Source organism: Liolophura sinensis, chromosome 8 (assembly GCF_032854445.1).
Source record: "Liolophura sinensis isolate JHLJ2023 chromosome 8, CUHK_Ljap_v2, whole genome shotgun sequence".
Classification (NCBI taxonomy): Eukaryota; Metazoa; Mollusca; class Polyplacophora; order Chitonida; family Chitonidae; genus Liolophura; species Liolophura sinensis.
In genome coordinates, this window is record NC_088302.1 from 22163477 (window position 1) to 22235565 (window position 72089).

Sequence of the window (72089 nt, forward strand, 5' to 3'; positions counted from 1 at the left end):
CTGTATAAGGTATTATCATTTCTGTAGTCTTTATATTTATATAGGGATATATCAGGCTCAACTGAGCCTTATTCCCGCCGACAATTTATACTTTCTATGACTATGTTTACTGCATGTGTTGGTGAATAAATATTGAATTGAAAAAATTGGTGAATAAATATTGAATAGAAAAAATTGAATCGATTCGCCCTCTGTCAATGCACGACAGTTTGCCAATTATACCGTGATGACATGGGACGCTTACGAGTGTGCGGAACGGCGGGTATTGCCGGTATCGCCGCACAGTCGTACACAATCGTAACCAAAGGTGTTGTCCGTAAGAACCCCGGTGACACTTTTTAACATATATTCAAAATGGCCGACACAAGGGGAAAATCACAAAAGAAAATCAGTAATTTATTGCAGTCCTTGGATATTTTTTTGCTTCATGTTCGCGAGTTTTCAATACGCACAAAGACAGAATTGCGGAGATATTGTCCTAATACTCATTGTCTTCAAAAATCTGACCATTAACAGAGAAGTTGTCTGCGGAGATGATAGTGAAACATTTACATATTTTTGTGCCTGTGTTTATTTAATCCAGTCCATGATTTATGATCACTGACTTTCTACAGTTTCTAAACGCATAGTGAAAGGTTAGAATAGTTTCCATGACAACAGGAAAGAGTGTCAGGTGACCGTCGCTTTACCGTCAGCTAATTAATTACCGTATGCGTTGTTGGTCGGGCATTTTTTGGACTCAAGCCGAGAGTGCCACAGTTTGGAAAGAGTGTTATTATTATTGCTTTCTTATATCTGATTAAAAGCCCCGAAAAAGATTTTTATGAAATGGTATAGTGGTTTGTACGAGCGTATAAACAAATAAATAAATAAGTATTACTTGTTTGTCATGTAATAACACTGCTTTCCATTTCCACTAGTGCACAACAAACTCTTCGGAAAAATATGTGAACTGTTGACATCGTCACACTGATCTGATCAGCCACAGGCCTGGCTATAACTCCTGATTGCTGGTACAGCAAATAGCTGTCAGGATCTGTTTTGTTGGATCAAATATCTTCTTTTTTTTTGTTTTGTTTTGTTTTACCATTCTCATAAACACCTGATATATTGATTTGTGCCAAGACACGCGAAATCTGCGCCTCTAGTAACACCCTTGTTATGCGAAATGCCTTGGGAAATCATCACATGAATATTCTGGAATGACACTTTCTAAGTAGTCATTAATCTTAATGCGATTTGACACATTTCTGGTGCTGTGAAAACAGAGAAATAAATCTGTCTCACTTTCTGAATCTCTGCTGAACAATGGCGATAATTCTGCATCATTATTAAAAAAACATTCCTCAAATATAAGAAGACCCAACTTTGGCAATTTTGCCATCTTTCTGCTTGTGATGCGAAAAATGGCCAGGAAGTCGACATTACAATTTATTCATTATTGCTATGTTTATTGTGAACATATGAACATGTTTATATTTGTTTATTTTTTTAAATTTGTTTATTTTGTTGTGCTATTCTGTTCTAAATTGAAATATTACATTCAAGGGAAGTAATTTTAGTGTGTGGTCTATTTTGGCGTGTTCCCTCCCATATTCAGCGATATCGTGGATTTGGGTCAAAACAGGGAAATATTGTGCCATATTATTATGAAATGTGTCTATGTATAGGATAGAGACTTTTCATGATGACCTCTATCTGTTTTAGACGACTGATTGGCTATTTCATGCAAAGCCACACCCTCTCTTCCTGTCACTGGTCTGTCAGTGTGTCAACCCAACAGCCGTTGTTATGTCACATGGTCGATGACCTGTCAATCAATGTCTGCTCACTCGGCCTACGGTTTCTTTGGCTCCGCCCCTGCTGTCTTCATATGAAGAGTTTTCTTCATCAATAAGTACTTTGGAATTAAAGCCTGTGATTGGCTGAAAACACCATCGATAGCCAATCTGTCGTCTAAATAGATTAAGGATTGTCCGTGTCATTCGACATTCGTGTAAATAGGGGGTCACAATAGGGCCTCTGTGGTTTTGTTATTTCCAAGAATAGGTAAAGAGTGTATATCCAGGTGGGCCCTATTGTATATAACTGTCCTACATGTGGAAGGGTGTAGTAAGTTTTTAGTTATTTCCTAGGCCTATTAAAGAAAATTCAAAATTAAATGTATTAGCTAAGCCAGTTGTCTCCTTAAAGTTTTGATTGGACAGATAGTCACTATTTTGGGAGTTAGAAAAAGAAGATAAATGAGTTTAGAGAATATGATTGTGGAGTGATGAACAACAAGAAAAACATGAATATACTTTATGTAAAAGTAAGTGTGTAGTTAATCTGAGCTTGATCTCTACAGTTATACAAAAGGAGGAGAGGTTTCCAGGGGAAATTTTAGGCAGACACATGCATATGTCAATATATTGACCATTTATGTATTTAGCAATTTAACTTGCATGCGTCAACAACTTTCATTTTTATTTTAATTTACCTGTAGAGTGTTATTTGAATTTCATGCAATACAATTGAATGCAAAATGTCAAAATTTCTGCACTTGAGGTCAGTCTGCGGCTTCCGGGATTACATCACACAACTCACAGTTGTAGCTTTAGAGAGTTACAAGTTCCATAGTGATATAACTCATGCATCTGTCGACTGGTTGAAGGGATTTGTTTTCAAGTGTACCAAATTCAGGCTCTCGCAGGTAAATAAGTTTGGTTGTCATCTGGGTATCTTTCAGCATATTCTGTCGCTTGTAAAGGCGCACATGGCGTCTTTGGGTTATGGGTGGTTCCAGAAGGCACCTCGTTTTAGTTTGCGAGTGGCCTTTAAGTTATAAGTTTGGGAGAAAACCCCTATCCAAAATGAAAAATGAGTAGACTGCATCTGTAGAATAGTGCATTTTACAAGTAATACACGGTTCATTTCACTTTAGATTCACATTCTGTAACCATATATTTGGGTTACACTTTGTCAACTGACGTCTTTTTCGGTGCATTGGCCTCCTGTAAAAGTTGGAAAGTCGAGGGTACCAAAGTGAGGCTCAACCAACTTCGTGGAAACTTTCCGCCGGATTTGCGTAGGCTAGACACTACCCTCAACAAGATGGACACGGACCCCCATTACAACTTCCGGGAGGGGCGATTGTAGTTCTGTGAATTTTAGGGTATAAAGTATTTTTTTGCTCCCAAGCGTCCATTTTTGGTGCACAGGTGCATGCTTGGTATTAAAATGCTGGAAACTGTCTAAACTTTGAGGAGGTATGAGCTTTATTGATGAAAGTTTGAAATTCTGGGTGAGAGGACACAAGGTGTGAGGTAGTGATGAGGCTGCGAGTGACGTCCCCTTGGCGTTGCTAGGCACGCCTCCCAGCTGCCGGCATGGAAAGGTCCAGATTTTGACGGTCAACCTATGTCAAGATTTTTATGGCTTGTTTCTCCCAGGCTGGGCCAGGTATGCACCAAAGCTTATTGGCCACGGAATGTTTGGGACTGAGCTACAGCGCTAAACGTTATCATTGTCGCTTATGAAAAATTAATGGGGGTCCGAGGCCAGATAACCTTTGGCATTTTACGTAGATATTTTCGGAAACGCACAAAAGGGTTAGAAAAAAGTTTTGCTTTTACAACATGCGAGAACCTCTATGTCGTATGTAGACATACTAAAAACAGCCTTTTTTAAGTATGTACGGTAAATGATCTTAAGTGATTTTATCGAAACGAACAGACGAAAGGTCACTGTGTTATCAGGCAATACCGGGGATAGCAAAAGAGGTCGAACCGTCAATGTAGTCTAATTTCTGTCATGCATATATTTCTTCAAAATGACTCTCCCACTCTCCATGGCCCTTTTTCGATAACTTTTAACAAGACGATGTGCAGGGAATTATTTTTTCCTGGAATTTGCAGTGTATATGGAATTTTAGCCACCTGAGCCACCTCACAAGGAGGTGAGAAATTTTATTTCTGAGAAAATTAACTTCACGCTGGTAGGGCTAAGCTTTTAAAACATATATATCGTGCCTGTCTGGTTGCATTGTGACAGGCAGTGTTAAATACTGATAAATATACACCAATAAAGACGGTCCGATGAACACTCGCGTGCATACAGAGCACTTCAAAAATTTATTATTACTTAAAACTATATGCGTATTTCCATGATCGCTTTAAATACTAAAGAGTATACTTCTTTTACGCTATTCACCGTTAGTCCCGCACTGTATCCACTAAAATAAGATATATTTCGCCAACATGGTGAAATGAAAAGGAAACTTCAGAAAATTCGACATCGGCCTCAACTCTGGTTGCAAACATAACTATAAAATGACTTGCAAAACACGAGGACTGCAGAAGTGAACGAAACTGATGTAGAAATGGGAAGAAAAAAACTGTTAGAAGTTTGTCTACAGAGATAGGATATTAAGGTACAAACTTTTTGATATGTTGAAACTTGTGCTTACTTGGCAGATCAACAAAACATTGTCATTCTGATTTACCGTCTGGACAGTTCAGTTTTGGCTAACTTTACTATCGTGGGTCTTCTTGATTTATTGTCCTTAACGAATTAAACCCTTTGTAAATATAATGTATACTAATTACACTATGGCTGTAATTACACTATGGCATCAGGTCGGAACAGGCAGAAGCGACTTTGAGTCTCCTGGACACGGTCTGCCGACTGACCCGGTGACCTAAGGCATTGATTGACGATGACGTCACTGTCAGGAAGAGGTTCCTCAGGTGTAAGGTGAGCAGGTACCCGTCTTCTCTAGGTGTAGTTACCCTAGGCCTGCCTATTCTTGGCCTGTCCGATGTTTGCCTTGTCTGCCTGTAACGTTGCATTAAGCTTGACATAGTTACACAAGAACAGCAAAAGGTCCTTGCAATGTGGTCATGGTTGGCTCCCATGGGTACCATACCCAGGGCCCTCTCGCGTTGTTCTGGAGTCAATCGAAGCATTACTTTGGTTGTTTTTAGTCTGTGTGCAAGTCCAACACACTGTGTGTAACGTTTAAATACACTTATTACATGTGCACTTGCGGCCATCCATGGGTCACGTCATTTTTCAACTTTCTTCGTTGTCTCAAAACAAATTCGTGTTGGCGTATATGACGCTTGTCGTACATGGGAATATGCTTCGTACAATGTTTTCCTACAACAATTTGGTATTAATTTGCTGAAAAGGCTGTTTAAATTTATCTCACGGAGTCGTAAAGTTTCTTTTAACCGTCAGTTTATAAAGAAAGTCCGCTGTATTCAAAATATCATTCAGAATGACAAAAGAACACGTGGCAGGTTATTTTATACAGTACACCAGTGTAAGAGAATGACAGTCACACTAAAAGGTGTGAGAGTGGCGTTTTGTAAAAGAGAGTTTTAAATTCAACTGTAATACAATTTTGTATTAAATATACATGAAGTGGGCCTCTGTAGACCTTGAGCTATATATTACGAATTAAGGCGACGATTGGTCAAGTAGCCCTGCGTCCCGTGATGTTCATTATCTCATAAACCTAAGCAAACTTTTCACATCCACAGGAAATAATCCATGGCGGAAAACATCATGAAAAAAAAAATAAATAAACGAAAAATAAAGACAAAAATAAGAGGGTGGACCAACACGAACATAAATTTGTTTCACTTCTGTGATCTACAATGGTCAGGGCGTTCGCTTTGAAGTCGGTACACCTGGGATCAAACCTACGTCGGGTCAACCAAAGACATTAAAAATGGTACCTAGGCCTTCCTTGCTTGATCTTTAGCTCTGCGAGACTAGAGCATGGAATCAGGACTGGTTGGCTGGTGTAATTATAATGTGACTGTTTGAGGTGTCATGTCTGGTGTCTGACATACCAGCGGCGGCAGCACTCTGGCGGCATGGACTCTCCTTGCAACAAGAAGACACAGTATATGTATACACACACCTTGTCGTCATCATATCTGAACAAGTACGACGTAAAAACCCCTTGCATACTTACATAATTTTATAAGTAATTTCATTTTTGACAGACTCCATCTACATGTTCTTTTAGTTCGTTATATCGCAACTCCTGTGTAGTTCACCAGTTGGTTACTGTGTCTGGGATTAACATCTTCCTACAAGCAAGGTTGATACGTGCTACAGGCTTCGTAGTCACAGGCTTTCTTTACGGAGTTACAGCCAATCATTGACCGCCCCTTATAAGTGTGTATTTCGTTCCGATCCATCCCTTGACACAACATTATTCAACAGCAGTATGCAGTGCTATGCACAGTGATGTGATTTTATCGAAACGAACAGACGAAAGGTCACTGTGTTATCAGGCAATACCGGGGATAGCAAAAGAGGTCGAACCGTCAATGTAGTCTAATTTCTGTCATGCATATATTTCTTCAAAATGACTCTCCCACTCTCCATGGCCCTTTTTCGATAACTTTTAACAAGACGATGTGCAGGGAATTATTTTTTCCTGGAATTTGCAGTGTATATGGAATTTTAGCCACCTGAGCCACCTCACAAGGAGGTGAGAAATTTTATTTCTGAGAAAATTAACTTCACACTGGTAGGGCTAAGCTTTTAAAACATATATATCGTGCCTGTCTGGTTGCATTGTGACAGGCAGTGTTAAATACTGATAAATATACACCAATAAAGACGGTCCGATGAACACTCGCGTGCATACAGAGCACTTCAAAAATTTATTATTACTTAAAACTATATGCGTATTTCCATGATCGCTTTAAATACTAAAGAGTATACTTCTTTTACGCTATTCACCGTTAGTCCCGCACTGTATCCACTAAAATAAGATATATTTCGCCAACATGGTGAAATGAAAAGGAAACTTCAGAAATTCGACATCGGCCTCAACTCTGGTTGCAAACATAACTATAAAATGACTTGCAAAACACGAGGACTGCAGAAGTGAACGAAACTGATGTAGAAATGGGAAGAAAAAACTGTTAGAAGTTTGTCTACAGAGATAGGATATTAAGGTACAAACTTTTTGATATGTTGAAACTTGTGCTTACTTGGCAGATCAACAAAACATTGTCATTCTGATTTACCGTCTGGACAGTTCAGTTTTGGCTAACTTTACTATCGTGGGTCTTCTTGATTTATTGTCCTTAACGAATTAAACCCTTTGTAAATATAATGTATACTAATTACACTATATCTGATTTCGGTAGGCTCGGATTTCTAAATACTCAATCGTGAATTGTACCCCTCTGAGTAGCTTCAATGTTACACTTTAATTGTTTGACTCTGTTGAAGACTTTTGTCCAGAAGACCAAGTTTACAGTTGCTCTGTTTACTCTGTTATACTGCTCTGTTTATTCTGTTAACAAAAGAGTTATATGATAATATATAGAGGGTTAGTTAGTAATAACTATTTGTACAAATTTCTTGGAAGCCATGGAACAGCAGGCAGTTTGAACTGTATATTATTGCGAGGTGGTACCGCTTCGTTGGCCTGATGGTTAGAGCGTCCGCCTCGAAGTTGGGAGACCCCTGGATGAAACCTGGGTCGGGTCATAACAAAGACTTTAAAAACGGTACTTCCTGCTGCCTAGTTTGACGCTCAGCAGTGAGAGGTTAGAGCAAGGAAACATGACTGGTTGGCCCGGTGTCAATATAATGGGACAGGGTGGGGTGTTATGTCTGATGTCTTCGGCATGATACTTTAGCTGGGGCAGCATATTTTGTTGGCATGGACTTGCCCTTTCACAAGATTACAATGTATATACACACGCCAAATGACTCCTAGTCGTAAAAATGGACAAGTGCGACGTTAAACCCGAAGCATACATACATACAACCAGTGGAACCAAAGACCTATCCTAGAAATAAAGCTTTTTAAGGTGGATATTTAGGACCATATTTTCCAAAGGTCTATAATTAGCGCTTAAAAAGCCATTAAAACACATTAGAATGATCAAGAGATGGTTCTTCACAAATGATTTTACGCATGATAACTATTTTTAAATTGTTCCTGAGGAAAACTAGACATATTCTTATAGTATACCTTCCGGTTTATATCTCGGGTCGGTGATTTTTGTCTTTGGGAGCAACCCTTTTAAATATAGTGAAGAAAAAAGGGTTTAAGTTAAGTAAATAAGTATGTTACTGTAAATCAAACAGCACGAAAGCTAATATTGAACATATTAACGCTGCAATTGCTTGCTAGAAGTGACATCAGCGTTTTTCAGAAATAGAAATTTAAGCCAATTCATTTAACTTACACTGAAAGGGTAACTGGTCAATTATATACTCTTTAACTCTCTAATTACGAGTCCATTATTTCCCAAAACGAACTGTGTAGCTTAGTAGACATGCGTGCTGTATTGTAGTATGGCTGATTCAGCCATCGTCATATTTTGTCATTACTGCTTTGTAATGAAGCCGAAGCTCAAAATCATTCGTACAAACTGCCTGGAAGCCATGAAGCTACAGGAAGTTCGAATTGTAGATTATTACAAGTTGACCATGTATGTCTGATATCTATACGCCGTGGGTTTAACGTCGTACTTAACAATTGTTCTCTCATATGGCTATAAGTCACTAGGTGTATGTACATATATACAGTGTCTTCCTGTGGCAGGGCTAGTCAGACTATGCTAACACAGGGCCAACCGTGCGATTGTTGAAACAGATCATGTGAAGAGACATTATCTTTCTGTGTGTTACCCTCAAGAGAACTATGGGCTCGCCAGGTGAAATTACCGACATGACGTATTACGTCTTACGATAGTCAACGACATGTACCAGGAAGATGGTTGCACGAGTTTCGCAGACCAAATGATGGGTGTCTAGTGGTTAGAGTCCTAGTGCAGCTCAATCTCCCGGGATCCTCTTATTAGTGCGATCGCTGTGAGTTCGTCATAATGGGTAATCTCCGTTTGCACGTGGGTTGGTCTGCCATCAACCTGCAGACAGTCGTGTTTTCCCACCAGTATCCTCCCACCTTAACGCTGGCAGAGGTCGTATAAATGAAATATTCATGAACACGGCATAAAACACGAGTCAAAAAATAAATTTATATTGATGGATGATCTGTCGGTACATTCAAGAAACTGTGTGTAAATAATGTAAAAAATAATGTGCGATGTGACTAAAAGACAACAGCTTCATATAATTTCTTCACATTTTTTCTTACCAAGCTATTCCACAAAAGGAGTTATTTTCTAAGGTGCCGTTTTTAGGCCATATTTTTCGAAGGCTTTTCACATTTTTTTGACTGCCTAAGCAACCATTAAAACGTATTAAAATGATGCAAATGTGGTTCTTCACATATGATTTTACAAAATAATTATTTTCAAAATGTTCCGTTGGAGTGAGTGAGTGTTCGGGGTTTAATTTAATTTAATCGGGATAACAATTTTTTAGTCATATGGAGACGAAGGAGTCTTTAGAGTGCATGTAATGTGCCTCCCAGTTGCAGGACGGATTTTCACCGCTCTTTTATCTAGTGCTGCTGCACTAAGACGACTTACCGAAGGTAACTAAGCCGTCCCAAACGAGCCATTATTCTGGATGGGTTAACCAATGGTTGCACTCCCTCTTATCCTGAACTCTTTTAAGGCCTTAGGTGTGACCCGACCCAGGATTGAGTGTGGATGTACCGCTCCCCGAAGCAGAAGCTCTACGAACTGAGCCATCGGTCTGTTCCGTTGGAAAACTTGGGCAAATTCTTTTGTCAACTTATCCATGTGGTCCAAAAAGGTGCTTTTTATGGCGTATATACATAGAAAGATATAAAAAATACTTTTGGGTACAAGTTTTCACGGTGTTTATTTTAAGTCTGGATGTTGCGTGAGACCTGGCACTGGTCATTGACGACACTATAAAATATTTCGCAAAATCTTGTTCTCGCCAGTGAAACACCATTGGCTGTTAGAAAACATCTGGCACTGATCCAGTTTTATATCTGCTGTTTTATATTATTTATTACATGTTCCTTTGGGAATTGGTGGTATAAATTGTTTCAGAAATATGTCTTACTGTCATGGACTTGGAACGCTCCTTCTTGCTCTTAGAGTGGAATAGGGCATGTCCTACTTGACGTTTAGAACCTGTACACATGTACATAGAGATACTATTGGTTGTTATTTGGAATCCGCTATTGGTGTACAGAAAAACCATCGATTGTTACGTGTGATCTCGTTCCGCTCTATAAATACACAATTAGATTTATCTCAGATGCGGTATTTGTCTGTAGAGACACCATTGGGTGTTAATAAAATTGGGTATTACATGACATCTGGCCTGAAAGAGATAGACATCACTGGTTTTTACGGAGTTTCTGATCTGACGGAGGAAGACACCACTGGTTGTTAGGTGATATCTGGTCAAAACGATCAAGAGACCATTGGTGGTTGTGTGATATCTGGTCTAGTCGAGAAAGGCACCATTGGGCCTTACTTGATATCTGGTCTAGACGAGAAAAACACCACTGGGTGTTATGTGGTATCTGGTCTAGACGAGAAAGACAACATTGGTTGATACGTGATATCAATAATATTGGTTGGTGCGTGATATCTTGTTTGAACGAGAAAGACATCATTGGTTATTACGTGATACCTGGCCTGAAGGAGAAAGAGACCATTGGTTGTTAAGTGATATCTGTTCAAGACGAGAAAGACATCATTTGTTGTTATGTTATATCGGGACTAGACAAAAAAGACACCTAGGCGAGAAAAAACACCACTGGGTTTTATGTGATACCTGATGTAGAGGAGAAAGACACCAGTGGTTATTACGTGATGTCTGGTGCTCATCCAGATAGACTTGATTAGGTGTTGGGCCCAGTTTCAAAAAGATGTCGTACATGTACGATAATCACACGCATAGGACAATAGTACGGTAATAGTAACGTGTAAAATATAGTAAGACAAACAAACGATAGAAAAAATGTCGTACACCGCATTGTGAAACTGCTGGCTGGTCTAAAGAGAAAGACTCGTGCCATTAGTTGTTATGCGGCATCTTAACAGCCATGCGGGGCCTCCGTGGCTGAGTTGGTTAGCGCGCTAGCGCAGTGTAATGACCCAGGAGGCTCTCACCAACGCGGTGGCTGTGTGTTCAAGTCCAGCTCATGCTGGCTTCCACTCCGGCCGTACGTGGGAAGGTCTTCCAGCAACCTGCGGATTGTCGTGGGTTTCCCCCGGGCTGTGCCTGGTTTCCACCCACCATAATGCTGGCCGCCGTCGTATGAGTAAAATATTCTTGAGTTTGGCGTAAAACACCAATCAGATAAATAAATAAATAAATACTTAACAGCCATGCGGTACCAGCACTGGGGCAAGACCGTTTTTCACAAAGCAAAAAAAAAAACAAAAAAAAAAACAAACAAACAAACAAACAACAAACACACAAAGCTGGAAAATAGAAATAGAAAGACTGCAGCACAGAGTAAACCACAGTAAGGAGGACAGTATGGTAGTTGACAAATGGTCACACATAAGCGGCGAAATACGGCTTCTTGTTAGTTTACCTCAGTAAGAGTGTCATTAAAGCTGTTAATGTAAGTGTTTAGGTAAAATATGCAATGATGTTTATTACAATGAATAAGATATATATAATATATCACTAGTGTAAAATCATCCTGGTACTAAAAATGCTGTATTGTCATCACATTTAAAATACAAATACATTAAAGCAATGCAAAGGGACAAGGTGAATCCAAGCGGGATTCCCGGTTTATGCAGGAAGTTTTTATGAATAAAACAAGAGCAACAACGACAATGTGATAGTTGGCAAATGGTCAGACGTAACCGGTGAAATACGACCTTTTGTAAATTTACCTCAGTTAGGTTTTCATTGTTTGAAACTCTCCTGAAAAGAATCATCGTGCCGAAGAAGAAATTAGATATCAAAGTTTGTATAACGTCCTTATCGCATTTGTGAAGGCGAAACATCCACAACTATTGTCACTCAAGCCATAAACTTCAGAAGCCGTCAATAAAGGCTGACTGAAGCCCTCTATAAAATGACCTAGCTAGTCTAACCATTGCACAAGGGCGGATGTCTGAGCCGATGAAAGAACCAACATGCGTCTCTCGGTGAAGCAATGCTTTATCTTGATGTTAATTCCCACCTGTGTTGCGAGTAAGTACAATGAATTTCAAGCTAATAATAAGATTTCAGTTCGCTTACACACTTAAAATGCAAATGTTAAATTGTCAACCGGTATTAAAATTTTAAAACTTGCTAAATCCTGTAAAGTGCGAGTACCGAGACATTTAAATACTATGCCGGGCAAAGATTGTTTGCAAATTGTAATATAATCATAGACTACAAAAATTTTAACATAACTAGTACCGGACTCAACATCCAACAGTCATAAAAGTCAAAAATCTTGAGCGTGACATAAAAAAAGACCAATGATATAGATAAATGTGAATTAAATACGAACTGCATCTGTCACGTTAATGTGTCTTTCAATCACGTGGATATTCGAGGTGTGGGTTCAACCACGGACTTGGACAGGAGATTTGTACATTCATCCGTTCTTACTGCAGACATGAGGAGTCTTTGTGACAACCGTGTAGACGAATGTGCAGTGTAAAGTTCGTTCAAGACCACTTTTCTTCCTCTAATATGACATCATTATGCATAGTTCTGTACTTCATATGTGAGACAGCCAGCTTTCTCCACCCATAAAACTGACCCTCATCGTAAAAGTGAAAAAACCTTGAATGTGGCATTAAGCAACAGCTAAATAAATAAATAAACAATAATCGCCTTAATTCTAATAACTCGGTTCAATATCTCTTCAGTTTCCACTGAGAAAAACCTTATTTGGAGTTTGGAGCCTGTCTCTCCAAACGATCATGATTTGGCCTTAGTTTCTGGAGATCCGGCTGCTATCTCTGGAGCCAGTGCTCAAGTTGAAAGAATAGACCTGGAAGGAGAAAACGCTATCTACTCTGTGTGCTCGAACTACCACGCTGGAGTAGTTTACGTTGCTGATTTTAAAGATAGAAGATATCACCAGTGGGATATCGGTAATAATTCATACAGAACAATTCACATTGGGGTGGGCGATTCCCTGCAGATGACGGTCGATTGGTCTAATGAAAACCTGTACTGGGTAGACGGATTCTTCGGTTGGATTGCCATGAAGTCATTGGACAGGAGTGATCAGTTTGACTACAAAGTTCTAGTGGAGAGAGACGTTGATTTTCCCTTGGCTATAGCGGTCGATCCAAAAAGAGGGTAAGTTCTCATGAGTTATAACTATTACGTTGGGTTTTTTTTGAAATTCTTCCATTATGTACGTGTGTCCTACCATCCCTACTTCTTTCTTTTTTCCTGGAATAAAATTGTTTTTGGCACCGAAGATTTTTTTTTACAATATATAGGGTATTAAGAAAGGCCATATTGAGTCTTGATTTTTGCAAATTAATTAAAATATGGCACTTACAGTTTTGGCTGATGTTAAAAAAGAAACAAAAAACGAGCTCAGCTGCGAAGTCATGGGCATAGCCTTCGTGACCATCTGATGGCCTGGTATTATTTTTTTTATACAGTTTTGTGCAAAGAGTGAACGCACTGCACAAGATGATAAACACCTCGGCTGTTAAAAATACTGATGAGGTTGCCTGAAATCATTAACAGATCCCGAAATTACTAATCAAACCCTATAATTTTCATTAAAATAAATCAGTCTAGGAAATGACTTCCAAAATGAGATGATGTTAGGCAAAAGAAACATATAATTCTTCTAGACTGAAACGGATCATAGTTTATTTGCATGCAGGAACCAGATCAAATACGTCTTATTATCCCAAACCAGAGTTTTGAACATTTCTTATTATGCATTTTTAACAGGAGTAAAAAGCTGCTGTTACAAAGATTAAATCTAACATACTTGAAATACAAAGCATCCAGCATCTGTTATGCAGACATGGAATAAAATATGTAACATCTTACATTCTACATGTTGCACTCCATTTCATTAAGTGCGTTGGTGAAATGCAAGACCTTGGAAGGAACACCATACCCTTTCTTGGCACACTTGCTGCCTTTACATGGATCAAGACTCATCATACACCTGAGAAGAGAGAGAAAAATGAAAGCTTATAACATGATACTTCAGGTGAAAATAAATGTGGAAATCTAGAAGATCTTCTAAATTTTGATAGGGTGGTCCTAATGGCACAATGCATACTGATAGTGCTACTTCACCAAGGCACCATGCCATAAATTACGTCAGTAGACATGATCTGGTCACATTGTCTGGACTGCACACCAACCAGTGCATTATATATCATTATTCCACTAATCGAAAAAGCATCAAGTACCAAATTTTGGTATGTCTAGTGTGATCATGTACTCACTACAGGATCACATGAAGCACTCGGCCATGACAGCAATAACACAGAAACTGGGTACAAGTTACAGTAATCTACCAATGAAACTTCACTGCTCATTGATTTGTGCTCTAGTATATATGATATTGTAGCTATACAAGTGGGAAACCAGTGATTGTATAGGAAACTACTGAACTTTAGGATAAGGAAGTGACAGGAAAAGTGGGAAACCAGTGATCCCTGGGGAAACTGCTGAACTTTAGGATAAGGAAGTGACAGGAAAAGTGGGAAACCAGTGATCCCTGGGGAAACTACTGAACTTTAGGATAAGGGAATGACATAAAAACTTTCTCACATGTGTCCTCAACTTCCAAGGGAGGCAGCCAAATTAATTATTGGCAAGTGGGAAAATAACGTAAACGGCCATTTAAGCACAGTCAACAATGTCACACTAAGAGAATAACAGCAGTGATAATAGATATATTTATGTGAAGCATGCCTCTTCTTCACATGTTCTTTTATACGCCTTTTCATTTGTAATTATTCGGTTTAGAGATCCTAAAGGAAATCACAGGCAGTTGACAAGTAATGTCTTTCCTCTGAATAAATTCCATGGTTCCCACTAAACTCTCAGCATAGGACAAGCTCAGCACATAATATGCTGCAAACACCTTGCTTATGGCATTCATCAGGTTTTCGATGTTTTGGGTGACAATAGTCTTCTCGACCACAAGCCAGAGCTTGGCTGTTGGATCCGGAGCAACACCTGGTAAAAAGAAAAAACAAAAGACAAATATAATTCAAAGATATGTGAAAATTTGTGTCAGTTTACATAACGTACATTTTAGACTTTCTGATCAGATCAATAATACATTGTTAGTACAGTTATTTCCATATTTAATAACATTGAGTCTAATTAATGAATACATTTTTATACTCTTCATTACGAAAATATAAGGCTACAACACATTGCTGAAAGTCAACCACGTCCTACAGAAAGACTCAACTACAATCAAAGAAATCTCTTCAGTTCTCCATCCACAAAAATGCAACCTATTAAGCAAATGCACATCAATGACAGCAGTATGGCGTTTCAAGATTTTGGTCTGTCGTTCAACTTCATTGGGGTATTCCTTCAAACAAAAGGAAGCAAAGTATTGATAAAAAGGCAGCACATCTTCTTGTGTGAATACTATAAAAATAGTATGGGCATCTAAATGTACATGTAGCTGTCTTAATTTAAAACTGTCCTATACATGGCAAAGGTGGGCCTCCGTGGCCGAGTGGGGGTAGCACACCAGCAAGGCGCATCCTCAGAAGCCTCCCACCAATGCAGATGCTGTGAGTTCAAGTCCAGATCATTCTAGATTCCTCTTCGGCCGTGCGTGAGAAAGTTTGCCACCATCCTGCAGATGGTTGTGTGTTTCCCTCTGTCCGGTTTCCTCAGGCGCTCACCATAATGATGACCGCCATCGTTTTTAAATGAAGAATTCTTGAGTATAATTTAAAACACCAATTCACATTGAAAACACCTATCAAATGAAAAAATATACACGGGAAAGTGGTATTCAAGTACCTCAAGTACATATAAGTTTCATTGCTCCTAGATTTTGTTTTGTTTTTACTGTGAATTATCAACCCTTCACAGAATATCACCATAAATATCAAAGGTTAAAAGAACTTGAATCGCCTACGTGTATACACTGTATTGAAGCTTTTATATGAAATGATCTTGTAAGTTCAGAAAATAAAAAACATAACGATTGAATGACAACTGGAAAAGCTTTAATGGCTCTGTTTTTCATCCACTAAATGTGTACATCTTTACCTCATACTCTGAGAAGGTCAGGAAGTTTATCAAAGCAAAGTGTCACCAGTTTGACGAGTAGTGCATCTGTCAATGAAGTTTCCTGTACAGCTGTGATCTTTTGTAGATTTCCCTCTCTCCTTTAGTTACTTATTTCCTTTTTCCCTGATGAAGTTCAGAAGCCGATCACGTTTTTCTGACAGACTAATTTTTTCAATTGTCCTTCAAGGACTGTGAGGCGTTTAAAGTGTATCATCATACACTGGTATTCAAACAGAAGTGGCCGCTCTTCCTTTATGGATCAGATTCTGGGTATATGTTTTTTTTCTTGTTTATAACGGAACGGAACGTCTGTCTTCAACTCTCACAACCACTGTCAAATGACCTATTCAGATCTCTCCCATACGCATTTACCATGCGGTCGGCCATTTGCTGAACGAGACTTAACACACTACTCCCTAAGACCTCCTGCCCAACAATATCACAAAATGACTTCGGATACTTCGCGCACTAAGTCCTAGTTTTTTTCCTTGGCAGTCTGGTGTGTGACTTGATTTCAGCACAAAGGATACGAATCATTTCTAGTCTTAGGTGAGATTTAGGCCTTTCACCTTTTTCGCAAACCTCAATTAGATTGTGTGGAAATTTGCTGTATGGAATGCGGAATGAAGCAGTCCAGTTTGTGATGGGGAAAGCATGTAGACACTGGTTTCAGACGAACTAGTGGGAGGACTGGCATCACCTGGACTGGCAAGTTTCGCAAAACTGAAATGTGAAAAGATTAAAATTCGAAAGTATTATCATTTATGTGCAATATTCATTCAACAACTCAATCATGAACAAACGTAAATCTGTTCTAGGAAAACCTCTATATGCTGCCCAGCATGTCCTACGTGATACAAAACCCCTCAAATACCAAATACAACAATTTAACGCATAACATGCTACTGACTTACCGGTATTATTAATCATAAGGGTTTAAGATAGTATTGGTAAATATGATTTAATCATAATTCTCATGCACCTGAACATACACGTACCTGCATTAACAATTTGGTTGAAATCACTAGAGCTAGTGTTTGGAAGACACATCTTAATAACATCATTCACCAATGACAGGTAATATAATACCAGGAAAAAGTAAATTTCATTGAAGGGGCATAAGTCTATAAATTATTGTCTGACCAGTCTTGTTTTTGGAAAAGCTGCTGTGGCCACTCGCATAAAGCGATCATCGCCTAACTTGATTATAACTACCATTGCGGGACATGTTAAAAACATATTTTGCCGTGCTAATTACAATCAACTTAACTTACTGTCGCTCTGTGCAAGTGACCCCAGGGGCGCGTAAAGAGCACTTAACTTCCATGGCAACCAGTACTGTATAAGTATTACGTCGCCATGGTAGTTACGTGAATGTCGCGGTCTTTGTGAAACGGGACTCTGGCTGCCACAGATTCTGCGACAAAGATGTATTGATGGACTGAACAGAAACACATACACGTAATGAAGACAATACCAGAGTTGGCAAAAGGGCCACTATAGCGACTACTTTCAACAATTGAAAATCCCAAATCTACATCTCCTAGAACTACATATTTCAAGAATGATGATTTAACATCACAGATTCTACGTAAATCAAAGTATGAGAAATATGACTAGAAGTGAAAGTGGTATTTACCCTTATGGAAATTCACTCTGATATCATGTGAAGAAAGTGTCTGTGTATTTTCATGATGTTAACATGGTAACATTTCTTCATATGTCGTCACAATGTGGTAATTTAAATGAGAGGCTAATATCAAAACAGGTTACGACAGTCTTTTGAGTATCGGTGACCGTAGAATTAAAAATATCGATTTGGATGCAAAGCATGAACTAACGTGCACCATGAGAGCTGCTGACATTGGCTGGAATTAAATCTAACCTGATCTTCCACTTTCACAATTGCCTGAAGACGGTGTATGAATCAGACGCTGGTGCTGGCAGGCTCGTAAAACCCATTTCACACTGAGATCATCCATTTCACAAACTTCAAAGAAATTCATGTCTGATACATACTTTCCAGTGTACTGTTTCACAGTGAAATGATCAGCCTTAGCTGACGTCACAAGAACAAGGTATATCTTTCCAAGGACCAGAATGTAATCTATCTTCTGAAGAACTAGAACTGTATCTTTTTGATATTTCCTACCACGTCAACAGTGCAAGTGTCATCTCCTGAAATGAGGGGATTACACTTAACCTCAGGTTTCACATGGTCATAGTATAAGTCATTATAAAGAGGAACTGTATCACTGAACTCCACTTCTCGCCCAGAAAGATTCCCAGCACTGTAGTAAGCTTGAAGAAGTTGATGCTTCTGAGACAGCGTTTTTGTAATGTTACAAAAGTTCTGACTGTGTCTAGCGCACTTCTTAAACTGGCTATGTTTGGACTCAAATCTCACAGTTCAAACATGCACTTAAAGGTCCAAAATGTAGGATTAGCTCAAGGTAATGGCAAAGGTAGTGGTCTTTTGGTTTCAGCTTGTTATCCGGAAACTGTGATAATCGAACCTCTATGTACTGCTCGGTGTATACTCTCAGAATAGCAACTTGTTGTCTAAATATCCTAGAGGCCAAAACCAGCTGTACAATTTTCTACAGCAGTATAACGTTTTGCCAGACAGCATCAGAAGTGTCCTCTACCCAGTCATAGATCACCAGGGGAGTAGATCGTGGCAAGCACCACGTCTGTTGAGCTTGGCCACTTATTTTATCTTCAAATCTTCAAAAACCTTGTTCAAATCGTTGACATTTGGTTTTGTCCACTTTTTTGTGGAAATGAAGTATGCAAAATATAATGCAAGATCATACTGAAGAACCCCTTTAAATAGATCATGTGTTAAGCGAGGAGGTAAACCTGGACTACATACATGAAAATATTTCTGCCGGTTAAATAAAGAGTCAAATTTCACACCTTCAAAACTGTTAAGTTGTCTTTGAACTTTGATCACTGCTTCTTTGTAAGTTCTTATGTCACGCTTCCTACCTAGCAAAGTTAGAGTTACAAATCTTCCGGTTCTATTGTGGTTGCTAAGCAATATCTACATTTGAAATGTGCACTGCTAAAGTTCTCCACAAAACCGCCAATACAATGACCTCTATGGTTATCGCCTGAAATGAACACCACTGTTCCCCGTATTTTATTGGTTAAACCGAGTGCAGATATATCTTATCAAGTTTCCAGTGTCTCTAGATCATTTATGACAGTCCCAAAAACTTTCCTCTGGCCAAAGTAAACCAAGTATGATACAAACCTCTGCTGAAAAAGCTCAGAAATTATAGATATTAGCCCAAATGTGAAACGTATTTTACTGTCGCCAGCCGCAATGCAAAACTTTGTACAAATAAACTATCATAAGTTGTGTGTAGCTATCAATATATTTTTATTATTTGGACCTCTTATATCTAGAAGTATGTAAAATGCCAGGTGGATGGTGTATGGTGTCAAAACTTTTTGTGCAGCTGCGCCCCATATCCAGGTCGCCAGATGACTAAAATGGGAACTGAAATTTAATCGATAGATAGATCGATAGATCGAGCTTAGAGTGAATATGTCATACAGTAACCTCGTTCTGTCAACATCTTCCTGTTGTCAAAGCTGCTAGGATCTCCAGTAACTTTTCTTATGAAAATCTTTTGCTGTTTGTTTGAGAAAGAGAGACAGGAAATAATGACGTACTATATCCCAGCCAAGAACATGAGATAACAGAGAGGGAAAAACGAAACGCACAAATCAGAGAAAGAGTGAACAAACACCGTGAGAAGAAAAGAGGGCAATTAAGGGAAGTTGGTGGACAGGATAATATGGGGCTATCATCACCTGTAGTCTAGTGGCTACGAGAGCGGTCCGGTTCCCTCTAAATCAGCAGATCCTTAATTAATTGTGGTAAAAATGAACTTTCCCAGTAAAAGGCGGGCTGCGACACGAAAGCGAATCTGCAGTCTGCGAACTTTATTCCCTTAGTCCCTCGACATGCCAGCTCTCTTAATATCAGCATTTGGTTGACTCCCTGGTGACACGGATCACAGAGAATTGAAAGTCCGTAACAAGTATGAGGAGCTGCGTAAGAAATACAAAACTCTTCAGAGGCGGAATCAAATGCAGAAAACAACCATACCACACATGTCACCAGGGAGTCAACCAAATGATGATATTAAGAGAGCTGGCTTGTCGAGGGACAAAGGGAATACAGTTCGCAACACGAAAAGTCTTACCAGTCCGGGGTACCTTCAACTGTTACTGGTCTCGATGATGATATGTTGTCCTTTAAAGACACCAGCTGTTACTGTGAGACATGTCTCAAAACCGAGTTGTGTACAGGTTGGTTAACACAATCCTTAAAATCAAAGCCATTGGCCTCAGAACACAACACAGAAGGAATCCAAGGTGAACTACTTGAATCAGAAGAGACCAATAACACAACAGTTGAAACCAGTTCCGATGCTGAGTTGTTGAAAAGGAACTGACAAGGGAGCAGAAATTTCGTTTATGGAAAGAAAAAAACAGCTCTTTCAGTGGCCAAAGCGTGAGGATGTGTTGTGGGTTCCTTTTAATGAGGTTATTTTGAAGATGAATGCGCCAGTACCAACTGGAAAGTCGAAGCGAACGGTTTAAATTTAATGATAAAGAAATGAAATCAGTAGTAGCCTTATTTTCGGTAAGCATCTAGTTATTTGTCCTTATGTTGTCCTTAGTAACTAATCGCTTAAGATGTTTGTGTAAACATGTGTCTAATAAGACGTTTTCGGTTTAATCAATATTTTTGTTTCGACGCGGACTTTTAAAATATACGTTGATGTGCACTTTACCATAACTGTAAGAATTGGTGAGGAATTGAACGTGAATTTTGAGATTGCAATTAGTTTGTTGTGATTCTTCCAGACGCATAAGCTGAAAAGAAATAACATTTAGTTTGTTTCATGATGTCTTGTGTTTAGTTCATTTGACAGTAATGTAAATTACATTTGTTCAGTTTATTTGAGTATAAACCACTTGGCAGCATGAAGATCAACTGCAATGTATAAGAGTTATTTTGTTTTCGTCTGACTTAGAACGTGGCCAAGAAAATGTATCTCTGGATAATGTCTGCCGTGTTTCTGCATAACCAAAACGAAAGATAGCAGAATTTAGAAAGGCAAAGTAACCAAGTTATCTAAAAATTTAATGGTTTCTTATTTCACAATTTGCAGTCTTTGCTGTAGTCTATGTATGTTACATGTCCTGCGGATATATCACTCTCTGAAGGGGAAACAGACAGTTAAAATTGCAACAGTTTTAAATCAACAAATACATAAAACTGAAAACCATTCCCTATATCACATACATTACAAACAGAACTAGGACGTTTTATTTCCTTAATTTCGACTCTGATTTTGAAAAATCTTGGTAGAAATTATAGCCTATAATTATTCCAAAAACAATTTCAGTATCATTGTTGATTGAAAACCACCAAACTTTCAGCTGTCTGGCTGAATCACGGTCTCGCCCAATTCATCCCCTTCAGAGTCACTCCTTTACTGAGAATGAGTGAATGCCAAACATGCCAAACTCTGATACTCCTTTAACATGTAATGTGGTTAAACATAGCAGTTCATGTCAAGCTCTAATTGATACTAACTTATTTCACCAATTTTATTTAAAGCTGATCAGACATCAGCGCATTAAGCCCATTGAAATTTCTCATTGAACGACCCAAGGTTCAGCGGTATTGGGTTACGCAACAAACACTTCTAAGGCGGTATGAAACCCTTAACCCTTAAGGCCGTCGACATCTATAGTTGTGCGTGCTGCTTATCATCAAGTCTAGGTTTTTAACAGAGTGTATTTCCACAAAGCAAGAAAACTTTTGCACGTGATCACTGTTGACACCATTGTATGAAACTACAACCATACGATTGGCTTATAGGAGCCAAGGGGGGTTTCCCTACTGTTTCCAGGATTCACTAAAATGCAGCTTGTGTTCAGAGACTATACAAAGCCCGAGAAATAGGAGGCCTTTGTAAGATTTATTTGTCGCTAAATGGATCTGTCAGCTTCTTAAAAAATTATGTATATAAACAGTTATCTCGGGATTTTTAGATTTAATGATACTTAGGTTTTTCCTAAAAAAAATTCCACGTAGTTTGTAGAGTGTTTTGTAATTAGGCCGGTTAAGAAAGAAAAGCTTTTAGGTTAGCCATACGAGCATTGCAATACAAAAACCAGTTTTCGTATGTTGTTGCGTATTTTTTCTGCGAAAAACTCTTCATAAATATCTCTAGAAAGACACTTAGATGTATGGATGACGCCATTGCCTATATAATGTCAGGTAGTCCCTCTGTCAAGCGTATCGATTGCATTAAGCACAAATGGCCGTCTTCTTTTCGGAATAGCCCTATATACCACCAAATGACCAAGATGTAATAAATTGAATGCAATGAGCAAAACAAATTTTAAGACTTCGCTATGGGGAACTCTGTCATAATTCGAACCCAAGCTGTGTAGTCGATCACCCATTCTTGCCTTTGTGACGAGGATTTTGTGGGCACACTGCTAGCGTAGTATTTACGATAGCCTATTAGTAAAGACTGCGAACAGGACCATTTGGGCGCCATTGTTGGTCTCGTTTTTTCTAGTCCCAAATTGATTAACTTCATTTTCCCGATCTTTACACATGCCGTTTACCTATATTACATAATGACCTGGTGATATTGGGCAATCAATTGTGAAGCCTGACAGCTAAAACCAACACCTTGACATATTTTGATAAACACAAGAAAGTTATTGATATGTCTAGCAATTACTGTCCAATCAAAGACATACAGTGTAAAGAGAGTAACTTCTGTATGGATAGTAAAAATAACAGACGGAAAGTTTATTTGCCATGTCTCCCTCACCGGGGCATATAACATTTCTTCTTGACCTAAGGGAGGTGGGGCTCCGTAAATGGTGACGGGCTTGCCTCGGGCTCTTCCCTTCTTGCTCACACCATAATGCTGGCCGCTATCATATAAATGAAATATAAACACCAATCAAATAGAAAATAAATAAATCTTCACTTGAGACATTTTTACTAATCAATTCTGTTCAGTCCATATGGATCTTACTCACTGATAAAAATAGCAACTGTGTTTTCTGTTGCAGATTTAATATTTTTCAGCTTTTTAGTAGGCAGTTTTCACTTTTTTTCTTTATTTACTGGCTTCTGTCTGTATACGTATTGGGATAATTTGTAACTAGTACAGGCGTGTGTATTGTGATCGTTAATCATTTCATTGAACTGTGACCTTTTATACTTACGGGGATGTGCATACATTGTAACCCTTTGCTTATTGGTATGAGCACATATTGTGGTCTTTTACTTATGGGTATGGGCATACATTGTGACCTTTTACTTATGGGTATGTTCATACATTGTGACCTTTTACTTATGGGTATGTACATACACTGTGCCAATTCCCTCATGTGTACATTGTGACCTTTTACTTATGGGTATGTTCATACATTGTGACTTTTTACTTATTTGTATATGCATACATTGTGACAGTTTGCTTATGGGTATGTCCACACATTGTGACGTTTTACTTATGGGTATGTGCATCCATTGAGACCTTTTACTCATGGGTATGTACATACATTGTCACCTTTTTCTTAGTTTACGTACATACATTGTGACCGTTTACTTTTGGGTATGTTCATACATTGTGACCTTTTACTTATGGGTATGTGCACACATTGTGACCTTTTTCTTATGGGTATGCGCACACATTGAGACTTTTTTTCATGGGTATGTACATACCGTGAGACCTTTTACTTATGGGTATGTTCACACATTGTGACCTTTTACATATGGGTATGTCCACACATTGTGACCTTTTTCTTATGGGTATGTGCATATATTGAGACCTTTTACTTATGGGTATGTGCATACATTATAACCTTTTACCTTTTATACATACATTGTGACCTTGTATTTATAGATATTCAGTGTGACCTTTCACATGTGTGTAAGCACATACATTGTGATCTTTTACTAATGGGCATTGTGACTTTTCACCTTTAAAAAGACATGATATTCAACCCAAAATTATTCTAGTCTTTACCGACTCAGCTAAGAGGATTTTTCCGTGCAAATACAAAACGTTAAGCTCTTTTACTGTTTGAACATGTTAAACCTTTCTCAGCTCAACTTTCATCACATTATTTTGCAGGTATTTATTTTGGACGGAGGTTGGTGGCACTTCACTGATAAAGCGTGCCAGTCTGGGAGGAGCATCTCCGCAGGTCTTAGTGCTGGACGGTCTGTACCAACCCCGAGCCTTGACCATTGATATTGCCACGGGAAGGATCTACTGGGTGGATAGGGTGAAGGAAACTGTGGAATATTGCAACAGTGATGGCCAAGACCGCAATGTTCTTCGGAAAATGAACTCAGTGAAATTCTTTGGCATCGCGCATTACAAGGTAGGATGTGATCAACAGTTTTATTGATAACATTATTATTTTCGCACTGAATTGATCAATTAAAAGACCTTGAAGGTTGGAGTCTCAAACTTGCATCTAGATCTCGCTGACTACAGCTTAACGTTCGTAGATTTATCACCTGTGCTTATTATGCATTCCTTGAATTGTTGATTAGTAGACTGTTTGTTTTGTTTTAGGTATGTAAATTTTAAAATTATGTTCATATTCCCGCACTCGGTAATAATTACTTGATAACTGTTGTCTGACAGTTTTCCTAGTAGCGTCTTACACAGCCTGTTTGGAACGCTTTTGGAGTACGGTACATATAGCTTTCGTATTAATCGTATGATTTCTTTATTTCTGAACAGAATTTCCTGTTTGTGACTGACCAGACACATGACGAAGTGTTGATGTTACATTCAACTTCCGGTGCCATTGTTGAGAGGATCGACAGTGATGACGGAAGTCCGAGAAGTATAGCAGTGTACGCCAAGGAAAACCAACCTGCTCTAAAAAGTTAGTGGTAAATGTTCTTCCTTATAGCAACACTGTAATGGCAGATTAGGCCACAGCGAAAGGTACATCATTTTTGATTTAATTGGTACTTTTTTGGTTGGTATAATATATTGGTCCGAAAGAGACCTGGCTTTTCTAATAGTTGAAGCAATACGATTATATCCTAAAAAAATGCTTGATCGTCCTATTGCTTTATAGCCACATCGCATCGGTCCAATCCAAAGAGCCTCATTGTCCTATTGCGCCATGGGTCCATTGCATCTCACCTAGCCAAATCGCCCCTCTAAATAATCTCTGAATTCTTTGCCCGATATAGCGCCAGCCAGCTACAACAGCCAGATGGGAGTACTGTTAAAAGCCACTCAAGCAGACAAAGAGTCTACCATACAAGCCGACTTGTATATGTATAATAAAACATGTATCACCAACACATTGAATGTGCATCGAATGTATGAGTTCGATAAATATTTTAAAACTTTCAAATGTTTCATTATATGTAACCAGTTTGAGATAATATTTCCTTTCTTAACAAGCTGTTTTACATTATGGTAATTAAAAGTGGTTATATATTTCTCAGAAATTATAGTAAAAATACTAATCCTCTTGATACGTCTCGGCACTTGAAGATACAGAAGGCGGCTTAGTTTTTTTAAAGAAAATCAGTCGAGATGTTAGTTTCATAGTCTTTATATGGGTTTAATGCCTCTATTCTGTTTCCTATGAAGAAACTTCAAAAGGACAATAGCTTATGTGTGAAGAAATATGCCCCTTGCACCCGTGAATATATCTTTAAATGAATGTCAAATTGTTGGCTCAGACCATACTCCATTGCCTCTATCTAGAGCTGTCTACGAAAGGTTTTACTTATAAATAATCATAATAGGATAAAACATTTTTATATACATACATGTAGGTGTTTAATGTGAATATGAACTTTTTGCGCCACAAATTTTCATATGGCCTTTACAAAAACAGTACAGCTTCTAAACAAACACATCAAAACAATAGAAAGATAACACTGAGATTATTGGCATTTTCTTTGTCCCGGTGAGACAGTCAGTTTTGTTGTCTTCTTGAGATATTTTGCATGCGTGTATGTATGCGTGTATCTACGGTTTTTTCTACGTCGTTCTTAACAATTTTCGGTGATATGATGAGGAGGGGTCAATAATTGTGTGCAGATATACTGTGTCATGTTATGATAATGAACATCATTAACATATACGCAAAGGGTGTTTTTAAAGACATACAAAATCCGTTTCGTTTCACACGGAATATGGGTGCTTCAGTTGATTCAGGGGAAGAGATCCATGCACATTTTAAAAATCCAACCCAGTAAACAGAGAGATTGCCAAACAACAACAATATAGACAAATGCATTCTGTCATAAAGCTGCTAATTGCAGATTAAAACGTTCCAATTCTGAATTTATTGTCCCAAGTGTACGCCTGGTAAACTGTCTGTCTTAACATGTTATGAATTTTGAATTAAGTGATTTAAGACTACTTCTAACCCCATACCTTTTGTCATTATTCTTACACCCTTCCAGAAGCTGTGTTGCATAAAACTCTTTGGGCTGATTATTGGTTTTTATTGTTGGAGTTTGTAAATGGGACTGTTACATAAAAATGGTCGAGAACAAGACATACTGATATGTATCATGTATCCACGACATTTCGTACCCACTAGCTGTAAATCTCTACAAACTATTCTACCATGTTTACCCAAAATGTGGTCAATAAATTAAATTCTCCTGATAGTTCTATTTATTGCTAAGATCTATTTACTTCAGGGAAATAAGAATGAACTACTGACATCAGTCCTTTGCCTCGCCGATTTGTCTACGTTTCTTGATCGCTCTTTTGCAACTTGTCGTTCGTGAAGATTAACCCAGGCATCAAGCAACTTTCCCAGCCACATTTTCCCCACCAACGTCTTTCCCACAGTCAATGCTTTTTAGAACGTCATAGGCCCAATTTGTTATTGAAATAGTGTTTTCATTTTGCTCAGATCTTTGCAGAGAGTTAGACTGTGAACACTTCTGTGTAAAAGATAACCCCACCTCCGCTAAGTGTCTGTGCCAAGATGGATTTACCTTGTCTGCAGATGGTCGATCTTGTGCAGGTGAGTGGTCTGAAGTGAGTTAAGTTGAGCAATGGGCTGAAAGAGAGGCTAAAAAATGTGTAATAATTATTTAACACACGAGAGGGAAACTAACAGGATATGTAATAGGTTATCCATATCTGACAGAGCGACTGACAGGACATGTAATATAAAAATAGGAATATGAAAAACAGGGTAATGACAGAATGTGAAATAGGTAATACAGGCCAGACAGAGTAGCTGTAGTATGAAAACAAGGCTGCTGTAGTGATGATAAAATAGAATGCACCACAGAATTTTTAATAGGAACTTGCAAACCAGGGGTAAGAGGATAAATTGCAGAATGCGTTATAGGTACTTGCAAACAGAGCTGAGAGGATGCATGACAGAATGTGTAATAGATAAACCTGGAGTGAGAAGGTGAGTGGGAGAATGTGTAATAGGTATTCAAGGGTTGAGAGGATGCATGGCGGAACGTGTAATAGGTAAACCAGGGCTGATAGGATGCATGACAGAACGTGTAATAGATAAACCAGGAGTGAGAAGGTGAGTGGGAGAATGTGTAATAGGTAAACCAGGGTTGAGAGGCTACATGACAGAAAGTGTAATAGGTAAACCAGGGCTGAGAAGATGCATGACAGAATGTGTAATAGGTAAACCAGGGGTGAGACAATGCATGGCAGAATGTGTAATGGGTTAACCAGGGTCAAAAAGATCCATGGTAGAATGTATAATAGGTAAATCAGGGCTGAGAAGACACATAACAGAATGTGTGATAGGTAAACCAGGGCTGAAGGGGTGAGTGGCAGAATGTGTAATAGATAAACCAGGGTTAAGAGGATACATAACAGAATTGTGTAATAGGTAAACCATGAGAGGGTGAGTGGCAGAATGTGTAATAGGTACTCCAGGGTTAAGAGGATGAGTGGGAAAATGTGTAATACCTCAACCTGGGCTGAGAGGATGAGTAGCAGAATGTGTAATAGGTAAACCATGAGAGGGTGAGTGGCAGAATGTGTAATAGGTACTCCAGGGTTAAGAGGATGAGTGGGAAAATGTGTAATACCTCAACCTGGGCTGAGAGGATGAGTAGCAGAATGTGTAATAGGTAAACCAAGGCTGTATGGCAGAGTGTGTAATAGATAAACCAGGGACGAAATGGTGTGTGGAAGAATGTGTAAGAAGTATTTCAGGGTTGATAGGATGAGTAGGAAAATCTGTAATAGGAAAACCAGAGTTGACAGGGCGCATGACAAGGCCTGTAAATGGTAAACCAGAGCTAAGAGGATGTGTGGGAGAATGTGCAATAGGTAAACAAGGGTTGAGAGGATGAGTGGGAGAATGTGTAATAGATAAACCTGAGTTGAGAGGATACATGACAGCATGTATTAAAGCTAAACCTGGGTTGAGAGGATAGATGGGACAGAGGGAGTGAGGGAGCGAAAGCGTGTTTTGGTATGGGTGGGTGACTGAGGGAGAGTTAGTTAGTGAATAATGGCTAGGAGCCTGCATGACTAAATGGTGAGTGACCAGCGGTTAAAAAAAGGGGCGGGTGAGATATGGTTTTTTATGAGCGAATCAGAGATACATGTGCGCCTCCTAATTTTGATTCAAAATACCTGTTGCTTTGCTATCATCTGAAATGTACGGTACAGTGAACGGATATGATTTTACAATGGTGTCGTTCCAGGCTCCACTGTGTATTCCCCACGGCTAATCACCTTCGCGAACAAAACGCACGTGTGTCTAGCGAACATGACCGCAACACTTGTGGACGTCACGATTAGGCCTATATGTCCGGTTTTTAATGGTTCAGACATTACTGCTGTCTCGGCAGACTCTAAACACCGGAGGATTTTCTATGCAGACAAGGCCACACAGCAAATCTCCAGCGTAGACCTCAACAGTGGAGAATCCAAAGTGATAGTCACTTCAGCTGGAACCGTTGAAGGTAAATTTTACCTCGAATGCACGCGTTCTTCTTTAATGGTCCTTCCTTTCCTTCATCAAGCTTACTTATGTTTTTATTATTTACGCTGAAAAAAAAATAATGTGTTAATTTGAACAGCAAGTCATTTGCCTTAGTGATGGTGGATTGTGCTAAATTATTATATCAAAATTCGGTGTCACATTCAACTTAATATCCTGTTGATCTAATACAATCTTTGCATTGAATTAATACAATTTGTGTGCTGTAGTAACCAAAATCATATGCTGCAGTAACAGAATACATTCTTGCATCACACAGACATCAGATTTTCTCTTAACATTAACAGATTTTGTTTAGATAAATATTTTTTTCGCCGCCCCAGGTCTGAGTTATGATTGGCTCACTGACATAATCTACTGGACGGACTCTGGTGCGAATCAAATCAAGTCTTACGCAGTTGGTGCTGGTGGTCCGGTAACGGTGGTTCTCTCATTACATAATACATTGGGACCTCTTACCCTTGACCCATTCACAAGGTCAGTCGTTCTTTTCTATATAACGGACTTCATCTTTGTGGATTTTTTCCTTTCGAGATACTGGTGTTTAACAGTTAAATTTTATCCAATATATACATATTGCATTGTCTTTTCTGCAATTTTTTGGATCTTTTGTTTTCTAAATGCCAGAACCTTGCACTGACAACTTTTGTCAGACAAGGTATGTGACCTCGGTGAAAATCATTATTCCGTGCTCCCAAAATATTGGGAAGGGGTGATTGCTCATGGAAACTTTAGACGACATTTCTGTCACAGCTGAGGATGTCATGTCTCCAAGACAGTCTCAAATGATTCAGACTTTCGCCATCATATGGTTGAAAAATTAAGCCGTAAAGTTGTATTTTGTGTGCTCCACAGACAAATCTTCTGGATCAGCCAGCCAACCGGAGGTATCAAAAGTGCCTCCTATAAAGACTCAGACTCGGTGAAAACTCTGGTGTCCTCCGGTATCAACCCTGCAGGTATTCATTGTGATCCAGTCAAACAAAAGTAAGTTCTTGAGTGCCTGTGACCAGTGTAACAACATGGTTGGGGTGCTTTCTGTAGTTTATCTGTGATAGGCTACTATCCCATGTCAGTTTAAAAGTTGCTTTCAGTTCAAGGTGATGGTCGTACGTGGGAAGGTCTGACAACAACCTGAGTACCTGAGTATATATAACATCAGTCAAATAGTAAATCAAAGTAAGCCGGATGAGGACATCTCGGACACGTAGACATGGATGGATAGATAGTACATAGATATGGGAGGATATAGAAAGATACAGGAAAAAACATCACACGAAGTATTCGTCATATTACTGGAAAATTGTTAAATACGCGGTAAAACCCTAAGCATGCATTCATTTATTATATGAAGAGGAAAATCAGTGCTGAGAAGGGGCTGCCATTATATCACACGTAGTTCAGTAACCTCTGTACTAAATTTCCTCGGCAGTGAAATATTAACCACAAACCTCACGTGAAAAATGCACGCATGTATGTACTCACAGAGATGTATCATAGCTGTAGATAAGTGGCCGTCCTGATGTATTAGGTTGTCTTATTGGTTTGTTATTTATTTATTTATTTCATTATTGTTTTACGCCGTACTCAAGAATATTTCACTTATACGACGGTCGGCATTATGGTGGGATAAAATTGGCTGTTCTTTTTTATAGGTTTGCCAGCGGTTGTTGTTCTGATTTGGTGCGGGTTACGCGTCTTTCTCACTTGGTGTATTGTGGCACTTTATTTTCATATACATTGCTTGATGCATCATTGATGTGATTTTGAATGAATAGACAGTCGATGTGTCTGGCATTTTTTATACAATTATATGAAACCAGATTCTTCATGCACTGGGTTGGAAAAAACGCTTTTAGCTGAACCAGTGATAACACACACATGTCATTTTCTGTCCTCCAGATTACTACTATTGCTTTATAACACGTAGGCCTACATCACGTGGTAGCAGGCTTAGAATTTTGCCGTCCACGTCACCTCGTCCCGCGGGGCACGACACGGGGGGACGAGAACGGTCACCGTTCCCACAAGGGATATGTCTGGCTGGCTCGCTGGGCGAGTTGCTATATATACCTCCATGATCAGAAGATACGCAGCATGTGACATCTGACATCTTCAAGAATAACCCTTGATGGCTGAGATGAGATCAGAAACAACATCTGTAGTGAATGAATGACAAAGGAATCTTAAAACTAATTCTCGTAAAATATTTCGTAAAAATACGACAGTATTTTGTTTGCCACCTACAAATTCGATCTTCCGAATCGCGGGTGTATCGTTTTTATATGTGGCTATTATTAACTTGCCCAGTCAATATTCAAAATGATTCAGTTCCGTGTAAAAGTTATGCACTTCCAAGTAATGTATTTATGGACCTGATATACAATGGCATATGCCCGACGACATCGAAACTGTTAAAGTTTAACGTCGTTTTTAACGGGACTAAAAATTTGTGTTGATGTCCTTTTTATTGAAAGGTTATTCTGGACTGACAGAAATAAAGTGAACAGTGTGTATACAAACGGGACTGGTGCCAAAACAGTCATTACAACAGATCTCAACCACAACAGAGGCCTGGTGGTGCACAAGGTAATAAACGTCATCACATGACATTTCCCGCCTGTTACAGGCTGTATAAAGGCTCGTTATTACGTGCCTCTCTCGTTTACCACCAGGATATGACAGTATATGACAACAGTGACGCTTTCTTAAAAAAAAGTAATAAACGGTTTACCGCTTGGAGCGACTTATTTTCTATGGGAAATATTTTTCCCTTATATATTAGTAGTCTTGTTACATTTTTCTCGAAGGTTATATGTTAATTTGTGTGTAGTAGCAGAACTGGTTAGATTATCAGAGGGCTTTTAAATTCAGTACCGACAGGGGTCTTGGGCTGATATCATCTAAACGTAGGCGTATTCCAGTATATGTTATATACAAGACTGGCAAAATATTACAGAGCGTTATGTGTCTTGAATTGTTTTGCTGCAGGAGCTGGTGTTTTGGACATCGTATGGACCGTCTGCGTACATCGACGCAGGGAACCTTTATCACAAAGTTCGTACAACACGCTCAACTTTTGCCTCTCAACCACTGGTGGACCTGGACATTTTAGACAATTATGTCCGACAACAAACGAGAGGTACGCAAGTGTGGGGCGCAACTTTATTACATCACTTATCTTAATTATTATTGATTCTCATTGGTAAATACACGGTCACCTAATATTTCGAAAAACATGATCTTTAACGATACCCGGTTAAACCAGAGAAACCTCACACTCACAAGTAATATTCGATGCCCATATAAAAGCACTACAGTCGCCTTGTCGGGTCTCTCATGCCCGGAATGCATGCATGTTTGTTTATAAAATAAAAGGTAGCTTCTTTAACTATTGTTGTATTCGGAAGTAACAATCGTCAGTAAGAGGTTAGACTTTCATATCTTTCTAAATACAATTTTATTTTCACTGTAATGAATGGCACATGACGTGAGATAGGATATCAGAAATTGTCTACTCAAGAAGTGATGTTTAGCGAATGCGAGACATACACATCATTGAGGTGACCTATTTTGCATGTACAGCTCAATAGTATTTCATTTTAACCATCTTTCTGTGTGCCTTACGAGACAGTATCAGGGTAGTTGCTTATTTTAATGTCTTAACTTTAGAATCCGGAATCGGAATCTCAAGCTATGAAAGAGTGTGTTCATGTTTGGTTCCCATATGTCTGGTGTCGTCATAATAAAACTCAATCCGGATGCGGCTCAGCACATTTTTTGTAGATTAATTTTTATTAGGTCTCGTCTAATAATAAGTAATAAGTATGCCGTCGTCATTTTTCTGTGTTTCCATGTGGTTTTAGTCATGCTCCGTCTTTTCTCCACGCAGGCGTGTGTTTTGAAAATGGCGGATGCGATCACTACTGTGTACCAACAGGGGGGGCCACCAGGGAGTGTAGGTGTGAGCTGGGTTTTAAGCTACAGACGGATGGACAGACGTGCAGCACAGGTATAAATACTGTAACGGACAAAACCTACTGATTTCAATTAAAGGGTTAATTGGGGCGATAGGCATTTTCTGTTTGATATATTGTTTAGGCTGAAACATCTTTGTAATGTTGATCGATTTTATCGAAGTGTTAATTTTCTTTTACAGTCAAATTACATTTACTCATTTTTGACTAAATTAACAGGAACGATGTGCATATTCTGTTTGAACTATTGCAATTCATTGTTTAATATAAGTCATCTTTGTAACGCCGATTGACTGTGTGTTTAAAATCCACCGCACTGATTGGTTTGAAGTCAGCTTACCCTGAACTGACACACATATATATTTCATGTTTCATGACTGTAACCATGTAGGCGAATCAGGAAATAAAACGGATCCAGATGGTGGGGTAATGGGCATTGATTTGGCCATAAAAATGTTGTTGTTTTTTTTTGTGTTTCTTTCAGAATTTCTGTCAGTAGACCACTTTCTCGTGGCAGACTTGATTGCTGGGCGTTTTTATCAAGTTGACATAAACACTGGGAATGTGAGCGGGACTTTTAAGCCTGGAGGAGGCAGTGAAACTGTGTCCGTGAATCCCGACCACAGTATGGTTTACTGGTCGGACTTCGTACAAAGAGAAATTCGCTCCAGTGATCTAACCGGAAGCAACATGAAAACAGTTTTCACCCTAGGTGTGTGTAGAGCTCACCTTCTTCTTTAGTGTTGATTTCTGCCATGTTTAGTCTGACAGCAAAGTATTGACAGAATGCTTTGAATCCGTGACCTGGTTAAAAAATTAGGAAGTTTTGATCGTTCAGTATGTGACAGTTTGGTTATCCACAGACATGTGCGACATGACAGTTCGAGTGGCAAAATACATATAAATAACAGTAACATATAAATAACACTCGGTGTCATAATATGCCACACGTTTTTTTTTTAAAAGTGACCAGTAAGTCAAGCCATTTATTTAAGTTCTTTTGTTTTTCTTTGAAACCCCTCCTGCTGTAAAATAATGAATTTATTGACATTCATAATTAAGATATGTGCGTAAAATTATATACGTATTAAATAATTTGAAATTGTCTGCATTTGCCGTGTTTATCTATCCAATTAGATATATCCAAGACTTGATCTGACACAATGTATAGCTTGGACAGGGTGATGTGATGGTACTTAGTGTATTTGTCATTATGTTCATGATTGTGTCCCTTGAAGGAGATAAAGTGGCTAGCCGATTGGCGGTGGACGATGCGACTGGGAACATTTACTTCTCTGCCAACCCTCCTGGCACGGTGTATGGTTTAAGTTATATTGCTGTCGTTACTCCTGACGGCAAGTCGAAGAAGACTTTAGTTAATAATCTTAGTAGGGCTCGGGCGGTGGCACTCTACAGCTCCAAGGGGTAGGTATTTATTATGATTTCAGTGGATTACTTTTTTTCCTAACTCTGTTTAAGCCATGGTGCTGGGGGCGTGGGAAGGGGGCGTGTAAGTTGCTGCTATATATGCATTTGAATGAACAGAATAAAGCCCTGACTGTGGCAAATTAACAAGAGGCCATATTTCACCGGTTACCAAAGTGTCGTCGCTCCTCTTATGTTACTCTCTATGCTGTACGTCTTTAATTATATTGTCAGTGGCAAAACGAAGTAAGAAAAGCATTCAGCTATATGTCACGTATTTGCAACGATACTCCTTGTGTGAAATATTTGGAAATGATTATGGGAGTTCTAGCTGTTCTGACTGAAATACCGCTATACATTGATTCGTGAGGTCTCCCCAGTCCAAGAAAACTCCCAATTATTCGCATAGGCGTTAAACTCAAGCTGGGTTGGATTCGTTGGTACTCCCTGCTCTATTCTAATGTTATATCTTCAATTGTCATATATAACATCTATGCCTGCCTCTGCCTGTTTGTAAACATTGTTCAACATTGCTCGTCGAAACAGTTAAGTCGGTACCAAATCGTAAGGTGCTTATAAACACACCATTCACTGCGTGCTGTTAACCTGCAGTGCTTGTGGACCTTCTCTTTCCTTTAGGAACAGAGCTATAAAGAAACAATGACCTATCAAAGATTTGTTTATTTATTTATTTATTTGATTTGTATTTTACGCCTTACTCAAGACTATTTCACTTACACGACGGCAGTCGGCATTATGATAGTAGGAAACCTGGCATCTGTTATAGAAAACAACAATACAGCAAACCGCTTCTTTTGCAGCTTGTTTTGAGTAGGTAATGTTCTTTACTGTGTTGAGTGAAAGGGGGATATAAAATGACTGTCACCATCGTAAGTATAAGCATTCATGATAGAGAAATGCAGCCTTTAATTCGCATTAAACAACTACAACTTAAAAGGTAGGTTGACCGTTGGTTTTAATATTATACCTAATATTCACAGGTTAATGTTCTGGACGGATATTGGCTTTGGTGCGCACGTGGGACGTGCTAATATGGATGGGCGTAAGCGAAAAAGAATAATTACAACTGAGATTAAATCCCCAAATGGAATTGCCATCGACTTCGAAGGTACGGTCATTTGTTGGTTGTAGTTTGATTTGACTGTGGACTCCATTTCTCTTCTGAGCTCGACATCTTCATCTGTTCTTTTGTTAATACCTAATTTGGGGGCCTCCGTGGCTCAGTCAGTTAGCGCACTAGCGCAGTGTAATGACCCAGGAGCCTCTCACCAATGCGGTCCATGTGAGCACAAGTCCAGCTCATGCTGCTTACTCTCCGGTCGTAAGTGGGAAGGTCTCCCAGCAACTTGCGAATGGTCGTGGGTTTCCCGCGGGCTGTGCCCGGTTTCCTCCCACCATAATGCTGGCGGCCGTCGTATAAGTGAAATATTCTTGAGTATGGCGTAAAACACCAATCAAATAAATAAACAAAAAAATACCTAATTTACATGGTTCAACAAGCGTATGTGTTTTTTGATTGTAAAACACCAGCATTTTATCCATTTAGTACGGGGAAAATTCTAACACACTTAATTCATCATAGTCAATTTCACGATCAGTTGACCGAAGCTTAATGTGGCCACTGAATGTCGGCACTTTTTAACTGAGACAAATTTAATTGGGACATGGCCATCATATTATCCTAACAGTGTTGTTAACGACCCTCCACTCCAATCAAAGAAGCAAGAGAACTGTGTTGTACCTGTGTTTTTGTCCACTCGAAATGTCCTTAGTCAGGTTTGACCACCCCACATCTTGTCAGAAAATTATGATTGGTTGATTGGATGATTGTTGTTTGGCACAATATTAAAGAATTTTTCACTTATGCAGTGGTGGTCAGTAAAAAGTGTGGAAAAAACCGTAGTACCGGGGGTAAACCACTGACCCTTGGCACGTTACTGACGAACCTGCAACAATACTGATAGAAGAGAAGTGGTCTTCAACGAAAATAGACTGTCTGTTGGAAAAAGTCCAGTTGAACGTCCTTGACAAGTACTTTAGCCTCTAGACTAAGGTTCGTTCCCCACAAAAAATATGTCTATTAATCTTGAGTTTTACATCAATCAGTGCTTTCCTTAACTCTTGTGCTTTACTGGATGTGTTTTACACAGAGGACCTGCTGTTTTGGTCTGACGGTGTTCGAGACGTCATAGAGAGGTGCAGTCTCGTTGGAGCTGACAGACAAGTACTTGTGAGGGATCCTGATGCTTTCATCATGGCGCTCGTCATCGACGGAGACAAGCTGTATTACACCGCATGGAACAGAGGGTGAGGCCACCTCCGTGTTGGATTTCAGCTCCACCAGATTCGGAAACAATTCTCAAGCACCAGGCGAAGTGAGGTGGTTTACTTCACTCACAGGCCTGACTGCTGTCGTATAGTATTTTAGAGCACAGCGTATATAAATTCCAATGAAACAAACGTATAATTAAACGTTTTACTTCCAGACTGGCTTACACGAGAATTAGAAAAATCTATAGATCTATCCAGCTCATAGACGAATCTCTTGTAGATCGAAGATAGAATACATTACCGCACACTCTTGTAACAAATTGTGAATGGATTCTGTTTTGCTTTTCTTCACGCACACTGTTTTGATTCTTCAACTTGTACACAAAAGACTTGTACCTTTGTAATTCTTTTTATATTAGAGGCATTACTGTCGTAAACAAGGCGGACGGATCCAACAAACATTTTTTAATGGAGTCACCAGTATTTGTCGAACTCGACGACTTCCTTATCGTGCGACCTAACAAAGGTAGGTTCAGTAACACTGCTGTTTCAATTATTCACTATTCCACGATCGTTTTTGAACATCTTTATAACTTGGTTAAACTTTTAGTAGTAGAGTGGTTGAAAACGCGTTGCTTTTCATCGCTAGCCCATGATTAATGAGCTCCTTGTGGTACTTCAATCGTCAAGGTAGGTTCAAGGTCAAGAATGTTTCACGGCTGTCAGCATTTTTGTAGGGGAAAACCCACGACCATCTGCAGGTTGCTGGAAAACCTCCCCACACACAACTGGAGATAAAGCTAACATGTGCTGGACTTGAACTTACAGCGACCGCATTGGTAAGGCCTAAAGCAACCAAGAATTCCAACAAATTTGGATTTGTAACTGTTTTTTCTTCACTTAAAGTGATAAATCAATGTACTAACAATAATGGGAGGTGTGTTGGTCTCTGTCTTCCCACGCCCAACGGCAGAACGTGCGCAAGCGCAGACCGTGTGGGGTTACAACCAGAAGGCCCTACCTGCGTGGAAGGTTCGTGGAATTCAATAAGACATATTCAATAGTGTCAAACAACGTAAAAGTTTTAAATTCCACCGGTATTATTCATAAGAAAAAAATGGTTAACATACCCACATCTGTACAGTGCTACCGAACACCATGTAGAAGACACCAGACACAGTTGACGTAGTGACAGTATGGTGAAGCAGCACTTGCTGAAACCCAGGCCCCAGGATCACGAAATTGTCTTAGACTTCGTCAGTCTTCGTCGTAACTTGTGGTTTCATTGTGATATTATTCCAGAACAGATTTGAGCAGAAATGCTAATTTTCAATTTTGTCACGAGAGTTTACGATATTAAAATATTAAAATAAAAATAAATGTGTATTTTCACAATTTTTATGCAGTAAAAAGTTTGAGAGTGAAGACAAAGTCTGACTTAAACTTACGAGAGCTTTATGTTCCTTGGGCCAGGTTTTAAGGTCGCGTGCATTGCCTAACTCGTGATTCATTGTACAATTTTTAAACTTTCTAGAGCGAAACATTTTAATTGTAGCTGTGTTTGAATTTTTGACTTGGCTCAGCACACAAATGTGTAAATTTTAGCCTAAAAACATCCCTTATATGTCATTACGGGTAATTAAAGAAATTATATATTTGCTTGTAGCTAGATATAAATTTTGGATTTGATACTGAAAGAAAATGATTTTTTTCCATTCACAGAATCCTCCTCAACTACCAAAACCTCGGGTACGTTTTATTCCGTTCCTATGGCATAATAAGGTGTATAATATAGTAGCACTGGCCTTTTAGAAAGGGTATTGTGGCTGTGGGAAGAGGATGGGTTGGGATTCTCCTTGGTATTAAGCGTTCTTTTAAAAATCTTAGTCTTTAAGATGTGACAGATTTCCTTGTAGCAGACCGATCTTAGCTCTAACGTATTTCTGTCATCGGCTTCAATTCCATGCTGAAGACACCAGGTATGACAGTACATTTACAAACAGGGAATTACCATTGGGTCGATCACTATTTTGTTTGTCTTCTATTTATTCTGTGACAAACGAAGTATCATTAAGAACTCACCAAGAAGACGTTAAACTCCCAATCACTCACTCACTTACTCACTCCGTTTTTGAAACAGGAAATGGGTTGAAAGTTGGTAGTCGTCGTAGTTGTTGAATACATATGTGTATACACGGTTGGAGATTACAATTATGAAGAAAAAAACCGAGCATTTTAAGAGACCTTTTGACTTCATTCTTTGCAGATTCCATCACTCCCTTGGTCACCATTGTTCTCGCCATTCTGCTCTGCTAATTGCCCGGAAATGGTGCGTATATGGATGTATTGGCTTGTATATTCCATAGGCAAAAACATTGCGCGTCTTTTAGGCAGGTATAGTGCAATATACATGCGGCAAAAGAACGTTTTTTTTTGGGCTTGAAAAAACCATTTTAATGTAGCAGTGAGTGAGAACTCTCTTTCAAACAAAAGTATAGGTTTTATCCAAACTATGAAGTTTTGATCTCACATTTGTGCTAATTTCTTCTCTGGATTAAACCGACATTAAACTAGAGGATTTTGCAAATTTACCTGTAAGTGCTACAGTTGCGACATTAACTTTTAATGCATTTTTCCCTTAACAGGAGTGGGCAGACCGGGGAAAGAACCCCCAGATATAACGCTGATTACCTTGGCGGTCCATATCAGGCTCGGGTATCATCTGTGTTGTATACAAATATTACTGAGACTAGCCTTAGAGCCAGTGGTCGTGTTCGAAGTAAAACAATAACAACGTTGTCTGATGTTGAGTAACGATGTATTGATGTATTTTTATTAACCGGAAATAATTATTATTTTATTTACCGTACCTGTGTGTTTAGACTCCATTTTTGATTGATCTGATACATCTTAATGAAATCTAATAGCCACCTAATAATCTTTACACGCTTATGTACAAGAGTGATACATTTTGCTTTCCACACTATTAAATACCCTGTCAATCTGACTTTTATATTTAAAATTCGCAGTTATTTAGCGCAAGCCGTAGTTATTGAATACATATGTGTAAGCCTGTACATATGTATATGTTGTATGTAAACGCTTACGTGTCTATATATACATATTTGTTTTAAAAATCCTTTTCCCATAAAATTCTTTATTTTAGCACAATATTGTGATATTTGTAAGTGTAATTACTAATTCTTAATTATACACAAACGTTTAATTTGGGCTCTACTTACATATAATACAACAATAAAATATGTAGCATAATGCTAAAATAAATGAATCGGGTATTTATTTGTTTTTTATTCACTTATTTATTTTTTTGATTGTTGTTTAACGCTCTAATTTTTCACCTATAAAATAGCGATCAATTTTATGAGTGGATTAAGCCGGAGACCTCTGGTTAAACATTTGACGTTTGCGAAATTAATACCCTTTTGAACAACAAATGCAGATTAAGGCATTAGAAGACGAGTTGTTTTCCAATAACGCTATAGACTGTGGAAAGGGTCACATGGACGTTCTCGATCGCTAAGGTCACCAATTTCACAGAGAATTTCACGACAGAAATTCATAAATTTTTGTCCAAGGCCGAGATTGATCCCATGTCTCATGATCTGAAAATGTAAGTGAAATATTTATAGGTACGTTTTAAAACACCAGTCCAAAACTACATAAACATGCAAATGTTTTAATACGATAGAACCTTTCAAAAATCGCCATGTGACCCTTTTTATTTTATTCATGTATTTGTTTGGTGCTTTATGTTGTACTCAAGAATATTTTACTTATACGACGGTGGTCAGCATTATGGTGGGTGGAAGCCAGGCAGAGCCCGCAGGCTGCTGACAGACCTTCCCTCTTACGGCCGGAGAGGAAGCCAACGTTAGCTGGGCTTGAACTCACAGCGACCGCATTGGTGAGAGGCTCCTGGGTCACTACGCTGCGCTAGCGCGCTAACCAGCTAAGCCACGGCCACGCACTCCCCCCCCCCCCCCACCCCAACTCTTTTAATTCGAACCCATGCTCCTCCATACGTACTTCCGATATTTTCCAGTATATATCTAACCTGTTTTGCGTGTCTTGGAAATGTTTCTAACACTCAGCTACTTCGACCTATAAAAATTACAGCGTACAACGAAATTGATTAATTGCAGCTGACGGAAACTTTGAAATTGAGTCGTAAGTTATTACTATGGTAAACAGTGTGTTAAGGATAGTCCATTAACAGTTGGAGTGTCAAATTCCGCTTCCGTATATGGATGCAGTATATTTTCCAGCTCTGAAATCTTTGTGACAATAACCGATCAGCGACGTTCATACGGTCGTTTGCGCCGACAAACGCTGGTTGAAAATCCCTTTGTCCTCCACCAAAAGGGTGTGCGTAATGTATGCCACGTGTTGGATATTAAATTCGTCGGTAATTTGCCAAAGATCAGTAATTTACTCCTCGCACTCTCCTTACCAAATGGTTAGCCAAACAGGGGCCTTCTTGCATGATCGAGTGGTTAGTGCGCTGGCGCGGAACTATGGCCAAAAAGCTGCAAGGCGTCTAAAAATTCATGCAAATGGTTGAATAGTATAGTAACGTATACACCCTCTAACACAGTAGCTTAGGCCAAATTATGTTTTAAAAAATGCTGCAGAGTTTAGTTTGTAGTCAGTGGTCAACTTAGTCTGATGATGTGCATCTACTATTGGACGTCAGTGAGCCCGATTTGGACCGCGATTGGAGATTGTAACCCATCATGTAAAGTTTATTTATGTAAAAGGTCACAATTCAAATGTCTACAGGTAAAATATCACCCGTCTTTGTGCTCGCTCTTCGCCCTCGCACTCGTGCCGCCATCACGTCGTGTAGGTCTGCGTGCTATAGATCTGGAGCGCAGTCCGCTGATAAAAAAATTGACATTGTGTTTGTCTGGGTCATTTTTAAACCTTGAACCAGACTAATCAAATGGACAAACTTTGGAGGCTGCCAATAAAAATTATACATGAACAGAGTTCTTTAATGTTGTCTGAGTACAAAATGTTTAGAAACTATGTATAAATGTTTTATTACAGCACCTATGGAATATGCATCTATAGCTTGGGACAATATTACTGAAGGCCAGATAAATACCATAGAAACTGGTTTAGATAGAAGCGTTGTTTCTCACCTACTGTTCGAAGAATCCAGTTTCATACTAATGCATGTACGACGCTATATACATCGGCTGCCATTCATTCCAAATCACATCAATGATGCATCAAGCGATGTATATGAAAATAAACCACCATCACCAAGATATCAACATAACCCGCACTAAATCAGAACAACAAACCACTGGCAAGTTTCAAAGAAGAAAGCTTCTGAAAAGTAAGAAATTGATGTAGCTCGATCAATAAGAATTTATGTAATAGAAGTCCATCATTTACTCTCTCAAAATTTGCATCTGTATCCAAATATTCCCGAAGATTTTAACTACATGATATATTACTATAGTTCAAGCCGATACAAGCCGAGTAATCAGCGCAGTGACAGTTCAGGTAATTCGAAATCCACCTTATCAGCGTGAATTTCATTGAAAATGATAAGACTGACACAAGAACACGAGTCTATCCTGACTCGAATATAACTGATACGCCCTCAGACCGATGCGGTTTCTGTGAGTTCATTTCCAGTCCATGCTTGTGTCCACTTTGCTCGTACGCGGGAAGATCTGCCATCGACCTTCGTATGGCCATGAATTTCCTCAGGCCTCTATCCGGTTTCCTCCCACCATAATGCTGAACACTGTAGTATGTTATTGAAATATTTTTGAGTACGGTGTAAAAACATCTGCAATCAAAATAAATAAATAAATAACATACACGCAAAGACTTGGGTCTATACTTTGCATGTGCGCATTTATGTCGGTGTATGTGTGTACTCTTTATGTCTGTGGGTTGTTTCAGTCTTGTTGTCTGGACCGAGACTAGCCTCAGATCCTGAATTCATGGAATTAACTAAGCTACAGATTAATACGGGTTATCGAGATTCTAGGTGTAATGTTTGTTTTTCTACATATACTCGAATAAAGGGAGGTTAATGGCAAGTGGGAGGAGGGTAATGGGCAAGAGGATGCACGATTATCTCCCCTTAACCAAGCAGCGATTCGGTAGGAACGGTTTTTTTTGCACTGACTTTTGCGGCACACACACGTGTTGAATTTGTTCCAATTTTTAAAGCTGGTTTTGCTTCGTTAGTTCTTAGAGACCTAAGTTGTGTTTAACGGCTGCAAGTGACTAAAGGGTTTTAAGGTTGCTCGGATTTGATTTCTTTTACATTTTCACATAGATTTTGCGATTTGATGATGTTGAGGGCAGCAAGTTAGCGTAAGCGGCGAGGCCAAGTCAAGATGGCTTCGGCTCCGGGGCCAAACACAGTGAGAGCACTAGCTCTGTAGGGCTGTGATTATGTTTACTATTACAGCCCAGTCTTGTTTCATGAGCTTACCTTAAACATCTCTGTATACTACTGCTGGGCACCACATAATTTGACCGGCCCGGATAGCACAGTTGGTAGAGCGTCCGCTTCGGGACCTGGTAGATCCAGGATCAATCCTTGATCGAGTCACACCAAAGAATTCAAAAGAGGAAGATATAACTGATCGAGTCACACCAAAGAATTCAAAAGAGGAAGATATAACTTCCTCGCTTATTCGGGATAGTGCAACGACTGGTTGACCCGTCCCAGTATAATGACTCGGGCGGTGCGGCTTACTTACCTTCGGTAAGTCGTCTCAGTGAAGTAGCACTAAATAAAAGAGCTCTGGAAATTCGTCCTGCAGCAAGGAGGCACATTTCACGTACATGCACCCTAAGGGTTCCTTCCATCTGACTGAAAAAATGTTGAGTACGACGTTAAACCCCAAGCACTCACTCACTCCAAATAATTTGCTTGTCCATAGTCACAGTCGTCTCAGCTATCAATTCCAGGTACGTGTTCCCATGTGTCATCACTTGTAAACCCACACAACATGAAACTGTAGTGGAAACTGGTTAAATTCCAACTCCAACCGCCATGTTTGAATGCATACGTACCACAACAGCAGTTTCCTATATTAGTTTGGAGAAGAATTCTAAGAAATTGAAAGTTTTATTTTGCATGACACCGTGTATCTTTCATGCTGGGCACAAGACACACATTTGTTCTCCAATGAAGAACATCGTAAGCTACGCTAGGATGACGGGTAACGCATTCAGGAGGACCAGGTTGGCAGTCTACATCACACGGTAAACGACAAACAAACATAAGCGTTACAAAACAGCCGCCCCTGGTGAATAGCCCGGTATCACAAGTCAGTACCATCACATCGAACTCAGGGTTACCATGGCATCTACTCTTATCAGTTAGTCCTAACAACAACAACAAGTTACTGGTGATTGTAAAGGGCGATGAGCATCTAGCCCAACACGCCATATTGTTTGCGGATGCGTGCACTTGGGGTGTCTTCTTAAGCTTGGTTGCTTGACATAATTGGCCTACATGAATACTACCGGTACTCTACCAGCTTGCCCATAAATCATTATCACAAAAGCAAGCATAAAAGTTATGACTACGCAGCATAGTCCAAATTATGCAGGCTGGAGGAAGGCTACACGTAAAGAAGACTTGATGTTTTTGTGATCATTGCATTTAATTTATTACTTTTTCGTCAACTAGGCCTCTATGTAAAAGGATCTTACACAGGTGTACATTGAAATCTAAGCCGTATGAAGAACTATTCCCTAGAACATAAACATAAAGAACATACAGCTGTCATTCTCGCTTAATGTAATTTGAGAAGCTTGACACGCTGATTACCTGGCTTATAGATTTATACAAGCAATGGCGTTATCAATGCATCAATATACATTTATAGATGTTCTTTTTTCAAGAGTTTATCGCAGAAAAAAAACACAACAAAGCTTTAAAAAAACTGGTTTTGTATCAAAATGATCACATGGCTAACCTAAAAGTTCATTCTTTCTAAACCGGCACAGTTGCACAATACTGCACAATACTGTACAAGACTGTACAAGATACATGGACTGCTTCGATGGTCTAATGGTTAGAGCATCTGCCTTGATGATCCGGAGACCAAGGATCAAACCCGGGTATGGATCATACCAAAGATTTTATCATGTTATTACCTGGCTTGGTGCTCTGAGGGGTTAGATCAAGGAAGCATGGCTGGTTGGCCCGGTTTCAATATAATGTGACTGGGTGGGCTGTCATGTCTGGGTTGGCAACAACACTTTATCGGCATAAACTCGTCCTGCCACTAGAAGACACGGTATAGGTGTTCGCACCAAATGACTCTTCGTAGTCATATGACTGAAAAATTCTTTAAGTATGACGTAACACCTCATATATACACATACACGCATACATGTACGCTGTCAAGGTTAATGCACATTGCTGATTTCAGATAGAGAAAAAAACCGAAGTATCACATAAATCTATAATATAGCCACAAAATCGTTTAAATTCAAATACCGAATTTTTGGAAGCTGACACAGCCATTTAGCGACAAATAAATCTTTCAAAAGCCTTTCCAGAGGTCAAACGGTTGGGAAATCGCCCTTAGCTTCTGTCAGCTAATCGTATCGCTGTATTTTGATACATTGGTGTCAACAGTGGTCTAGTTAAAATATTGTATTATATTTTTATTATTTTTTTTTATTTGTCAGTGTCTGACCTACATTTTTCTCTCTGTGTACTTAATAGCCTGCACTGTAATTTAGTCGAGGGTTCTAGAGTTGTCCGTGTTCATGAGTTTAGTGTCATTGTAAATAGAGTGTGCATTCTGGAAATATGTATTGGTGTTGTAAACATGTTTACCATCAAACCATCCCGAATTTTTTTGCATTAGTCTATAAATATGAGCGACGGAGTTGTGAAGTTCGCAGTCATTTACTCAAGTCCACTTGTGAGGAGTGATTTACTCAAGTCTACTTGTGAGCAATCATATTTAGTGTTATCCTCTATGAAGGATTTTGCTAGGTTTGAAGGTATCGGCTATCACGCAATCCGACATTCGTAATTTGTACTCCATTTTCTGTACAGAGGGCTTTGTGAGCTTGTGTTTCGTCACTTGCTATTGCTGGAGACGTTATTTTAGAGATTGTATCGCTCATTATGTCTTTGAGCGATTACGTACCTTTCTGGATGCTTATATAAAGTCATAATATATTTGACAGGACATTACTTAGGGCGGATCATGTACCTGAGGAGCATATTGGACGCGCAAATATGGATGGTTCTCAGCGACAAGCGATCATCGGTTCTCAGACTGAATACGCTGATGGTATCGTCATAGACATCGAAGTTATGAACGCACCCAGGTCAGTCTTAATGGCAAGGTTGTATAGGTTATTATCCCACGCGCAAGAGTCAAGGAAACAGACTTTCCCGAACTGTTAAGCAAGAACACTCAACTGACCAATCTTAAACACTAGTATCGCAACTAGGTCCACCGAATACCCCACACATTGGTAAATGCTCAAACAAATTGTAACGTCATGAAGATACAATGGGGTACTCCTACACGCCAACCCCACGCCTCTCCCCACGCAATATTCCTTCCCGCCCGTGTCAATACGGTCCAAAGCTGTGAATTCATTTGGTCTTTCCTTGATTACGTCACATTTATCGGTGTACGTTTGTTCATAAAATATATGTAAATAAATAAAACAAGTACACACACACTACAACGTCACGGAAGAAAACGATGCGGTATACTGTCATTTGGACCGTCTGTGTAGTTTGTCTAGAGTCTCCCATTACCTTCATGGAGAACTGAATGAAAATTGACATTGTCACGAGATGTGGTGGGACATCGGATTTCTTGGATCCAGCCAATGCGGTATTCTGGGCCCAATGGTTTGAAAGTGTATTAGCTAATACCGGTATTAAATCATATTTTAAATTAAAAATTTTATCCGAATTCAGCACTTAATGCAGTTGTCCAAAGTCAAAGAATGAGGGCATCAGATTTAGTTCATACTTAACAAACTGTTATGCCATTGCTTTTTGGACTACGTACAGAATTGAAGACTTTTAAAGTTTCATCTGGTATTAAGTCTTAAAAGAGTTTTTGAGCAATCAGGCCCAGATTGCTTCATAAAAAAGTTATATGGATTTACACCACCTTCCTGCCAGCTCTCAGAATTGGGTAATATTATTTTCAACATGACGACTGTATTTTCTTTCTGTCTCTCTCTCTCTCTCGCTTCATGCAGACACAAAATGTGCGTTACAGTCTTACCCAAACACAAACGCCTCACAATCATGTGATTTGAAACACCTACCTAAAGACTAAGTGCCCTCTGCACTAAACTTCCCTTCCATGGAATACCAGGTTACCGCCATCAATAGCATTCTGATACCGCTTTGCGTCATCACATTAATGAGATGACGCCTCTCATTGGCTGTGCGTGACACATTGTGGCCGGCGTGGTTATCTTTGTATTTCAGATGGGTACTTTTGATTCGGCCAATAACTGTAAAACACTTTGACGGATTGCTTTTGAACGTGGCAATCTCAAGTGTTGAGGCGTCAAATAGAGGAGGTTAGGATTGCCTTTCAGCAAAGTGCGTGAAAACATATACGCGCAAAACATTTTTGTCTTCCAGTCATTTAACTTTGTCCCGACAGTAAGTCAAAAGATGTTTCACTGCATTTATTTATTTATTTTATTGGTGGTTTACACCATACTCGAGAATATTTCACTTATACGATGGGGGCCAGCATTATGGTTGAAGGAAACCAGGCAGACGTCGGGGGAAACCCACGACCACTCGCAGACTGCTGACCTACCCACGTACGTCCGGAGAAAGCCAGCATGAGATGCGCTTGAACTCACAGCGACCGAATCGGTGATGAGAGGTTCTGGTTCATTGGGCCGCCCTGGCGTGCTAACCCTCTCGACCACGGAGGCCCCTTTTTTACATTTAACACAGTAGTACGACTTCAGTGAGAGGATGACTGAGATTGGTTTATGCGTAAGCTGGAGGTAATGAACACGACTGCCAGTGGAATGTCCTTTGCCTGCCTCAACTAGGCTCTGAATATGTGGAATGTAAGGCTCTTAAATGAAAAACACGATGACCTAAACCCCATAGCTGAGGAGATGTGCTTGCAACGCCTACATTTCCCTGTCAATCTGTTAAATTCATATGTCAAGTACTGGTATAGCGTCACACGTAAGCAATAAAGGAGAATTCTGAGTCGATAACGGCAAAAGCCATTTCCAAAACATGCCACTTAAAACACCAGTTTTCATAGTAATATGTAAGAAATTAATATACAAATAGAAAAGCAAAAGTTGTAACATATAAGAAATGAGCAGTGATTTGTTTTCAAGAGACATGATATAACACTATTAAGGTTCAAATGTGATTAATTATATAGAGTATGGGGACATGTGGCCTTGGCATGTTATTATTGCTTTTACATTAAAAAAAATTTCTTTGCACAGATGGTCGCCTGTTTTGGTTTGACAGAGGTCGAAAGGTCATAGAAAGGGTCACACGATGTAGAGCTGAGAGACAAATATGTCTGAAGGATGTAAATGTGTACTTTTAACCCTTCGTCATCAATGGAGATAAGCTCTACAAAACTGACAGGGACAGCGGGTGAGACCACCTACAATTACAGAGGATGAAATATAGATCCGACCAAATGTAGGAAACTGGAGGCAAAATCCTTTCAGCGTAGATCTGATGTAGTGTTACGGATTTGTCGGCAGTTGAGAAAAAAATAATCAGGCGTTGCGACTGGCCACTTTATTTGAGGCACAGTATACAAGGAATTTATTGAAAGATGGAAATAAAATAAGTTAAACGCGCTTCAGAGAATAGCTCTATTTCACTTGCAACACATTCAGTTTAGAGCCTCTGGGTGGTCGATGATAGAATGTAGTACGTGAAGTGGGTCATCATATCACTATTACGACCATTTCTGTCCTGTTTTGCAAAAAAAATTCCCAGACGTTTTTTTTTTCTATTTTCAAAACTTTTCAGATGCGCAGATGAAGTGAATCTGGAAGCGGACGAACGGACGTGTGAAGGGGGTTAGTGCCAAATATTGCTAATGCTTGTTCAGTTCGTTACGCTACATCTACATGTAATAATGTAATATCCTTATGAATCGTATCGACAAAATACATGTCAAGTCTTCGTTCTTAACCACACCCAGACCTGGATTTATTACGTTGTATGTTACGCCTGATGTCACGCACTCAATTAATAGAAGGCACGACAAACACCATCAGTCAGATTGCTCGAACACAGTCAGCTGATGTCTGGTTTCGGCCTAAGCTGTCGACTGTGTGTATCTAGATCATGGTGTGAGAATGTCTGTAAGGTGGATGACATTATTACTTACAAGAGCCGCGCAATTAAACTCTATAACTGAATTATATTTGACTTATGTTTAGTTTTTCCTGCATGGCATATTGTGCTGAACAGAAAAAGAATTAATTTGTCCACAGATAAAACCGTGACATAAGTAAAAAGCTGTGACTTCAGGCAAGTTTCTTTTCCTTTTGAAAAGATTTTTTTTTGGCAAAATTCCACCAAAAATAATATAAGTACATGTATGGAATGGAATGTAAGCGTACAACTTTAAAGCTGTTTTTAACTAAATTTTTAAGTTTAGGCTGTGTTATTCACGAGGATTCTCAGCCCAAAGAGAAAGTATCAAACTCACTTTGGTTTCTGGATTTCGGTAAAGAAGTTGCCGTTAACTCACGTTTCATTCTCAGTGAAGTAGCATACGGACGGCTGACTGAGTGGAAATACCCCAGAGCTAAATGCATGTTTAAGTGTGTGAGCATTTGTGGTGTCATAAGAAATGGATTCAAAGAGAATGCATGTTTAGTGGCAGGAATGCTAGCTTTTCAAACATGGGATACAATAATAACTGGTGTATGTACATATAAAGATATCCATTACAGATGTGACTGTGAGCTCACCTAAAGGCTATACACCAAGCTCAGTAGCACACCATTAACTGTAATCAATCATTTATCACCGGTAAAAAATTAAATTCAAAATGAAATTAAGACATAAATTATATCACAGATTATGTCAGAAATATCCATTTACATGCAACACTAAAACGCGAGCGAATTAAAGCAAATCACTTCATCATATAAGGCAGCCATGCAAACTTAAGACATGAAGGTATCCAATAAAACAAAACAGGGTAATTTCAGAAGGAATCTAAATATACTCTACTGGATATAGGAATATCCACCTGACTACTAACTCATATTCACTTTGGTACTAAACCCAGAATGAATTTGGACTCAACAGAAATCACAGTGCCTTCTGATGACCTGTTTTCAGTACCAGAATGAGTTCTTTTATATTTACGCCGTACTCAAGAGTATTTGGCATACGATGGTGGCCAGCATTGTGCTGGAGCATCTGGGAAGGCGGGGGGGGGGGACTGACGACCATCCGCAGTTTGCTGTCGTACGACCAGAGATCACACCGCAATGGTGAGAGGCACCTGCATCCTTGAAAATGATACCACACACAAAACACCCCTTGGCCACTCGAATGACTTGACATAACAAAAGCTACTGCACAAGATGCAGTAAGCAATACTCTTCTGTTCAACGCCAGGTACGAAATTTACAGGCAAAAGAACTGACTATATATTGGCGCATCCCTTTCGGTCTAAAATGTAGCAAATCTATTACCCATTTTTAAAACGGGGATGCTGATGAAAAATGTAATAACAGGGATATATCTCTATTAAGATTATTATTTAGATCACTGGCTCAATTGTCTAAACATGTTTTAATTAATACTGGTGTTAAGTCATGTGTTATATTTAAAATTTTAGCAAAGCTCAGCAGCCAATATGCAGTTGTCCAGTTAGAGTATAACATCCACAGTCTTTTTTTGTTAAGTGCAAAATCGTAGACTTGGCTTAAAGTTAAATCTGGTATTAAATCTTAAAACAGTTTTGAACAAAGGGGCGATGAAGGTTTTGAAGGAAATAAAGATAGTTATGCCTAAAAAATAGTACAGTAGTATTTTCTTCAGAAGATTATAATGCCGTTCAGCCGGAAGTCAGCTCATTTTACAGAATACCCAGTTTCTACCCAATTCTTCCGTTATCACTGTTATGCATTGACTTATTATGTACGGTATATAATACACATACAACTTAACAACCAGCCTGTGTCGCAAATAACGATTGAATGACGAAACGATTTTGTTCAGGTCTACAATCGGGAAATACTATCTTTGTTGTTGCGTCAATCACTTCCGGTACCATCACTGATGCGACGTTCCTGAATGTAGTAGTATAGCTGGTTGGTGGAAAGCTGTGTATTACGCTATATTAAGTGTATGGTTTTACATGCACATTTTACCAGTCGAAAAAAAGGGTCTTTTTGTCTTTAATGTGAGGCCTTAACATTAATACCGGTCAGACATAAGGAATATATGTGTCAGGGTTGAAGCTATGCTTGAGAGTAATGTTTATTATTCTGCAATGGCTGCACATGCCATCCAAAAATACGTCCTCATGTTCGAAAGTGCTTTTAACTATAATATCTGTACATGTTGGAGGAGACCATACCGCGAACTTTAATGTTAGCACACATATGAGTTATACAAAGATAAGTTCTCATGACGTTGGAGAGTGTCCCTTTATTTTAGACGATTAACCGTACTTTTGTTCAGTCTATATAGGCTATTCATACTAATGTGTACAGTGCTTTAAGCAGCATGTACCGGAGATTTTTGGGCACAAAAAATCCATATTCGCTGTAATCAAATCAAATTTTCTGTATATACCAGAAATATCTTCAATTACTGCCTTTCAGTAAACATCAGACTTTATATTTATTGTGTTAAAATTATTTGAAAGTTTGCAAAAGTTATGATAAGACCCGCTTTAGAAGTTTTAAAAACTTAATACCCATTTTGAACGGTAAGACGTAAATAGACAAAAGGCTGATATTTTGTGAATGTTTGGGCTATTCTAAAATAATAGCAAAAATTCGACTGGATTTGCGTTGATAGATTTCACCCAAAACCGAATCATCCCAGTGTAACTTTTATTGCATGCCTGTGCATGCTTGATATCAGAATATTCAATTCATGCCAATGTTCGATATCAGAATAATTACGCCATGCCAATGCTCGATATCGGAATATTTATTTCATACCTATGCTGGATATCGGAATATTTATTTCATGCCTACACTCGATATCATAATGTTTTACTCAAGTAACAATTTCATGTCAATAGATATTATTTTAACCATTGATATACATGAACATACACATTGATGTTATATACACTAATGGTATATACATTGATGTTATATACATTGATATATATGCGTACTTGTTTCAATCAACACATGACCTCACGAGCATGCAATCCCTTGATGTTATAAGCCTGCAACCAGCTCAGTCGATTGAGGCATCGTTCTGCGTGACTTATCTCTGTGTGAGGACTGTTTCTGTTTGTAGGCCCAGTTATGTACCGTGAACAGCAAAGAATACAAATTTTTCAGTCATATGACGACGAAGAGTCATTTGGTGCGTGCACTTCTAGTGGCAGGCGCTCTGAACATTAGACCATCGAAGCGGCCCATGTATATTGTACACTATTGCGCAACTGAGCCGGTTTAGAAAGAATGAACTTTCAGGTTAGCCTTGCGATCATTTCCATACAAAACCAGTTTTTATAGCTTTCTTCCGTTTTTTCTGCGATAAGTTCTTGAAAAAAGGACCTCTGTAAATATGTTAGGAATAGATCTTCATACGGCTCAGATTTCAACTTTCGTGTAGGCCTCTTTTACATAGAGTTCTAGTTGACGAACAATAAATTAAATTAATAAATTAAATGCAATGATCACAAAAACATCAAGTCTTCTTGGTGTTTAGCCTGCCTTCAGCCTGCATAATTTGGACTATGCTGCGTAGTCATAACTTTTATGCTTGCCTTTGTGATAATGATTTATGGGCCAGCTGGTAGAGTAGTATTCATGTAGGCCAATTATGTCAAGCAACCAAGCTTAAGAAGACACCCCAAGTGCACGCATCCGCAAACAATATAGCGTGTTGGGCTAGATGCTCATCGCCCTTTACAATCACCAGTAACTTGTTGTTGTTGTTAGGACTAACTGATAAGAGTAGATGCCATGGTAACCCTGGGTTCGATGTGATGGTACTACCTTGTGATAACGGGCTATTCACTAGGCGCGGCTGTTTTGTAACGTTTATGTTTGTTTGTCGTTTACCGTGTGATGTAGACTGCCAACCTGGTCCTCCTGAATGCGTTACCCGTCACCCTAGCGTAGCTTACGATGTTCTTTCTTGGGAGAACAGTGTGTGTCTTGTGGCCAACATGAGAGATAAACCGTGTCATGCAAAATAAAACTTTCAATTTCTTATGATTCTTTTCCCAGCTAATATAGGAAATTGTTATTGTGGTACGCGGTAGGAATTAGATAAATATCCTTTGATGGTCAATCGGTCCATATCGGTCCATACATTCATGGGGCATTCATGGCACCAAACCGTCAAACCTGGAAAGAATCAATGTTGCTTTGCCAACATTAACACATTTACAGAGATGCCTTGGCTCTTCTTAGCTGCACTCTACTGTCCCATTTTCGTGCCTTGTAGTCTCGTGTTTCTAGTGCCAAATTGGTTAACTTAAATGTCCATGGCCTGCTTGCACAATGAAATCGTAGTCACAATCATTAGTAGACCAGACAATTGAATGTGCAACTGATAGTCAAAATAAGTTGCGCCGCTTGCAAGAAGGAATTTTAAGACGTAATTTTTACAGTTACAATTGCAATCGTAGGCCAAATTTGATTCCTAAATGTACATAAGGGTGGATTGTGTAAATGGACACCCTACCGGTCAAAAACTTTCCTTCCCTTTATTTTCAAAGAAGTTCTACATCACAATGATTCAGCAGCTAACAAACAACAAAAATGCTCGTGACCTATATTTTTTTTAGACAATTGCGTTTCACATCTTTTCAAACTGAGTCGAAAAGTATTAACTAACATTCTACCAATGGCAAGTAACTGTACTTTACGTTAAGTTTGTCGCGTTTGTAAATATTTAAACCAGGGTCGACCGGATTGTAATTCCTGATTGTAAGTTACAACTGTTGTAGGTTATAATCTACAATATATAATAATATGACCTACATGTATAGGTGCATTCATGTATGTATACTGTCTTCATTTTACTGGTTCTAATGTGCATGAATTGTGATCCTTTACCTTTCGATATTTTATTGCGTTATGACTTTTAATGCCTATGGTTACATTAGTCCACCGTGATCTTTGTCTTCTGTGGATTTATGCACTGTGACCTTTTACTTACAGGCGCGTTATGCATTGTGATCTTTTACTTACAGGCGTGCTGTGGACTGTGACCTTTTACTTACAGGCGCGTTATGAATTGTGACCTTTTACTTACAGGTGTGCCTTGCACTGTGACCTTTTACTCACAGGCGTGTTATGCATCGTGGCATTTTAGTCACAGGTGTGTTATACGTTGTGGCCTTTTACTAACAGGTGTGTTGTGCATTGTGACCTTTTACTTACAGGAGTGTTATGCATTGTGACCTTTCACCTTTGCAATGGGGTACTATTCAGCCTAAAACTATTTCAATGTTTACCTATTCATCTACATGTAAGATGATTTTTCTTCCAAATACAAAGCGTTAAGCTCTTTTATTGTTTGGAGATTCGAAGGCCCTTGTCAGCTGAACTCTCGTCAAATTCTTATGCAAATTTTTACTTTGGATTTTTATAGTGCTGGACAGTCTGTACCAGCCCCGGGCATTGACTACTGACAATGACACGGAAAAGATGTACTGGCTGGATAAGGTGAAGGAAATTGTGGAATATTACGACAGTGATGGCCAAGACCGCAATGTTCTGCTGAAAATGAACTCAGTGGAGTTCTTTGACATCGTTTATTATCAGGTAGGGTGCAATCAACAGTTTTATTGATAACATTATTATTATAACAGCACGGGATGGATCAGTAAAGCTTGGCATACAACACTTAGCAGCACAGAGTAAAACCAGAGCAGTGACAATCAGGCAATGATCGACAAATTGTCACATGTATTAGCAGATAAATCTGTCGTCTTGTAAATTTACCTCATCTAGGCCTTTATTCCGACTGTTCATGTGTGTTTTTAAAAAGCAGCAACGTACACACCCCAAAGCCCCCAACAAAATATCAATGGACAGCTTAAAGGCCTAATTGTTAAATATTCTCGCATGGTGTGAACCGGGCAAATTGAGCAATTAGGTATCTGAACCAAGCTTAAGGTTGCACCTTTGCCATACTGATCTGGTTTAGAGTAGCGTATGGTCACCACAAGGTGTACCTGACCAGAGCTAGATGGTGAAAAATGAACGTGAGCTAGCTTAAGAGACCGATCTGAATTTGGTTTAGCTGTATATGAAAATTCTCCCTCCCACGAAAGCCAAACAACGCTAACATAAATGCTGCTCGAAATAATTTACTCTCACAGGAAGAATTACAAACCTGGCTGAGCGCATGGGGAAGTTAGCGTAACATATCGATAGTGATGGGAGCCCAAAAATCACAACTAACAATTGGCTTCTTTAAACCCTCCAAAACCTTGCGAGCTATATAAAGTTATTTGTGAAGTCAGTCCAGTCATTCATCTTGTGCTTGTATGCCGAGCAGATAAATACATGCTAGCCGAGTTGGCAGAAATACCTTTAAGGGAAAGGTGGCCTAAAGACAGGGTTATATGATCACTAGGAGCTGGCCAACTGTCCTCTAAACCATAACTCTCTGTGAAGCGACAAAAACTGAACACCAAGATCATAGACTCTGAGTGTATTAGCGGCCAAGGCAGAGTTAGCTAGACGATTATTTTCTAGTTGAAATGTGGCCAAATTGCAGATGACACTGGAGTGGCAAATGCGTCTCCATCTGGTGCCAAGGTTCGGAACTTGTGAAGCTGCGAACATGAAAGGAAATCTGCTAAAACGTTCAAGATACTATTGGCATGTTTTGAACGAATAGTGATGTTGAACCGCAAACCAATAATACAAAAGGCCTTAATAATTTTATCACCTTAGGGCATTTGGATGCTTGACTGTTCAAAATGGTGAAAACCTCCAGGTTATCAGACCATACAGTAACCTTCTTATTACGGAACTCTTTCGCCCAGTCCGATATCCCAACAAGAATAGGAAAACCTCTTGCAAAGTAATATTTGACACCAAGACCTTATTTATCCAAGACGAAGGTCATAAACCATAAAACCATGCACCGTCCAAATAACCACAAAATCCCCGTCAACACCACCTGAGCTATCAGTATAAAATTGCGTATGGTCGTTTGTTTGCCAAAACCTGTAGCAAACGTGCTTACACCATTGATCGGCCTTTACACCTGCTGTAATCCTAACAAAGTGACGAGGTTGTGTGAAACCATTCGTGAGATCTATGAATCTCCAGCAAAATGTCCGCTCTACACGCAAAATTTAAGGACCCCAGAAGAGGTTGTAATTGGTTCAAAGTAACTTTCTTTCGGGCCAAAAACCAGTGCATCTGCTGACAGAGATCAGCTACCTTCTCCACGGGCAGACCAAAAACCATGTAAATGGTGTCAATATTCAGGACCCAGGACCCCACTGTTTGCTCCCAAAGTAAAACATTCTTTGACAAAAGCCATCACAAGGGAGTCACAACTCTCACCCCCAAATAATCATGACGAATTGCAGGAATATTCTATTCAAAAAGGCTGATAGTTTTTTCAAATGTAACGCATTAAACAGAATTTAAGTAATTCTGTCCCTGAATTTTATGCCTGGCATATGAAAGTCACCTGGATAAACTGGCAACAGTCGGAAAGCAGATTTAATGTCCATCTTAGCTAGCAGCACCCTTGACTCAATTTCTGCACCAATGCCACAGCGTGGAATCAATGCAGTCATTAACAGAGCTTCCTCCAGGGAATGAGAGATCATGGATTAAACTGAATTCACCTTTTTTCCTTTTGTGGGAAGCAAACCCAAAGGAGACATACGTAACGTGGACGAAGGCGGATCTGTATACTGGGCAGCTATCCTACCCAGACCAATCCTACTCCTTTGCTAGATTCCTGGAAACAATAACTCCATTTAAATTAACCGATTTAATATTTCTAGTTTCTCGGGGCATCTTTGAACCGGAATACTGAAGATTAAACCCAAATCTGAAACCATTTAACAATTCATTTAAAGTAATCTGTCAGGGTAATTATGCAATCGAGACTGTAATATAAACACCTTAAAGGAGAAGAAAACTTAAAAAAAATTACACTATAAGCTAAAAAGAGCACACTTTTTTCTATCGGGTGGTGCCGGCTGCATAATTTTGCGATTTTTCCTCGCCATACACGTAAAGCCTGAAAACGGCAAAGCTGGCATAAATCGCTGAGTCCATCGCGACCTCCATCTTTAACACCCTGTAATTTATGCGGGGGTGTATTGCCTCTCAGCCATTGAGTGTCGTTAAACTGTCGGCTTGTTCGTGTAAACTCGGAACCTATATCCAACATCCCGGTTTCCCGATCGTCAAGCGGGAAACGAACTGTACTGTTCGCTACCTTCTGGGAAGAAGAGTTCTATCGGAAATGACCGGCCCGGATAGCACAGTTGGTAGAGCGTCCGCTTCGGGACCGGTAGATCCAGGATCAATCCTTGATCGAGTCACACCTAAGACTGTAAAAGAGGAAGTTGTAACTTCCTCGTTTGGCGTTCAGCATGAAGGGGATAGTACAACGACTGGTTGACCCGTATCAGTATAATGGCTCGGGCGGGGCAGCTTACTTGCCTTCGGTAAGTCGTCTCAGTGAAGCAGCACTAAATAAAACAGCGCAACAAGGGGGCACATTACACGTGCATGCACCCTAAGGATTCCTTCGTCGTCATATGACTGAAAAATTGTTGAGTACGACGTTAAACCCCAAGCACTCACTCACTCACTCTATCGGAAATGTACGAACTACACTTCGGTGGTTTCCTCCTAACACAGAAATACAGAAGACTTCAGGACGAGTTCTTAGGCAAAATGAAGTCGCCCACGGCTGATTTCGGCGCTGACTTTATTTATCAACTTGAGGAACATATTAGAATTTTTTATGGTATGCACCTGCGAGGAAATGTATACTCTTTTCAATGGTATTTGTTTGATATTTAAATTTTCTTCTCCTTTAATGAACGTCTCGGCCAATTTGAACAGACTTCCACTGTTTGGAACGAAAAGTATGTTGACTCTTCCCTGCGGAAGACTTCTTACACACTGAATCAGGGTGAGCTTCTCTACAATTTTTACACGAATGGGGATACTTGCATTATGCTCTTTTACATTTTCCCTGCTTGAATGCAAAGCAAAAACCCGACAGAACACGGACAAGATCCTGTGAGAAAAGGGGGTAGCACTACAGCAGGTAGGAAACATATATACTAACCAAAGCTTTGCATAATTGGAAGCCCAAGATTTATTTGGTTCCTTAGCTTGTTTCAGGCGAATCTGCTCATCGTAAGAACGCCAGCCTGTATCCCCATATTTTACCGCAGTGGTCCTGATGGTATGCATATATTTAAGCAGCTCTTGCACTTTCTGTGGAAACGTAATTAAATAAATACTAGTAAAGATGAGAAAGGCGGATGTCCATCCCCCACCGTCTTCGCCTTAACACTGGAGGGCTTGGCCTCATCTCTAGTTGACCATTATCCGACAAAAATATTGCGGATAGTGCCATATGATCTAATAACTCCCTATCCCCTTTAACACTAAGGCAATGTCCTCAAAATCGGTTTTTTCCCTCAACTGACTGGGGATATAAGACCCAGCTAAGTCACTGATGCTAACCAAAGTATTAGGGGCAGTCACAGATTGGAAACCAACAGGCATACTTGTAAAATTTATTTATTTATTTGATTTGTGTTTTATGCCGTACTCAAGAATATTTCATTTATACGACGGAGGCAAGCATTATGGTGGGTGAAAACCGGGCACAGCCCGGGGGAAACCCACGACCATCCGCAGGCTGCTGACAGACCTTCCCACGTACGACCGGAGAGAAAGCCAGCACCAGCTAGACTTGAACTCACAGGTCATTACGCTGCGCTAGCAAGCTAACCAACTGAGCCACGGAGGCCCCTTGCTTGGGGTTTAAGGTCGTACTTAATTTTTCAGTCAGATGACGACGAAGGAATCCTTACATGTAATGTGCCTCCTTTTTGCTCTTTTATCTAGTGTTATTTCACGGAGACAACTTACCGAAGGCAAGTAAGCACCCCTCCCCGCCCGAGCCATTATACTGATACAGGTCAACCAGTGGTAGTACTATCCCCTTCATGCTGAACGCCAAGCGAGGAAGTTACAACCAAATGTGCTATCGTGGCCGGTCCGACTTTTAATTGAATATCCTTAACACACAATTTACCATAGTAATAACTTGTGACTTTGGTTGAAATCACCACATAGCACAAATCTAATAAGTTCTGCAGAGCAAAATATGATATACACAGCGTATATGCAGGACCGATCTGTATATTGCTACTGAAATCTCGTTCCTCTTGCACAAATGCAAAAACATCGGCTGCTATTCATTTATGTATTTATTATTTTTTGTATTTATTTATTTAGTTAGTTAGTTTTCACATTATTAGCTTAGAGTGAGCACGACTCATTTTCAAAGTTTCCTTTTAGTATCGGTTGCAATTAATCAATGTAGTTATACGCTAACTGTAATTTTTCTAGGTCGAAGTAACCGAGGGTTAGGAACGTTTCCAAGACAACGCAAACAGGTTAGATATATACTGGGAAAATATCGGAAGTACGTCCGGAGGAGCATGGGTTCAAATTAAAAGGGTGATATGACCGAAGTCCGAAAGGTTCTAAATATTAAAACATTTTGCATGTTTATGTAGTATTGATGTTTTAAAACGTACTTATGAATATCACGCTTACATTTTCAGATCATGAGATGTGTGTTCATTCTCGGCCTTGGATAAAGAATTATACATTTCTGTCGTTGTTCACTGTGAAATTGGTGACCTAAGCGGTCGACAACGTTCAAGTGACCCTTTCCACAGTCTATAGCGTTATTCGACGACCACTCGTCTTCCACTAACATAGTCTGCATGTCTGTGATTTGTTGTTTAAACGTGTATTAAATTCGCAAATGTTTAACTCAAGGTCTCCGGTTTCCTCCATTCATAAAATTGATCGCCATTTTATAGGTGAAAAATTGATCGCCATTTTATGGGTAAAATTAATCACCATTTTATAGGTGAAAAATTGATCGCCATTTTATAGGTGAAAATATGATCGCCATTTTATAGGTGAAAAATTGATTGCCATTTTATAGGTATAAATTGATCGCCATTTTATAGGTGAAAAATTGATTGCCATTTTATAGGTATAAATTGATCGCCATTTTATAGGTGAAAAATTGATTGCCATTTTATAGGTAAAAATTGATAGCCATTTTATAGGTAAAAATTGTCGCCATTTTATAGGTGAAAAATTTATCTCCATTTTATAGTAAAAATTGATTGCCATTTTATAGGTGAAAATATGATCGCCATTTTATAGGTGAAAACTTTCTGAGTAGGGGGTTAAAACAACAATCAAATAAATAAATAAATAAATACCCGATTCATTTATTTCAGCATTATGGCACATATATTTTATTGCTGTATAATATGTGAGTAGAGCCCAAGTTAAAAGTTTTTGTATGTTGACATAATAATTAGTAATACACTTACAAATATCGCAACATTGCTCTACAATAAACAATGTTATTGGGGAAAAGGTATTTTTAAAGCAAATATATATATATACACATATAAGCGTCCACATACAACATATACATACATATACAAAACTTACGCGAAGTAAAGAAAATACACTTCTACGAGATTACACCTACATGTATATAACTCCAAAACACCGTTAACTCTAGTGCTAAATAACTGCAAATTTTAGATATAAAAAGTCAGATTGACACGATATTTAATAATGTGGAAGACAAATTGTATCACTCTAGTGCATAAGCGTGTAAACATTATTAGCTGGATGTTGGGTTTCATTAAGATGTATCAGATCAATCAAAAATGGAGTCTAAACACACAGGTAGGGTAATAAGATGAACAACATCATAAAATAGCAAACAGTTCAAAACGTTTAGCTATTTATAGCATTTTTAAGACCTTACAAGCAGGCGGTATTTCTTGATAAGAAGACCAAAGCACATGTACACGTATTTCACAAAATAAAATACCGTTAAAAAGATAAATTTGTAGGCTATATCCAGATCTGTAATTCTTTGTCGCCATTTGCAAATAACTGTGGTGTCAGCTGTAAGCTATAATATTTTACATTTTAATTTTGATTGAAAAGTTTCTTTAAGCAATTTGTTAATATGCACAAGACTATTGCCCTTGACAACAGTTGTCATGGCATGAAGGGTTTCCGGTTAATAAAATACATCAGTACATCGTTAATGATCATCAGGCAACGTTGTTATTGTTTTACTTCGAAGACTACCACTGGCTCTAAGGCTAGTCTCTGTAATATTTGTTTACGTCACAGATGATACCCGAGCCTTTTATGGACCGCTAAGGTAACCAACGTTATATTGGAGGTTTCTTTCTCCTGCCTTCTCCTGTTCAGGGAAAAATGCATTAAAAGTTAATGTCACAACTGCAGCACTTACAGGTAAATTTGCAAAATCCTCTAGTTCGATGTCGGATTAATACAGACAAGAAATTAGCACAAATGTGGGATCAAAACTTTACAGTTTGGATAAAACCTATACTTTTGTTTGAGTGAGTGCGTGAGAGCTTGGAGTTTAACGTCGTACTTAACAATTTTTCAGACATATGACGACGAAGGAATCCTTGGAGTGCACATAATGTGCCTCCTTGTTGCAGGACGGATTTCCACCACTCTTTTATCTAGTGCTGCTCCTTTTGCTTGAAAGGGAGTTCTGACTCACAGTTACATTCAAATGGTTTTTCAAGCAAAAACAAGAAACGTTGTTTTACCCCACGTATATTGGAATATACCTGCCTGGAAGACTTGCATTGTTTCCCGCCTACAGAATATACTGGTCAATACATCTATAACTCACCATTTCCGCGCAATTAGCAGAGCAGAAAGGCGAGGAAAGATGATCAAGGAAGTGATGGAATCTGCACAGAATCAGGTTAAAAGGTCTGTTGAAACGCTGGTTTCATTCGGTTTTATTTCATGATTGTAATCTCAAGCCGTGGAATAAAACATAACTACAACGATTACCAACTTTCAAGCCATTTCGTGTTTCAAAAACACTTTCTTGATGATTCCTGGTTTGTCCACAGAATGAAAAGAGGACCAAAAAATTAGTGATTGATCCGGTGGTACGTCAGTGCTAGCAAATGTGTGATACCTGATGTCAGTTAAGAGTTTCGCTCTAGAAAGTTTAAAAATTGTACAATGAATCCCGAGTTAGGCATTGCACACGACTTTAAAACCTGGATCAAGGATCATAAAACTCTCGTAAGTTAAAGTCAGACTTTGTCTTCACTCTCAAACTTTTTACTGCATTAAAATTGTGAGAATACGTATTTATTTTATTTTTAATATTTTAATATCGTAAACTCTTGTAACAAAATTGAAAATTAGCATTTCTGCTCAAATCTCAAATCTAAGTTCTGAAATAATACCACATTGAAACCACAAGTTTCATTTCATGATTGTAATCTCAAGCCGTGTATAAACATAACTACAACGATTACTCGCTTTCAAGCCATTTTGTGTTTCAGAACACTTTCTTGATGATTCCTGGTTTGTCACAGAATGGAAACAGAACAAAAAAATTAGTGGTTGATCCGGTGGCACTTTAGTGCTAGCGAATGTTGTGTGATACCTGATGTCTTCAGTACAGAATTCCACGGAGCCGATGGCAAGAGTACGTTAGCTCTAAGATTGATCAGCTTCAAGGAAAACTGTCACATCTTAAAGGCTAAGATTTTAGAAAGAACGCTTAATACCAAGAAGAATCCCAACCCATCCTCTTCCCACAGCCACAATACCCTTTCTAAAAGACCACTGCTACTATATTAAGCACCTTATTATGCCATAGGAACGGAATAAAACATACCCGAGGTTTTGGTAGTTGAGGAGGGTTCTGTGAATGGAAAAAAAATCATTTTCTTTTAGTATCAAATCCAAAATTTAAATTCAGCTACAAGCAAATATATATTTTCTTTAATTACCCGTAATGACATATAAGGGATGATTTTAGGCTAACATTTACACATTTGTGTGCTGGGCCAAGTCAAAAATTCAAACACAGATACAATTAAAATGTTTCACTCTAGAAAGTTTAAAAATTGTACAATGAATCCCAATGTTAGGCATTGCACGCGACTTTAAAACCTGGATCAAGGATCATAAAACTCTCGTAAGTTAAAGTCAGACTTTGTCTTTACTCTCAAATTTTTACTGCATTAAAATTGTAAGAATACATATTTATTTTTATTTTAATATTTTAATATCGTAAACTCTTGTAACAAAATTGAAAATTAGCATTTCTGATCAAATCTCAAATCTAAGTTCTGGAATAATACCACATTGAAACCACAAGTTTCATTTCATGATTGTAATCTCAAGCCGTGTATAAACATAACTACAACGATTACTCGCTTTCAAGCCATTTCGTGTTTCAAAACACTTTCTTGATGATTCCTGGTTTGTCACAGAATGAAAAGAGGACAAAAAAATTACTGGTTGATCCGGTGGCACTTTAGTGCTAGCGAATGTTGTGTGATACCTGATGTCTTCAGTATAGAATTCCACGGAGCCGATGACAAGAGTACGTTAGCTCTAAGATTGGTCAGCTTCAAGGAAAACTGTCACATCTTAAAGACTAAGATTTTAGAAAGAACGCTTAATACCAAGAAGAATCCCAACCCATCCTCTTCCCACAGCCACAATACCCTTTCTAAAAGACCACTGCTACTATATTAAGCACCTTATTATGCCATAGGAACGGAATAAAACGTACCCGAGGTTTTGGTAGTTGAGGAGGGTTCTGTGAATGGAAAAAATCATTTTTTTTTAGTATCAAATCCAAAATTTATATCCAGCTTCAAGCAAATATATAATTTCTTTAATTACCCGTAATGACATATAAGGGATGTTTTTAGGCTAACATTTACACATTTGTGTGCTGGGCCAAGTCAAAAATTCAAAAACAGATACAATTAAAAGGTTTCACTCTAGAAAGTTTAAAAATTGTACAATGAATCCCGAGTTAGGCATTGCACGCGACTTTAAAACCTGGCCCAAGGATCATAAAACTCTCGTAAGTTAAAGTCAGACTTTGACTAAGATTCTTAAAACCAAGAAGAATCCCAACCCATCCTCTTCCCACAGCCACAATACCCTTTCTAAAAGACCACTGCTACTATATTAAGCATCTTATTATGCCACAGGAACGGAAAAAAACATACCCGAGGTTTTGGTAGTTGAGGAGGGTTCTGTGAATGGAAAAAATCATTTTCTTTTAGTATCAAATCCAAAATTTATATCCAGCTTCAAGCAAATATATAATTTCTTTAATTACCCGTAATGACATATAAGGGATGTTTTTAGGCTAACATTTACACATTTGTGTGCTGGACCAAGTCAAAAATTCAAAAAACAAATACAATTAAAATGTTTCGTTCTAGAAAGTTTAAAAATTGTACAATGAATCCCGAGTTAGGCATTGCACGCGACTTTAAAACCTGGCCCAAGGATCATAAAACTCTCGTAAGTTAAAGTCAGACTTTGACTAAGATTCTTAAAACCAAGGAGAATCCCAACCCATCCTCTTCCCACAGTCACAATACCCTTTCTAAAAGACCACTGCTACTATATTAAGCACCTTATTATGCCATAGGAACGGAATAAAACGTACCCGAGGTTTTGGTAGTTGAGGAGGGTTCTGTGAATGGAAAAAATCATTTTCTTTTAGTATCAAATCCAAAATTTATATCCAGCTTCAAGCAAATATATAATTTCTTTAATTACCCGTAATGACATATAAGGGATGTTTTTAGGCTAACATTTACACATTTGTGTGCTGGGCCAAGTCAAAAATTCAAAAACAGATACAATTAAAATGTTTCGTTCTAGAAAGTTTAAAAATTGTACAATGAATCCCGAGTTAGGCATTGCACGCGACTTTAAAACCTGGCCCAAGGATCATAAAAGTCTCGTAAGTTAAAGTCAGACTTTGACTAAGATTCTTAAAACCAAGGAGAATCCCAACCCATCCTCTTCCCACAGCCACAATACCCTTTCTAAAAGACCACTGCTACTATATTAAGCATCTTATTATGCCATAGGAACGGAAAAAAACATACCCGAGGTTTTGGTAGTTGAGGAGGGTTCTGTGAATGGAAAAAAATTATTTTCTTTTAGTATCAAATCCAAAATTTATATCCAGCTTCAAGCAAATATATAATTTCTTTAATTACCCGTAATGACATATAAGGGATGTTTTTAGGCTAACATTTACACATTTGTGTGCTGGGCCAAGTCAAAAATTCAAAAACAGATACAACTAAAATGTTTCGTTCTAGAAAGTTTAAAAATTGTACAATGAATCACGAGTTAGGCATTGCAGGCGACCTTAAAACCTGGCCCAAGGAACATAAAGCTCTCGTAAGTTTAAGTCAGACTTTGTCTTCACTCTCAAACTTTTTACTGCATAAAAATTGTGAGAATACATATTTATTTTTATTTTAATATTTTAATATCGTAAACTCTCGTGACAAAATTGAAAGTTAGCATTTCTGCTCAAATCTAAGTTCTGGAATAATATCACAATGAAACCACAAGTTACGACGAAGACTGACGAAGTCTAAGACAATTTCGTGATACTGGGGCCTGGGTTTCAGCAAGTGCTGCTTCACCATACTGTAACTACGTCAACTGTGTGTGGTGTCTTCTACATGGTGTTCGGTAGCACTGTACAGATGTGGGTATGTTAAGGAATACCATTTTTTCCTTATGAATAATACCGGTGGAATTTAAAACTTTTACGTTGTTTGACACTATTGAATATGTCTTATTCAATTCCACGAACCTTCCACGCAGGTAGGGCCTTCTGGTTGTAACCCCACACGGTCTGCTCTTGCGCACGTTCTGCCATTGGGCGTAGGAAGACAGAGACCAACACACCTCCCATTATTGTTAGTACATTGATTTATCACTGAAAATGAAGAAAAAACAGTTACAGGTCCAAATTTGTTGGAATTCTTGGTTGCCTCAGGCCTTACCAATGCGGTCGCTGTAAGTTCCAGTCCAGCACATGTTAGCTTTATCTCCATTTGTGTGTGGGAAGGTTTCCAGCAACATGCAACTGCAGATGGTCGTGGGTTTTCCCCCACCAAAATGCTGACAGCCATGAAACATTCTTGACCTTGAACCTACCTTGACCATTGAAGTACCACAAGGAGCTCATTAATCATTTGCTAGAGATCAAAAGTAACACGTTTTCAACCACTCTACTACTAAAAGTTTAACCAAGTTATAAAGATGTTCAAAAACGATAGTGGAATAGTGAATAATTGAAATGGCGGTGTTACTGAACCTACCTGGAGTTCCTTTGTTAGGTCGCACGATAAGGAAGTCCCCGAGTTCGGCAAATACTGGTGACTCCATCAAAAAATGTTTGTTGGATCCGTCCGCCTTGTTTACGACAGTAATGCCTCTAATATAAAAAGCATGACAAAGGTCGTGCACAAGTTAAAGAATCAAAACAGTGTGCGTGAAGAAAAGCAAAACAAAGTCCATTCACAATTTGTAACAAGAGTGTACGGTGATGTATTCTATCTTCGATCTACAAGAGATTCGTCTATGCGCTAGATAGAATCTATAGATTTTTCTAATTCTCGTGTGAGCCAGTCTAGAAGTAAAACGTTTAATTATACATTTGTTTCATTGGAATTTATATACGCTGTGCTCTAAAATACTATACGACAGCAGTCAGGTCTGTGAGTGAAGTAAAACACCTCACTTCGCCTGGTGCTTGAGAATTATTCCAGAATCTGCTGGAGCTGAAATCCATCACAGAGGTGGCCTCACCCTCTGTTCCATGCGGTGTAATACAGCTTGTCTCCGTCGATGACGAGCGCCATGATGAAAGCATCAGGATCCTTCACAAGTACTTGTCTGTCAGCTCCAACGAGACTGCACCTCTCTATGACGCCTCGACCTCCGTCAGACCAAAACAGAAAGTCCTCTGTATAAAACATATTCAGTAAAGCACGAGAGTTAAGGAAACCACTGACTGATGCAAAACTCAAGGTTAATAGATATATTTTTCGTGAGGAGCGAAGGGTAGTCTAGTGGTTGAAGTGCTTGTCAAGGACTTTCAACTGGGCTTTTTCCAACAGACAGATGTCTATTTTCGTTGAAGACCACTTCTCTTCCATTAGTGTTTTTGCAGGTTCAACAGTAACGTGCCAAAGCTCTTTACCCCCGTTACTACGCTTTCTTTAACGCTTTTTCCTCACCACCATCGTATAGGTGAAATATGCTTCACAATCATCCAACCAACCAATCATTATTTTCTGACAAGATAAGTGGGGTGGTCAAACCTGACTAAGGACATCTCGAGCGGACAAAAACACAGGTACAACGCAGTTGTCTTGCTTCTTTACTTGGTGTGGAGGGTCTTTAACAACACTGTTAGGATAATATGATGGCCATGTCCCAATTAAATTTAAAAAGTGCCGACATTCAGTGACCAGATTAAGCTTCGGTCAACTGATCGTGAAATTGACTATGATGAATTAAGTGTGTTAGAATTTTCACCGGTGCTAAATGAATAAAATGCTGGTGTTTTGCAATAAAAAACACACGCTTGTTGAACCATGTAAATTAGGTATTAACAAAAGAACAGATGAAGTGAAGCTGTCGAGCTCAGAAGAGAAATGGAGTCCACAGTCAAATCAAACTACAACCAACAAATGACCGTACCTTCGAAGTCGATGGCAATTCCATTTGGGGATTTAATCGCAGTTGTAATTATCCTTTTTCGCTTACACCCATCCATATTAGCACGTCCCACGTGCGCACCAAAGCCAATATCCGTCCAGAACATTAACCTGTGAATATTAGGTATAATATTAAAACCAACGGTCAACCTACCCTTTAAGTTGTAGTTGTTTAATGCGAATTAAAGGCTGCATTTCTCTATCGTGACATACTTACGATGGTGACAATCATTTTAAATCTCCTTTTCACTCAACACAGTAAAGAACATTACCTACTCAAAACAAGCTGCAAAAGAAGCGGTTTGCTGTATTGTTGTTTTCTATAACAGATGCCAGGTTTTCTACTATCATAATGCCGACTGCCGTCGTGTAAGTGAAATAGTCTTGAGTAAGGCGTAAAATACAAATCAAATAAATAAATAAATAAATAAATAAACAAATCTTTGATAGGTCATTGTTTCTTTATAGCTCTGTTCCTAAAGGAAAGAGAAGGTCCACAAGCACTGCAGGTTAACAGCACGCAGTGAATGGTGTGTTTATAAGCACCTTACGATTTGGTACCGACTTAACTGTTTCGACGAGCAATGTTGAACAATGTTTACAAACAGGCAGAGGCAGGCATAGATGTTATATATGACAATTGAAGATATAACATTAGAATAGAGCAGGGAGTACCAACGAATCCAACCCAGCTTGAGTTTAACGCCTATGCGAATAATTGGGAGTTTTCTTCGACTGGGGAGACCTCACGAATCAATGTATAGCGGTATTTCAGTCAGAACAGCTAGAACTCCCATAATCATTTCCAAATATTTCACGCCTAGAGTATCGTTGCAAATACGTGACATATAGCTGAATGCTTTTCTTACTTCGTTTAGCCACTGACAATATAATTAAAGACGTACAGCATAGAGAGTAACATAAGAGGAGCGACGACACTTTGGTAACCGGTGAAATATGGCCTCTTGTTAATTTACCACAGTCACGGCTTTATTCTGTTCATTCAAATGCATATATAGCAGCAACTTACACGCCCCCTTCCCCCGCCCCCAGCACCATGGCTTAAACAGAGTTAGGAAAAATAGTAATCCACTGAAATCATAATAAATACCTACCCCTTGGAGCTGTAGAGTGCCACCGCCCGAGCCCTACTAAGATTATTAACTAAAGTCTTCTTCGACTTGCCGTCAGGAGTAACGACAGCAATATAACTGGAACCAATCCCCGTGCCAGGACGGTTGGCAGAGAAGTAAATGTTCCCAGTCGCATCGTCCACCGCCAATCGGCTAGCCACTTTATCTCCTTCAAGGGACACAATCATGAACATAATGACAAATACACTAAGTACCATCACATCAGGCTGTCTAAGCTATACATTGTGTCAGATCAAGTCTTGGATATATCTAATTGGATAGATAAACACGGCAAATGCAGACAATTTCAAATTATTTAATACGTATATAATTTTACGCACATATCTTAATTATGAATGTCAATAAATTCATTATTTTACAGCAGGAGGGGTTTCAAAGAAAAACAAAAGAACTTAAATGAATGGCTTGACTTACTGGTCACTTTTAAAAAAAAACGTGTGGCATATTATGACACCGAGTGTTATTTATATGTTACTGTTATTTATATGTAATTTGCTACCCGAACTGTCATGTCGCACATGTCTGTGGATGACCAAACTGTCACATACTGAACGATCAAAACTTCCTAATTTTTTAACCAGGTCACGGATTCAAAGCATTCTGTCAGTACTTTGCTGTCAGACTAAACATGGCAGAAATCAACACTAAAGAAGAAGGTGAGCTCTACACACACCTAGGGTGAAAACTGTTTTCATGTTGCTTCCGGTTAGATCACTGGAGCGAATTTCTCTTTGTACGAAGTCCGACCAGTAAACCATACTGTGGTCGGGATTCACGGACACAGTTTCACTGTTTCCCATAGGCTTAAAAGTCCCGCTCACATTCCCAGTGTTCATGTCAACTTGATAAAAACGCCCAGCAATGAGGTCTGCCATGAGAAAGTGGTCTACTGACAGAAATTCTGAAAACAACAACATTTTTATGGCCAAATCAATGCCCATTACCCCACCATCTGGATCCGTTTTATTTCCGAATCTCCCTACATGGTTACTATCATGTAACATGAAATATATATGTGTCAGTTCAGGGTGAGCTGACTTCAAACCAATCAGTGCGGTGGATTTTAAACACACATTCGATCGGCGTTACAAAGATGACTCATATTAAAAAATGAATTGCAATAGTTCAAACAGAATATGCACATCGTTCCTGTTAATTTAGTCAAAAATGAGTAAAATGTAATTTGACTGTAAAAGGAAATTAACACTTCGATAAAATCGATCAACATTACAAAGATGTTTCAGCCTAAACAATATATCAAACAGAAAATGCCTATCGCCCCAATTAATCCTTTAATTGAAATCAGTAGGTTTTGTCCGTTACAGTATTTATACCTGTGCTGCACGTCTGTCCATCCGTCTGTAGCTTAAAACCCAGCTCACACCTACACTCCCTGGTGGCGCCCCCTGTTGGTACACAGTAGTGATCGCATCCGCCATTTTCAAAACACACGCCTGCGTGGAGAAAAGACGGAGCATGACTAAAACCACATATAAACAAAGAAAAATGACGACGGCATACTTATTACTTATTATTAGACGAGACTTATAAAAATTAATCTACAAAAATTGTACTGAGCCGCACCTGGATTGAGTTATATTATGACGACACCAGACCTATGGGAACCAAACATGAACACACTCTTTCATGGCTTGAGATTTCGGTTCAATCTAAAGTTAAGACATTAAAATAAGCAACTACCCTGATACTGTCTCGTAAGGCACACAGAAAGATGGTTAAAATGAAATACTATTGAGCTGTACATGCAAAATAGGTCACATCAAATGATGTGTATGTCTCGCATTCGCTAAACATCACTTCTTGAGTAGACAATTTCTAATATCCTATCTCACGTCATGTGCCATTCATTACAGTGAAAATAAAATTGTATTTAGAAAGATATGAAAGTCTAACCTCTTACTGACGATTGTTACTTCCGCATACAACAATAGTTAAAGAAGCTACCTTTTATTTTATAAACAAACATGCATGCATTCCGGGCATGAGAGACCCGACAAGGCGACTGTAGTGTTTTTATATGGGCATCGAATATTACTTGTGAGTGTGAGGTTTCTCTGGTTTAACCGGGTATCGTTAAAGATCATGTTTTTCGAAATATTAGGTGACCGTGTATTTACCAGTGAGAATCAATAATAATTAATATAAATGATGTAATAAAGTTGCACCCCACACTTGCGTACCTCTCGTTTGTTGTCGGACATAATTGTCTAAAATGTCCAGGTCCACCAGTGGTTGAGAGGCAAAAGTTGAGCGTGTTCTATGAACTTTGTGATAAAGGTTCCCTGAGTCGATGTACGCAGACGGTCCATACGATGTCCAAAACACCAGCTCCTGCAGCAAAACAATTCAAAACACATAACGCTCTGTAATATTTTGCCAGTCTTGTATATAACATATACTGGAATACGCCTACGTTTAGATGATATCAGCCCATAACCTCTGTCGGTACTGAATTTAAAAGCCCTCTGATAACGCAACCAATTCTTCTGCTACACACAAATTAACATATAACCCTCGAGAAAAATGTAACAAGACTATTAATATCTAAGGGAAAAAATATTTCCCATAGAAAATAAGTCGCTCCAAGCGGTAAACTGTTTATTACTTTTTTTTAAGAAAGCGTCACTGTTGTCATATACTGTCATATCCTGGTGGTAAACGAGAGAGGCACGTAACAACGAGCCTTTATACAGCCTGGAACAGGCGGGAAATGTCATGTGATGACGTTTATTACCTTGTGCACCACCAGGCCTCTGTTGTTGTGGTTGAGATCTGTTGTAATGACTGTTTTGCCACCAGTCCCGTTTGTATACACACTGTTCACTTTATTTCTGTCAGTCCAGAATAACCTTTCAATAAAAAGGACATCAACACAAATTTTTAGTCCCGTTAAAAACGACGTTAAACTTTAACAGTTTCGATGTCGTCGGGCATAT

General features: G+C 38.9%; 3 protein-coding genes and 1 long non-coding RNA gene across 15 annotated transcripts in view; 2 read left to right on the top strand and 2 right to left on the bottom strand.

Moving 5' to 3' along the window:
* The first annotated feature begins 17862 nt into the window (after positions 1-17862).
* On the top strand, positions 17863-34593 carry LOC135473317 (low-density lipoprotein receptor-related protein 4-like). The gene is made up of 12 exons (XM_064753166.1): positions 17863-17867; positions 24327-24579; positions 24948-25095; positions 27106-27219; positions 28889-29149; positions 29511-29664; positions 30043-30174; positions 31665-31776; positions 32179-32329; positions 33080-33199; positions 33649-33876; positions 34403-34593. The coding sequence occupies exons 1-12, from the start codon at positions 17863-17865 to the stop codon at positions 34591-34593; spliced, it is 1869 nt and encodes a 622-aa protein (XP_064609236.1).
* Positions 34594-35405: 812 nt separating this feature from the next.
* Positions 35406-37408, top strand: LOC135472121 (uncharacterized). Its single transcript, XR_010444497.1, has 3 exons — positions 35406-35718; positions 36761-36917; positions 37301-37408. It is a non-coding gene; the product is annotated as an uncharacterized LOC135472121 (long non-coding RNA).
* Positions 37409-60623: 23215 nt separating this feature from the next.
* LOC135473072 (low-density lipoprotein receptor-related protein 4-like) lies at positions 60624-69320 on the bottom strand. Of its 12 annotated transcripts, XM_064752870.1 has the most exons (12): positions 69094-69320; positions 67962-68089; positions 67065-67221; positions 66575-66690; positions 66064-66189; positions 65339-65365; positions 64891-64917; positions 64442-64468; positions 63994-64020; positions 63088-63114; positions 62077-62137; positions 60624-61608 (listed from the first exon to the last, which is right to left on the bottom strand). In XM_064752870.1, the coding sequence occupies exons 1-12, from the start codon at positions 69303-69305 to the stop codon at positions 61530-61532; spliced, it is 1014 nt and encodes a 337-aa protein (XP_064608940.1). In that variant the 5' UTR covers positions 69306-69320; the 3' UTR covers positions 60624-61529. The 12 variants fall into 12 exon arrangements, with proteins under 12 accessions (XP_064608940.1, XP_064608941.1, XP_064608942.1 ...); XM_064752871.1 differs by lacking the exon at positions 64891-64917; XM_064752872.1 differs by lacking the exon at positions 64442-64468.
* A 456-nt stretch (positions 69321-69776) lies between these two features.
* LOC135473318 (low-density lipoprotein receptor-related protein 4-like) overlaps positions 69777-72089 on the bottom strand; it is a 4755-nt gene continuing 2442 nt past the window's right edge. Inside the window, exons 4-7 of the mRNA XM_064753167.1 lie at positions 71888-72002; positions 71334-71484; positions 70467-70586; positions 69777-70033 (exon numbers count right to left, since the gene is read on the bottom strand). Of these exons, the coding sequence (XP_064609237.1) occupies positions 69777-70033; positions 70467-70586; positions 71334-71484; positions 71888-72002 (643 nt within the window). The remainder of the gene's footprint in view (positions 70034-70466; positions 70587-71333; positions 71485-71887; positions 72003-72089) is intronic.

Coding starts and splice junctions, on each gene's coding strand:
- LOC135473317 (XM_064753166.1), top strand. Junction 31,777..32,178: donor GAGGCCTGGTGGTGCACAAG/GTAATAAACGTC, acceptor GTTTTGCTGCAG/GAGCTGGTGTTTTGGACATC. Junction 32,330..33,079: donor TGTCCGACAACAAACGAGAG/GTACGCAAGTGT, acceptor TTCTCCACGCAG/GCGTGTGTTTTGAAAATGGC.
- LOC135473072 (XM_064752870.1), bottom strand. CDS start 69,305: ATGTTCATGATTGTGTCCCTTGAAGGAGATAAAGTGGCTAGCCGATTG. Junction 68,090..69,093: donor GCACTCTACAGCTCCAAGGG/GTAGGTATTTAT, acceptor TAATATTCACAG/GTTAATGTTCTGGACGGATA. Junction 64,918..65,338: donor CTCAACTACCAAAACCTCGG/GTATGTTTTTTT, acceptor TTCCATTCACAG/AACCCTCCTCAACTACCAAA.